At 32.7% G+C, this 72089-nt stretch overlaps 1 protein-coding gene and 1 long non-coding RNA gene across 2 annotated transcripts; one reads left to right on the top strand and one right to left on the bottom strand.

The window, feature by feature from the left end:
• Positions 1–15846: 15846 nt before the first annotated feature.
• Positions 15847–18145, bottom strand: LOC124367148. The gene is made up of 3 exons (XR_006922873.1): positions 17935–18145; positions 16249–16338; positions 15847–16111 (listed from the first exon to the last, which is right to left on the bottom strand). It is a non-coding gene; the product is annotated as an uncharacterized LOC124367148 (long non-coding RNA).
• Positions 18146–40518: 22373 nt separating this feature from the next.
• Positions 40519–67822, top strand: LOC124367733 (serine/threonine-protein kinase Chk2-like). Its single transcript, XM_046824811.1, has 9 exons — positions 40519–40670; positions 46474–46703; positions 48914–49180; positions 50498–50622; positions 53102–53200; positions 59500–59703; positions 60731–60951; positions 62896–63097; positions 66780–67822. Exons 2-9 carry the CDS (start codon positions 46544–46546, stop codon positions 66927–66929), a joined length of 1428 nt encoding a protein of 475 aa, XP_046680767.1. The 5' UTR covers positions 40519–40670; positions 46474–46543; the 3' UTR covers positions 66930–67822.
• Positions 67823–72089: the final 4267 nt, after the last annotated feature.

Genomic DNA, 72089 nt, shown 5'->3' with positions numbered 1-72089 from the left:
CTGTTTGATAAGATCCTCGCACAGGCCAGTGGCCTACGAGGACGGACAGAATAAGGCTTAAAAGTGGATCGGATCGGTTGATATCACTTAGTAAAGGAATTCCTAGAATAGTTTATACATCATGAAGAATAAAGCATCGAATAAGAAGCATTTTTAAGCCGATTTGAACACAGAAGTACGAAAGTAAGTATAATACCATCGTATGTTTTGAGTAGAGTCAATTTGGACGGAGTATATTTTTCACAGATAAATACAATGATTTATATGGTTCGCCTTAACAAAATATTTTGTAATAGCTTATGGGATTCCCGATTTAAATAGCAGATATCTAGAAAAGTTTGATAATGTTCATGTAATATTTACTTAAAATACAAAGTTTCAGCGTAATTTAACAACTATAAAAAGAGAAGAAATTATTTAGTCGATCATAGAATATTGTACAGTTGACGATTAAATTTAAATATAAATCACACATAAAATTTATTTTTTGATAGGAGGTTTCAGCAATACAAGTGTGCTCCAATAATGTTATTAATAGTCTTAGCATTTATGACGTTGTGAGAGTCGTAACACGTAGACTCGAATCTTACGTGTCTGCTGTAGTAATCATGTACATCCATCTGTGGTGACCGTATACATGTTAAACTATAGTAATCTCTGTGTTTACTATTATTCCACCAGCTGCTATTGTAATATCCTAATACAACACACACACCTGATGTAATGTTCATACACATGCTGAACCATAGTAATCCCTCTGTTTACTGTTATGCCAGCAGTTGTTATTGCAATATCTTCATACAACAACCAAATCTCTGTTATAATGTTCGTATACATGTTGAACCCTAGTAACATTCTGTTAACTGTTATAGTAGCAGCTGCTGTTGCAACATCCAGATACTATACACACATCTCTGTTTAAATGTTCGTACACATGTTGGAGATAGCAATAATTCTTTTTACTGTTATGTCTGCAGCTGCTATTGTAATATCGTGATACTACCCCACATCTGTGTTGTAATGCTCGTGTACATGCTGCTCCTAATGATCGTGTATATCTTGCTGTGTCGTGTAGAAGATTATTCTTTAAATAAATGAGCATCAGCTAGAAGTTCTGTCAAGATTTTGATTCAATCCTCATTTTTATTGAAATGTTTATATTTACAACAATGATCTAATTGTATTACATTTACATCGTTTTCTGCATTGTGCTGATGTCACCTTCCTCATATGCTTTTAATATAGTAAAAATATTGTACATTTCAAGATAAATAGACTTAATTAGTAGCTGGTTGGTGTTGTTAATTGGCTAAAAACAAATTCACTGCAATAGGAAAATATATAAATGATCAAAAGCGTAACATTAATTCAAACTAAGCACTCAGTCTACCACACCAAAAATTATAATTAATTAAATTACAATTTTGATGCTTTAATCACACCAATGAATGGTAATTCTGTACAATTTTCAATAACTGTATTATACAGATTAATCGATCACTGGTCGCAAAGAGGAACTATTTATTTTCCAATAGATTATTTTGGTCACCTCACTATGTGAGGGTTAGTTTGTCGACTAAGTGTTGTTTTCTGCAATAAAGTAACACCAACAACCAACATAGCTGATCTTTGTTGTTGTCAAACAGTACAAATATATGTCTTGCAACCTACTCCTGTGGAAAATGTATAGATTTACATAACAAATGCGAGCCAATCATTGGCTTAGCGCTAGCGAGCCTATCACTCGGGGTGTGGCCAAATATATCTCCTGTCTGTCTGTCTGTCTGTCTACCAACCTTCGCAGGACATCTCGAGAACGAATTAAGTTATAAATTACACATTAGCCATGGGCATTAATTTTTCTTTGTTAATGTCTAGTTCATTGACGTTGTATATTCCTAAAAATGATTTGGCTGAGCATTAGTCAATTATGTTACTTATGGGAACATATCGACATCGGATTGAGTTATGGTGTGAAATTTGGATGAAAATTCATCAGCAATATCGAGTTTGATGATGGTGCATATATTTCCATGAGTTTGATTGAGTGAAAATAAAATCTGTTACTGAGAGTGGAAATGAATTGAGCTGTGAACTTAAAATTAGGATGTAACTTCATATCTATATATCCAAAATTAAGTTCGATAATGGTGAATGTACCTTCAGTGCATTTTCCTCATTTAGCCAGGGCAAACCAAGGATACGTACATTGCCTTTAAACACCGGTCGGCGGGGGGAGGGGGTTAAAGCAGACCTTCTGGCATGATTACAAGTAACCATAAATAACCTATTCGGTGTTTATTCCGTCAAGGCAGCTTTTCGGTCAGTGTCGTTAAGGTAAAGTCCATTGCCTCGAAACGTAGCGACGCCTATTACGCGGTCTGGCGTACTTCTACCTTGTTTTTACCGGTAGCAAATGAGGGAAACTTTTCAAATGGGAAATAAAGGTTACCAGTTTTAAATGTCAGTAAGTTATAATAACTTTCTACGTCCAAGGTGTACTTTTCGTCCGAGATGAAAATACCAGCATGAAACAAGCTATCGTATACAAATTCTTAGCACTATAAATATAAATCAATTTCAAGGAATTAAGTTATTTACTGTGATAAACTTTTAAAACATTTACGTAGACACGTTTTTTTCAAAGATAGCAAGGTAACAGATGATTCCAGTTGGTAATTTGGACTACAGATTTTAAACTATGCAAACTATGACAATATGAGTTACGTAGATTAATATTGTATATAAATTGTTAATTCTTTTAACTATTAATCGTTAATGTAATATATGTAATACTGTTTTTAAAACATGAAATAAACTGATTGGATTGAGAAATCAGGATGTACATGGGAAAGTTTTTTGGTAAGCACACTATCTTTTGTGCTGCCATTTCGGAAATATTGTTTTGTTGAAACAGGAGAGGCCAATCCCATATTAAGCCTTATACTGTGCGTCCTCGTGGGCCACTGGCCTGTGCGAGGATATTGTGAAACAGAATAAGGGGAAAAGTCGATACAGTACAAGATCGATGATATTGATAAAAAGTGTAACGCTAACAAACAAGATTTGAACCTGCGCTATCTCTAACTCAGACCCAAAATCAACGTCATACCTAGATCACACGACCATCGCCATATTAGATTTCTTGCTCTATAACTCGATTTTATATGTGTAAATGCAGACAGCGTATAAATATTGTAAATTTTGTTAATTAACTCCATTTATATCGGCTTAACTAAGTTTATTGATAAATTATGAAATATAATTTCAATTCTAAAAAATTTCATTGATAGGATACTTTATTATAGATGATTCAAACTGTAATGTAAGTCACTGTTTATATTGCTTAATGTTTAGTATATAATATCTTATGTACTGGCATTATAAATAAACTACAGTTAAACAACAGTATTAAATACTGAGATAGAACGCTGCTCTAACATTGCAGTTCCTTATATAGGCTACTCGACTAGTGGTAACCCAGGAAAGCAAAACTTTGTAAACCAAAGCTTTTAGTCGAGGCTTGAGTCAACAGCTTTAGCTAATATGGGATTAGAGTGTGATATCCAGTAAGTAAATCTGACGTCCTTCAATTGTCAATATCATGAATCGTTATTTTGTTGTGTATACGATACGCGTATATAGTAACTTCTTAATTTATTTTATATATACATTGTGTTTCATAACGGGTGACCAATATTTTGGGGAAACTGTCCAGGGTATTAAACAATAAAATATGCAATTTGGCGAATGCCCAAAAATGCTTAATTTTAAGTCTTTTATTCCATACGCGTTTCTTGGAAATTATTGTTTATTCTTTAACGGTTGAGGTAAATGTTCACATACGTAAAAATAAGACTCTTTCCTTTATCTATAATACAAATGTGGTGGTTCAATACCTTAGAAGTTATTAATAAGTAAATTCATAGTAAGTTAACTATAAATTTGGAAAATGTTTTTGAAAAAAAGAACATGTAAATATATTAAAATCCATATTAATTTAATACCAATTTGATCCTAATTTTAATTAACATAATGTTGCAGATGATGCATTTGAACAAACATGCATTAAAATATATTTACTAAGCTTTTACATATAGGCTATGTATGACGTTTTTATCATTAAATGCAAACTGAGAGGTACAGTTAAGTGCAGTACGATGTTTATCTGGATTACACTGTTTGGCTGCCGAATACTTTTTTAGTCATATTTTCTATGTTGTTGAAAGTGTGGAGAACACTCGTTTTGAACATCTTCGTCGTCGAATTTGTTTGAATCTCTTTATACAGTGTTGGACTCCAGATTAAAGTTTGTGACTGTCCTATTTAAGACGCTGGACTTAACGGGACAAGCGGAGCTAAATTCAACATTTACATTAAACCAAACCATCCCACCATAGCTAGTTCAGAACGGATAAACAATGATCAGGTGTCTTGTAGGTTAACACAAGAGTGTATGTCTATCTTGTAGATATTGTGCTGAAACGTCTTGTTCGAAACAAAATGGTCCAGGTTAGGACTAAAAAAAAATAGATTTTAATCAAATTAAAATATTAATTTTAATTGAATTTGGACATAAAAACTGACACATACCATAAATAATATGTTTACTCCTGCTCTGAACGATAGTCCGTGTACCTGGTCTACTAAATCAACACTGTTTACTGTGCGGTATTGTACTGTTCCATTGTTACGGTACACAAAGACTCTTTAGTTCCCCGCAAGACTGATAACGTGCTCTGACAACAATAACTTGACAGCCACAGATTCGGCTTATGTTTTCCTGAAGTATTAGAAACATTGTTTTATTAGTAACATTGTTTCCCTGAGTATTAGAAAAAAGTTTATCTCGCCTACTCTCTGTAAAGGTCAAAAATAAAAATTATTTTGTAACTTATATTCAACAAAACTTTTATTTTTGGGTTTATTTTCAATACCTATATACATTTATCAAAATATACCCAACAAAAGTTTTAAATTTCGGCTTACTTTTAAAACAAACATTCTAAATATAGGTTTTAAGGTGGCATACGTTCAAATTTAGAAAGTTAAATTGAAATGAATTATACAATTTTGGACCTGTTTACGAGTAACGTATTTTGTTCTTGCATTCCTTATGATCCTGTACAGCTTCTAGATGGAAGTAACACAAAAGTCTGAAACTACACTAACAGGCGTTATAAGAGTATACATGATTATTGTTGTTGTTTTTTAATAGCAGCAAACGTATTTTTGCAAGGGCAAAATACTTACACTTATATCGGAGAAGTTCGTTTTACAACTTAATTTAACAAGACGTTTCAATATGGTGGACGTCAATATCTGTGAACAATTGCTCGGCTACTGTTCAACACTTGCAAACATTTTAAAATGTTAAGCAGCTTAAGGAATTACTATACCTATATTGCTATATCTCTAAGGGTTTTAGGTTGTTGGTCCATCTAAGATTTTGATAAGTACGTGATATCGATGTAATTGAGCATACTCGCTGTTTTAAACTGTTTTCATGAATGATTTTGTAGGAATCTATGAGAGACACCCAGTAAATTTAAAGTTTCCGTATTGAGACCATTAAAAAATGTATAAAATTTTGTTTCTGATTAGCTAACAATTGATTTAAAACTATGTAAAATGTAAAGTATTTTAATTTATGTGAAATTTTCATTAAGACTAAGAATAAGATAACTGAGTGCAGATAAACGCAATGGTTTAAACATATTTGAAAGAAATATATTATGAAACCTTAGAAGGCTGATACCATTCTTCCAAAAGGCAGTTTTTATGCTTCCATATAATTTCTATTTGAGGGAATTTCGTGAATTTAGATCGCCTAATACGTTGGATCATATTCAAACCTTAAGAGAAAACAATAAAAATTCTACAGTAAAGTAAAGTAAATAATGTCTTATTTTACCAGGCGAATTCAGGGCTAAGAAACCCCCTAATAGAGGGCTAACATTTAACCTCTAATAAAAATACTAGTTGGTATTCTCAGAATACCGTTACCATTATAAATACTATCCTATTGAAACTTTTGTTTTAACTAGTATTTAACTCTGACATAACAAATGATCCTATAATGCAACATCCAAATCTTTGTTGAAAGGATTGGAGATATTTCAATCAATCATAGACGTGAAAAATGCTTAGTTTTTCAATTAACAGTTGATTGCATTTTAGATTAGGAAAAATCTCCAAACCTCTGCAAAAACCATGTTAGCTACTTTTACGTATGAAAAGAACATTCTGCATAGAATTGTTCTATTTTGTGAGACTATAGCATAAGTTTTAAATTAATCGTACAGGATTTAATGTTCTAATAAATTCCAAGTTCTCCTCTGAACAGGCTTAACTTTGAGTTATTCATCTTTGTTAGACTAAAGCATTAGGAATAAGAGGAAGTTCATCATACAGGATCCTAATATTCTAATACATTCCAAGTTTACCTCTGATAAGTCCGAACGTTGAGTTATTCATCTTTGTGAGACTAAAGCATTAGGAATAAGAGGAAGTTCATCATACAAGATCCTAATATTCTAATACATTCCAAGTTTACCTCTGATAAGTCCGAACGTTGAGTTATTCATCTTTGTTAGACTAAAGCATTAGGAATAAGAGGAAGTTCATCATACAGGATCTTAATATTCTAATACATTCCAAGTTTACCTCTGATAAGTCCGAACGTTGAGTTATTCATCTTTGTGAGACTAAAGCATTAGGAATAAGAGGAAGTTCATCATACAGGATCCTAATATTCTAATACATTCCAAGTTTACCTCTGATAAGTCCGAACGTTGAATTGTTCTTCTTTGTGAGACTACAGCATTAGGAGAGAAAGTTCATTACACAGGATCTTTATGTTCAAATAAAGTTCATCTATAAAGGGTGGATCCATTATTGATTCACGGAGGGAGGACCTTGGATATAGCCATTTTTACAGTAAAAGTTATTTTAGATTTTAAAATAGCAAAAAAATACAAATTTAGAAATACATGTATTTAAACTGAAAGTTTATTTTATCCAATTAGGTTATTTTTATATCTGTAATACGAGAATGATAATATTTTTTATAACAAGATTCTTTTTTACAAAAAACTTAGAGAGCGGAACCTATGAGCTCTCAAGATCCACCATTTCAATAAAGTGGATTTAAATTTCCAACAACAATGATTCTTGTTTTATGTGATCCAGAAAATTAGCTTTGAAATCATCGTGAGTATCCCATTGTTTGTGCTATAGACATATCACAACGAAGACAACTAGGATAATCCATTCATATATGGTCTGAAATTTTCCTGAATTGGTTAGAGTTATTTCAAGAAAGGAGCTTCGAATTTCTATACTTCAGATCAGCGTAGTTTTGTATACTTATTTTTTTATTTAATGCTGCATGGATACGACTTTTAATGTAAAATTATAGGTATACGAATTCCAGGGATGTATCATTGAAATTCAGAGGTTATATATATTTTTCAATTTTTAGCTCTCAATTTTGAGTGAGACGTTACAGTTGGATTTTACCGTATAACGTTTGCTTTCAGCTGTGAGCATTAATGCTTTAATTGCTAGTTCCTGTTTTATATCCAGCGGACAGTTTTTATAAAATTGTTGGTTTGCATGAATAATTTTATATTGTATCGGAAACCTAACGCATTAATTTTTGATTTTGTGGTTTTCTCTATACTAAAAAAATATAATTTAAAATAAAACATTAAACTTTTAACAAGCACCCTTAAATTAGATGAATATTTCATGTGGAAAAATGAAATGATTTCACAGAGAACGAGAAGATCATCAATTATGAAACTGAGCCAAGCACTGCTTGTGGAAGAAGAGAGGTATTTTGAGCAATTACTGTTATAACGTTTGCTCTTTATTAAGAGTACTCGACTAGTCCTTAAAATCGTGTCTTTACCTGTCCGTCAAGCTGTAAGTCCGTCTGCCCATCTGTTTGCCCGTGTGTGCAATGAATCTCGATATAAAGGTCCGAGAGACTTGCATCTTAGTAAATGGGCTATGTTTAACCCAAGTAAATTCTCAATCGATTTTGGGGTCAAAATGCTAAGGGCTAGCCGTCTATGTGTGCAATAACTTTGGATAGAAAGGTTCTAGAAACTGCATTTGATTAAAAGCTTGATATATACATAGCGGCAGACAAACAATATCCAAAAAGTCCATTTCCCCGTGTTTGTTTATACTGTTTATCAAAATGAGCTAAACGATAAACTAAACGATGCTTAAAAAGCCACCTTTATATTGAAAGCCCGATAATTTTCCTCTTTCTTTCTGCCCAATAATTATGATATAAGAGTAAGAATGAGGTTAATAACGTATCGTCTGAATTTTATCGGATAATTTGGTTTAGCAACTCTGAATTGCTTAGAGACGGAGAAAATGTTAAGGATCCAACGGCAACCTGTAAATTAATAGTTCAGTATTTCAGATTTGTCAAATAAGAATTGGCTGGTATATTGAAGACTCTTGTGATATTAGCTTTGGGATATTTTAGTAGGAAATGTTATGATATCCTGCATTTTAAAAAACCAATAAACCTATGGTAAGTTTAGCACGTATAAGTATCCAAAACTGTCATATTCTCATCAATACACAGGTATATTAGTACTTTTGTTATGTTTCAAATTCTAATATGTTTTTCCACATATGGAAGCGCGTTAATTTGTATATAATTAAATAAATTTTAAATAGAATATTTGTTATACTATCGTTCTTGGCAGGTTTATAGATAAAATAAATTACACCAAAAGGAATATTTACCAAAGCAAAGGACGCCGAGAGGACAGTGAGACGTGATTGCACAAGAACACGTCCCAGCGGACCATCACGTCCCTGACTGCACGTTGTAACAACCTCTTTAAACTTCGGTTGCAATAAATTATATTACGAGTTTCCATAACAATCTAATTTCCACAATGTTAGAAATTATCTTAATACTATTATGTAGTAGATGTGCATAACAATGTTTGGTCACCTGTATTGTCAATGATGCAAAATAATTTAAAGTACGACGCAAAATTGTATACGCAATTTGTATAAATAGATTATATAATGCTAAATATTTAAGAGTTTTAAAAAATAATCCAATAATTTTTTCTGAACTCGTTTAATAAATAACAGGTTTGTATAATCAATTAAATTATGGGAGTGACCGTTATTTAATAAAAATAATAAAAAAACAATGAATAGAAGATTTCAGCGTATTAAATAGTACTGTACAACATAATAATAATATATTATAATATGATTAAAACGACAGTATAAGAATAAATCCAATTAACTATCCCCAGTATTTATTTATGAGTACTAAGCCACATAATGATATCATTTATTCGAAAGAAACATAAGATCCAGTATATGTATCATTTAAGATATCTGTATGTTTAAACATACATGTTTACAGTTATAATTTAACAAATGTCATAATATATCTTGCTGGTTTATCTTATTATTATCAGTTTTCTTGTTGTATTTAAAATTTTATTACAGATAAACATAGTTTACAGTAAGCATATCAAATTGTAAAAATTTACAGGGTTTTCAAAAAAGATGCTTGATTTAAAAGTTTTATTATACAGTATAATCTTTAAAGTAAAATAGCAAGAAAACAGCATGTTTATACAATTTTTACTAATACTAACTAATTGAAATTTTTTATTAAAATTCCAATGGTACTTATTTTAACGAAATACGTCAATGCATAAGCGAGCACGACCACTTTAAAGGTAGGATGCCGGGAGCAGAAACATTGTCTTTTGATAGGGATCAGACGTTTTAGATCAGTTACAAAAAATTTAAAAAATAAAAACTAATTTGAATTTCTTATGAAAATTTCAGTGGCTCTTTTTGCAACGAAATCCGTTAAATCATAAGCGAGCACAACCACTTTAAAGACACGCTTGCGCAAGCCAGGAGCAATAAACAACTGTTACCTTTCAACTGTGACATGTTTGGCGCTCCCAACTTGTGAAAGCGTATGAGTGGTGTGCTTGTTATTTACTTGTAACATTTTCAACATACGCCGATATTAAAGAATATAAAAGAAAGGTTTTTTAATCTTCCCCTTTTCAAATAAAGCCTGTGTGCTAAGTTTGGTTTCTTCAGCTGAACTAATTTTTAAGACAAAAATACTATTTTTAGAAAAGAAATCGAGATTGGCGGTTAGCGAACAAGATATTTTTCGATCTGTGTTAGCACATGTAGGAATTTGTCATGTAAAAAATACAAGTATAATTACTGATAGTTTGTAAACTGACTTTATAATCAACAAATCACGTTGTTATTGTAGCAATATCCATCAAGCTGCTACATTCTGATCGCATATTGATTAGTTGTCAAGTTAATTACCTTTCTAATGGCTTGTGTTGTGCCTATAAGTGGTACTTATAATTTATTACATGCACAATGGTCCATTATTCCAGGCTATTCCCTGTATAGGTTTATTTAAATGTCCCTTCCAGCACATTTGGATGAGAGGTTGATTTCCAAACGGTATTGTTATGCGATACGTATTAAGAGGAAATTAGTTCAACATGAAAGAAGATTTTAATAATTAACACTTAATATAGATAAGAATTAGAATAAATATCTTGATGCCCTAGATATCCTCTAAATGCGAACTCAGTTGATCCCAATAAAACATCCTAAAGGTAGTTTAAAGTTTGGATCAGTTCCAAAACATAAGAGACGGAAGTGGTACTTTTAAAAATTGTACAGAGATCCGCAAGTTTCACAAAATCCCTTTACATATGTTTTTAATTAGTTTAACTGCACTTAAAAATTAATTAAGTATATTCGTTAGCGTAGATATACGGGAGAATACTTTCTCTAGTCACTTTAACATGTGTTTTTTAATTAGCAGTTCATTAATTTGGACTTATAATTACAATCCTTGCACTTCACTTGTTCTTTACATATTTAAATTTAGTTTCCAAAATCTTACACAACCACTTTTTTTGTTAAAGTTTTCTCAAGAAAAGGTTTTTTCCTTCAAATAAAATAAACTAAATTAAAGTCAACTTCTTGCATCAAAAACAAAATGAAACTAAAAATTTAACTTTTTTTTATAAAACCCAAATAAAATAAAGGTTATAATTTAGTTCAAAATAAAATGTAATTTTCTTTATTATAAATGAGGCTAAATAAAACTTCCTTAATCACTACCTGTTGCTGTTGGAACAGTCTCAAAGTTTAAAATGTAAAATATTTTTTAAATGCTTTATATCTTGATGTATAAACATTATTATGATTGTTAAATACTAAATGCTTATTAAAAATAACTTTCAAACAATATTAAAATGGAAAACTTTACTCTGAACTTTACTTGTTACGACATGTACTCTCTTGAAAAGTCACAAAATGAATTCAAACCTTCTTATTTCCCTTTTTTTATAAAACATATATACAATCCACAAAATCCCTCGCAAATGGGTAAGAAACTATAAAGACTCAAACCACTAACTCAATTAACCACAAAATAACACACTGAAAAGACGCCCAGATCACGTGTCATAGCTATTTATACCTCCCCTTCCAGTAAACCACCTATCTAAAATCGAACTATCTAATCACAAGGTCAGAGAGAATACAGTAATATTCTAATTACCCCTATTGTAATGACATTAACAAACTAGTATATCAGAAAACCCTTCTAACTCACCGAATCATCTTACATCCGCAGACCTTTTCTTGAGAAATTACGTAATTTAATTTACATAGGTAAATTAAATTATAGACATATAAGGTAAATATAGACAAAGTATCGACTTTGACATCACTAACTGAATTCTAAAATATTTTCGTATACATTTTCTAACATAATTATTTAATAAATAAAATGTTAAATTACCTATGTAGCAAATGCTACAAATATCACTGCAGATAACGATTCAGATAAAACAGCAGAACTGGAGTAGAACGATCAGCGCATGGAATAACTAATCGCTGATCGTATTAGTAGATCAGCTGTTAAAAATTAACGTGGTCCAGCTTATCGGCTACAGCGCTGGTGGAAGTTACAGCAACTGTTTTGTATCGAATCTTGTACAATACTTGGCAATAAAAAAAGTAAATCTAAAGTATATACACATGTAACTTAGTTATTCTAAAACATCCAACATGACTTAATTGTAACTTGGTGTGACTGATTATTTAAAATTGATATGAAACACATTTTAATGGACAAATTGAAAATGTATCATGTAGCAAGATATGTCGAGAAAAATGTCATCTGTAGACTTAAAATTTTGCATGAAACACACTTTCTTCAAAGGAAGGAATGAGTTCTATGTTGCAGATGTTCAGCCATGGAATTTGGTTGAGCGTTATTGACGTCTATCACTCAGTAGTTCTGTTTTGTTTTCCAAAGTATGTAAAACTTGCTTTGGTGTATGACTTTCTTCATAGTTCTATATATCAATAATGAAAAATATGTCAAATATATGTCGACTATTTCACTAGACATTTTTCATTGAACCTCAGCGTAGCCTGTTGAGCAACATGTAATGTAGCGTACTCCTACCTTGTTGGTATAAATATATCCAGCTTAAACATTCCTAATGATCTACTCCCCAGATCCAGAACGGTGATTGAACCTCAGCGTAGCCTGTTGAGCAACATGTAATGTAGCGTACTCCTACCTTGTTGGTATAAATATATCCAGCTTAAACATTCCTAATGATCTACTCCCCAGATCCAGAACGGTGATTGAACCTCAGCGTAGCCTGTTGAGCAACATGTAATGTAGCGTACTCCTACCTTGTTGGTATAAATATATCCAGCTTAAACATTCCTAATGATCTACTCCCCAGATCCAGAACGGTGATTGAACCTCAGCGTAGCCTGTTGCGCAACATGTAATGTAGCGTACTCCTACCTTGTTGGTATAAATATATCCAGCTTAAACATTCCTAATGATCTACTCCCCAGATCCAGAACGGTGATTGAACCTCAGCGTAGCCTGTTGCGCAACATATAATGTAGCGTACTCCTACCTTGTTGGTATAAATATATCCAGTTTAAACATTCCTAATGATCTACTCCCCAGATCCAGAACGGTGATTGAACCTCAGCGTAGCCTGTTGCGCAACATGTAATGTAGCGTACTCCTACCTTGTCGGTATAAATATATCCTGCTTAAACATTCCTAATGATCTACTCCCCAGATCCAGAACTGTGATTGAACCTCGGCGTAGCCTGTTGCGCAACATGTAATGTAGCGTACTCCTACCTTGTTGGTATAAATATATCCTGCTTAAACATTCCTAATGATCTACTCCCCATATCCAGAACTATGATTGAACCTCAGCGTAGCCTGTCGCGCAACATGTAATGTAGCGTACTCCTACCTTGTTGGTATAAATATATGCAGCTTAAACATTCCTAATGATCTACTCCCCAGATCCAGAACTGTGATTGAACCTCAGCGTAGCCTGTTGCGCAACGTGTAATGTAGCGTACTCCTACCTTGTTGGTATAAATATATCCAGCTTAAACATTCCTAATGATCTACTCCCCAGATCCAGAACTACGATTGAACCTCAGCGTGGTATAATTATATGTTGGAGCAACATGTAATGTAGCGTACTCCTACCTGGTCGGTATAAATATATCCACCTTAATCATTCCTAATGATCTACTCCCCAGATCCAGAAAGGTGATTGAACAATACACCTCTGCAACTATTTCTTATTAGTTACTGATTCTTGTCTCCAAAGTTTACATTATGTCCCACAAATGTGGCTGTTACCGACATCCGCTATGTCCATATTGAGAAATTATATGAGTAGATCATCCAGGTACAGCATAGGTCCAAAGAGTGTTTTTTCCACCAAGAAAGTTATAAAATACCTCTAATTGTAGGTTATTATATATTGTAAAGAAAAACATCCAAATTAAAATCTCATTGTTTAATCAATACGGCGATTTCTCTTATTGGGTTGCTTATGGTTATTTCGTTTTGTAAATTATCATTGCAGTTTTTAGAAAATACTAAAGTAAAATAAAATATTATAGTGAGTGCAATGTCGGTAAATCAACATTCGTACACCTTACATGATTGAGAGCACAGTTTGCTTAACAGTTATTAGTATGTAATAGTTAAAAAAACACTTCCATGTTGATTAAAGTGTATATATTTATAAAATGGTATTACTGCTAACAAATTAAATTAGTATTATAACAAAATCCTCACTGAAATCAAAATGAGACTACTAAATTTCGTAATTGTTTTGAAATATTAATAGGAAATGTATGTTAAACCAACAAAAAATATTTCAAGAATGATTAATTCTAAAACTGTAAATAAATTTCAAATATATATTTATATAGTGTTCGCACAGTTTTTACATTAATTAAAAACTTTACGTATGATAGAAATTTGTTACTACTGAATTTCTGTCTGAAAGACGTCATGGTGTTAGGCTGTAATGAGGGTTACAATACCGTCAGGTTTTTGGTTGTTATATAAAGTAAATCGGGATAATGTGATTGGATAGTCTGTACATATGGGTTCAAACGTAAACAGTGTAAAGTAGGGTAAAATGCCACAAGGCATATGGTTGGAATTCAAACTAAAACTGAGTAATGTGATTGGATTCTCTGCGTTTTGGTTCGAACAAAACCATTACGTTTTGAATTGTATTTCTTCCACACGTGTCAAGAGCACTTGTGCCAAGTTGAGTGTATTTTGTTGTTTTCTTTCTCCACGCCTACAAATAAAACATCTGTGGATGAGATCTTACTGGCTGTTCCATTATTGTTATTTTAACACTCTTCATTACGTTTATTTATTGCGGATAGTAACGGCACCGAATGCATGAAACAATAAACTATTATCATAGAAAATAATCTTTTTTTCTTGGTTTTGTAATTATTTAATGGAATCTAGTAATTGTTTTGGCATTATGGCAATTTGAAATTGTTGGTTACAAATAATCTCTTAAAAAAACAAAACTATTATCATATTGAAACTTATATATAAACACATAGGGGCCAAGTGAGGTACCTTTCAGGAAACAGCGATACTAATGTAATTTAGTTGAGTCCGAGCCTCTTCCATTTCTAAACCGCACTTTGATAAGCGGTGACTCTGCTGTAAAAGGATTTGTGGATTTATTGTAGTGTACGACAAGCTTTCCCAATCCTGATCCACTGCAATAGAATACTTGCTACTGAATGATGATCGGCGTGCAGATCCAACCCATATCGAGAGTATATGTTATTTAATATCCCAGAGGTTGTTTATGAATTATGCAATTAATTATTAAATCTGTTGTGTTTAAACAAGACTACGTTTCTTAGTTAACATTGAAACAAAATTATATAATTATTTATATTTTGCAATTATGTCACTGGTTTATTAGAATAATTACCTCTAATTTAATTATCTGGTATTGAAAAGTGTAACATCAAGCTCTGCAAGGTCTACTGACAATAAGAAAACCAAAGGTTTACGTACCAAAACCGAAATCTTGATCAAAAATTTATTGTTTAAGCTATTGAAATGATTAAACCACATTGTTGAAGTGTATTTGTGAGAAAACCTATGGTTTTTAGGTAGGTGGGTGAATAAAACTACAATATATTTTTTCGTGCATTAGTATTTTTGCAACAACACGAAATGGAAACTCTACTTTTTGAATGACAACATGAATGAAAATTTAACTGAAGAAATAAAGCTAATGTACTCTTAACAACAAAGATAAATTAATGCACTTTAGTACAGTTATAACTTGAATAACATATCCCTTATAGTACCATGTGACTTAATGAATTGTGTTCTAGCAAAGACACATGAGTTACAAAAAGTTTTCAATCTCTAAGAGACCTCTGCATATATCAGTAACTATGTAATATTACACAATGAATTCTTACTCAGAGAAATAATTAACTAAGTTTTCTAGCAGTAAAGATCAAACAAAGTAGTCATCACAGGTGTTTATAAAATTGTGTGTGCTTACATCGCGTAAACAATAACTAATAAATATAAGTTTACGTATAGTGGCGTGGTTCTAAACCCCATGATGCTCTAGGTGGATGGTGGTTTGTCCTGGAATTGGATCATTATCACTAGGTACGTTGTCACCGCTCCAGCCATCTGTACACACAGAATACACTGTCAGTCTACATACTGTGTCATATATGACATATAGATAGAATAGTATTCAGGATTGTTATTACAGTATATACAATATAATTAGACTGTGCAGTTTCCATACAACAGTAAATATCTACCGCTGTGAGGGTTTCGTTGTGGATCGGAAAATATCCAAGAGCAGAGAATCTTGCGTTGTGATGAGGAAACTGCAGGAGAAACCCTTCCAGCTGGAAAAAGACCCAAAGATTTTAACCAATTTATTGTAACATTTTTCATGCATTTAAATTTATATCGAAAGGGTGCAATGGGGTTTAATCTGCTACTGGCCATCCGTATGTGAGACATTTGTATTGATCATGAAATCAAAATAGTCAATGTAACTGTGTATATATGATAAATAATTAATTGTTTTCACTTTGTCTCTCTGTAACTCTGTTTTTAGAATCAACATGTTATGTTTAGAATATCTTAAGGTATGGAAATTCTAATTTGGTGCATACATTGAGAGTATTCATTATTATTATTATTATTTGTTTAATATCGCTTTAAAACTAAAAATATTATTTTATTTACATTTTCAAATTGGTGATAGTTAATAACTTGTAATACCATACTTTATGGAAATAGAAAATTGTTATTAGTGTAACTTAAAAAAAATATTAGTTAACAATATTTTAAAATTAGTTAAATTTTAAGTTTAACATGAACATAATTAACTGATTACCGACTAGAGAATTAATTGATAGTTAAAAATAATGAAATATTTGTTTTAAATAGTGTTTGTATTGGTTTAGAAAAATGTTAATTTAGTTCAATAATATAATAGTTATTTCAAATTTAATTTTTAATTATTGTATTATAAAATTAAAACGTGATAATATGAAACTAAAAATGTTTAACTATAATGTGAATACTTTGTGGGGTTAAACAGGTTTAAAACACAATATGATTGGTTTTTAAATTCACACAAAATAATATCAATATTGTTTCAGTTATCATAAATAGTGTTAATATATTTTTAATTAGATTCAAAGGACAGGAAGATTTCTTTGTTGAAATTATTATTGCGTTTAAAAATATCCCCGTTCATCATGGAAATTAATGTAAAATGAAACATTTATTCCTTCACACCTGCAGTGAATTGAATACAGTACATAAAATTCTGCATTTTAAAGATTGATGATCTTAATTGACATCCGCAGCGCAAGGCCGGATGTTGAAAAACAGACTGGTCATCATTAATCGTCTTCCTGTGTTAAAATATTATTGTTTTATAATTGCATACTTCAAGTAGTGAGTATTGGGTTATTTTATGATTATTATTGTATCACAGTTTTATAAATATAATAATACATTGTATATTTTCACTAATCCATTATATTATTACTGAAATTTTTTTACATTTCTGACATTGCGTTTTTTTTGTATTTATACTTCCCCCCTGTGTGTTGTGGTTTCTTCTGGGAGTTTTAATCGTAATTCTAATACAACCTAAATGTTCAGAATGCAAAATATTTACGAAGAAAATTTTCAAAAACTCATTTTGATCTTATATTCTGCACATTTGTGCTTAGGTTCTTATTTGGCCTACAATATAATTGGGAATATGATACTGACAATACTTTTCATATCATAAGATGTAAACGGCATAAAAGTATCACCTTAAGTGAATAATTTCGTGTTTAGATTGTAATGTCAATACTGATATGTTATGGATTTGATTATTCACGTCTGGATTAAAATACAAATCGTATTAATATTAAAGTATTTTGATTGGCACCACAGTAGAAGAATAATTAAGTACAATATTTTTGTATTATTACCTGTTTTTTTAGGACCGGGTCCAGGTTACTGTTGATCAACTTGCATATCACCTGGCTTGTCTCTTCAGCCTGTAACAAAATTTGAAATAAAAAATTTTGAAATGAAATTTACTCGCATATTTTAACCTTTAAATTAACCAATTAAAATAACCAAGATATTCATATGTAATATATTATTATAATTGATACAACACTACTTATCTTTGTAACTTTAAGGAAACATCTGTATTTAAACTTTAAGAAATTAGCAACTATCAATGAAATGGGTATTCTAAGAAATATTTATTTATTTTCAGAAAATAAATTTTCAAGAAATATATATTTTCAGATTCCATTTCACTTTGAGAGCACTCTATACGTATAGAGAACGACCGATATAATATTTAACTGCATTTAGATATTCCTTGGCATTTCTGAGGGCCAAGGAATCATAAAAACTAAAAACTCCAAATCATCATTTGACAATTTACCACATTTGTGAGGTTGTAGAGTTCAAGTACCATATTCCGGTCAATAGTAATTATAAGAAGCTTATTTATCGGCCTACCTCTGAATCCTGTTCTATCAGTTGACCATAACCACGGGGTTTTAAACCTACTCGTCATTATACATTTGGTTTAGATGTTGTACTCTAAAAATACATGAGACCCGTTATGTGCATTGGATGAAATTTCTATCACCTCAAACCTTTAAACTGGCCTGGTAACGTCAGTATCAATTCATGGCGATAATCCTTTTCTCCACACTACGTCCATTTCAGCTATATATACACTACTTCTTATTGCTTGTCTGAAAAGGAAATTCATCAGTTATTCTAAGAATAACGAGATGTCTACAAGGATCCATGAACTAAGTTTTCACCAGTGAGGTAAAACCTTGTCCGTTCAACCCATCTCATTTTGTTGCATGAGGTCTGGTTAGGCAATTAAGGTCTGCAGCAGGCGATGTATTGGAATCTGTTAAAATTAAATCTACATTTCAGTTCTAGATTACACTCCTAATCTGTATAAAATCACATAAGTTCTTTGCAGTTTCATCACGTTGAGTAGACCACCAAAAGATTTATATAAAGCCTTCCCTTTATGTTGGATGAAAAAGCGATTCTTATAAAACGTTGGTTAAGTAGAGGTATTACCTGTAATGAGTTATATAAAACGCTAGTAAAAAAATAAGAAGATTCTGCTACACATTTACCGAGTTAGTGACGTCTGTGCTTGAGTTTACCAACACAACCACGTAGTAAATATGAGTAAGGAACCAGGCTCCTTCAGTAATTATAGCGAACATGTTGCCTTCTCTTACGTACAAGAAAATGATGTAACACGTTATAGTGATGTGAACAAATGAGTTAAAGACAACGGCCATCAGCTGATAGCAGTAGAAGTCATTAGCCTGGTGTACGGCATCACACAGCATCCAGTAGGTGTTCATCAGACTCTTCAGTTTCTTGATCGTCAAGAGCATATTGCCTAAAAATAAAATACAATTCGTTCAAATTAAACATTTGTGTGATAAATTTAATAGGTTCCTTAAAATTACTTCTAATGAGACTATGGCATCTTTGACCGTAGACGTACTAAAATGTTTCCTTTGAAACTTGTAATTTGTTTTTTATTGTATTTTTATGCAATGCATATTTTATTATAATGTATATTTTTATTTAGGAATATACGTAAATATGCCAAATTTTCAGACAATGAAACACACATCCAATTATAGGACATGGACAACAATACACCATTTATTTATTCAAATCAATGTCCACGCAATTTTTTAAGTAACCCGAAACCCAAACTAATACTCTTTCTTTATTCTTTTCATGAAAGCTTAATTTAAAAAAATGAATAAAAACCTCTATTACTGAGCAAATAATTTGTAACGATTCTTAAAAAAATCTTAGATCATTCTTTTTTTAAATAATCTAATGTATAATAAGATTTATCAAAATTATATATAGAAAAGAATAGAAATTCAAATGTTACAAACACTATATTAATGGAGTAAATTTAATGTTAAAGTGTATTATCTTCCAACAGTATACATTGAACCAATTTTAAATTATTCATATTTTTTTAAATTTTATTAAATAGTTTGAAGCAGAAAACATTATTGTACGTAGAATAAACTGTGATTAAAAATGTTGAAGAAAAAATAACAATAAGAATAAAATATTAATAAATAATAAGAACTATAATCCTTAAAACAGCTTCAACCTATATACCTTACATAATGTTTATTATGAAAATTTCACGTTAACTATATTCCTCACCAGAAACGAAATGCACAGAACAAATTACGACAGATCTTCCTCCAATAAAAAGTTATAATAGAAACTACGGACAATGAATAAATAAATATGTGGGTTGAGCTAAAGAAAAGAAAAGATTTAGGTATAAGATGCAAAATTTTACATACTTAGAAAACCTTTGTACAAAGTTAAAAAATTAGGAAAAATTTATGGTGATTCTAAAAAAATAACGGAGCAATGAGAGTAATTGAATAAAATGTAGGACAATTATATTTATGTGTGTGTGTGTGTGTGTGTGCGTGTGTGTGTGCGCACGCGCGCGCGCAAAGGTTTATAGAAAAAATGTATAAGGTATTATAAAAAAATAACCAAATAAATTCATATTTACGCTTAAATAACTTGGGATAAAATACGTACACTATATTATAATTAATTTAATAGAATAATCAATTATCGAGTTAACTGAACTTAGAACCTTAAAATAAAATGGTGGGTAAACAGTTTTAAAATAAAGAGAATTGCTGTTGCATGTAATGTGATTAGATGTGTAATTAAAATAAAAAAAGTTATCCTCACAGGATAAAACTATTTTATTTGTAAATACTAGCAGCTATTAATAGTTGTTACTTTTCCGATATTTAAATTATAAATACAAAATATTTTATTATTAAATATGATTACAAGAAAAACTGGAATCAATATCAATAGTTACGATAAAAATGTGTATATACCCTTAAAAATTATCAGAGTACATACACAACATCTTAAAGTAAATAATTATTTTTCTACTTATATTAAACATGGAATAAGATTATTCATTTCAAGAATTTATATTTTTATTTAAAGTTATTGTTAAAAAAGAAATATGATTTCAAAGCATGATTAGATTTTTGACATTTGCCATCACTTTAAGTTATAAAAATAGATGAATACTTTATGACTTAAATTTATTACTTTAAATAAATTAAATTCGTTTGTTTCCAATTAAAAAATGCTCGCCTGAAAAAAGGACCGTGCTCGTCCTCTGAAGCAGTTTTTTCAGGCGCTCTCTCCAGGTTAGATCGAAATGACTTTTAGTATTTTGATAATACATGATTACTGTTTATTTGATATATCCTTACGTGTTGTATGAGTGAAGTCAACATTGGGCAGGTTGTGTGTTGTTTCCATCCTTTCAATTATGTTACTCGTGAGTTCCTTCTCGATCCTATCGGTCACCATTCTGAAGGCCTTTGCGATACTTGTCGCGACATGTGTGAAATGGACGAAGAGAGCAGCTTGGGAACAGTACATCAGTGCCGCCAAGGTTAAACGAACCGCTGAGGATACTGCTAGGCCAACTGTTAGCCTACCGTTAGTTATAGAGACCATTCGCTCAACGAAGGTGGCTACTAATGATGCAGAGATGCAGATTCCCCAAAAAAAACTTCACTATAGCCGTGACCTCTGTTGCCTTTTGCTGAAGATCTATGTAAACTCGTTCTAGAGTGTCAAAGACGTCGATGAGTATTGGGTACTTGCAGACAGAGCTGAGGAACACAACAGCCACTACAACTTGTAGAGAGACTATGTGCAATGTCATTGCAACATCAGTGGTTTTTCCCAATGGATTCAATGACTTACCATCAAGTATATCATTGAAATACCAGTACAGAGCGATACTCTGTAATAATTCTTCCAGTAGAACTAAGATACAGCTCCACAGAACTCCTGTAACCGAAAATGTAAGTCCTGTAGTACTTGAAGTATATTCCAGTGGCAGACCACCAACAAATCGACAAAATCTAAGCATTTTACTAGGAAAATTATTCATGTTCCTTGTAGGTGACTTGACATAAGTCTAGACCAAGTTGTGCATAATATGCTTCCTTCAATACTCTTGTATATTTGACGCGTAGGCACATCGTTGATTATTGTTTGCCAGCCAATTACGTATCGTTAGGGCAACTATTGTGTGAAGAAAATAATAAAAATAACACACTTTAATATAATTAAATATTTATTATTCAAAATATGAAAGTGTCCAACCATCAATGATGACTATTGTTGTAATGGTTTTCAACTTAGAGGAAGGTTTTGATTAAATTGTGTCCATCGAATGAATTGAATTATTATCATGAATTTACTCTATATTTACTCTGTTAAGGTTCCTGGTAAAACATTTTATTGTCCTTTTGGTGACTTTATTATTCGGTATAAATTATTATTAAATAGGTCACGCACTTATTATCAATTAGGCCAATTTTCAGTTTGACCTTGAAGGGAGGCCGAATAGAGGAGTACTGTTGTAATTTACTGATTATTGACAAAAGAGATTCTGCCTTATTAGCGAAAGCTTTACCAAAACCTCTAACACCGGTTGTTAATGCTGAAATCAGATTTATATTTGTCTGTACGCACGATAACTGTAAAATAATGCTACTTAGAAGGTTGAAATTTGTTGTAACTCTAACTCTACTTCCCGTAAGTCGGCATTGAAAATGACACGTTTGTCGTATGGGTAACCATATTAGGAATACAGAAATACAGAATAAAGAAATTAGTAAAGAAAGTAAAAATTGTTTATATCGTATTACGTTTCTTTGTGACATCAACCCTCGTAACATAACATTTTTGGAGTGTAATGCTTAGAACTGTGGACAATTTCATATTCATAGCAAACTGAAATATAATGGTTTTCTTGACTGTGTTTTTTTACTGAGGTTATTTAATAAGAAATTGGAACTAATGGGGCTTGAATCTTTCGTACGATAGGCGTATTTTTTAAGCTTTTGTTAACTCTATTTTCTTATGATTTTGTAAAGTATTGGCTTTATGAAGTTTAAATAAGCTCTATTATGTCATGAAGTCCTTAAACTTTGGAGATATCTATAACTGTATTCATGGATATATGCACTCATTACGTTTATATATGGGACTTAGCCTTATTTGATTGGAAGAAAGATTGATGAACAAAAAGTAATTGCTTGACGATACTCGATCCGGATCTCTCAATTCCAGGCAAGAATACTGATCATTACACCATAGAGACTGTACTTTTTGTTCATAGATTACTTTGAATTTAACTCTCTTCTTTTTTCACATTTGTGTTTAAATTCTAATAATTAATAACACATCTTTTTATATATTTAAAGAACACTTAAATTACTAGGCTGAGTTTCTGCATTTGTTAATGTTCTCTTATATATTTATTTTGTTTAGAGTTTTTTCCGTTATAATGACGATGGTCAAATTCATCTATTCGTACACTAATGACTTTTTTGTTGTTTATTGGAGACCAGAATCTGGGGAAATCTCCCTTCGACTTTACTTCTCTAATAAGAACTTTTGCTCGATTCCCGGATCGTTAGGAGTGTAAATTTTCTTTGTACAGGTTATTCAGGATAGGTAAGCTTGAGTTGATTTGACCGTCTCCTACCAAGTTTCTATGATACCTTGTAGAACACATTGCAATAACATGGAGAGGGATTTTCAGTAGTATGTAACATCTTAAACATTTAATGTTATTATATGCAATATTAATACTCATTTGACTATACAAACTAAGTATTGTAAAAGAAAATAATTTAGTAATAAAATATATAACCTGTTTAATAAATAACAAATCTAGGAATTCGTTAAATACTTTTATGAGTTCACACGAAAAGTTATTGCATCAACAATAAATTCCAATGTGCTACGTCTTCTATTAAAAACGTAGTACTAAATTTATTCATTCATAGAACAAAATTAATAACGTATTTTGCAATCTAATATGCAATGAACTTTTATTGACTAAGTATTATAATATTCCATAAATAAAACAAGTTTATATGTAATTGTAGTCTATTATATGGACAAATTTCGAAAAAATTCTAAGTAGATGTTGGCGGAGCCTGGAACTGGATCAGTATCACCAGGTAAGTTGTCACCGCTCCAGCCATCTGTACAGACAGAACAGAAAACGTAATTATTGTCTGTCTACATGCTATAGTATAACATGTTTGGTAGCCGAGGGTTTATTATGTTATTCGGTAATATCTGTAGAGGAAAGAATTTTGTAGTGGAGATATAGAGATAGACTTCAGCGAGATGAAAATTGCTGTCTTATTATTATTAGCTCCTGTATAAATATAGTTAATTATTAATTTAAAACACAAAATCTTCGTAAATAGTTAAAACACTATCGTTCTAAAAATGTCTAAAGTGTACATTAAATCACAGAATATTCCAAACTTGCTTTAAACTTCTATTTTAAGATTCCACAAGAAATAACTCACATTTGTAAGTCTTTTCTCAAAATTGGAAAATTACTCCTGCGACATAAATTAACCAATAAAAATACATTCATAAATAACTAAATACAAAATAAATTACAGTTTTTATTAAATTTAAATAATCTGACATTGTTTTTACATAAATTAAAACATTACTGTAAAGTTCTTCTAACTCTTTTAACACAAACAGTTGTAATATAAAAATGTATTCCTGTACAAACATTTTTGAGAAAACCTATAATAAACAAAAATATCAGTAATTATTTTAACATTCATATAAGAGTTTAAATTTACAATACCCATACAACACACATTACTAAAACGACAAGAGATTTTACTACAAAAGTAGTTATTTACCCCTGTTAGTGTTTCGTTGTGGAGCTGGAAAAACCCAAGAGCAGAGAATCTTGCGTTGTGATGAGGCAATTGCAAGAGAAACCCTTCTAGCTGAAATACAACCATACACTATCTATCAAATTGTTAGTAACAATTTTAGATTAATTTTAATTTCTTATCCAGATAGTTTATATTAAATCACGTGATTGTTAAAAATATACGTTATGTTATATTCTAAACCTCTAAGGAAAATCTATATATGTCTTAAAATACTTTGATAGTAATGTTTGATAATTTCTAAGACCAAACAAAACTTATTTAATTTAAATTTAAAGAATGTAATAATCATAATCATTGAAGTATGGAAACATTTTATTTTTTCCAAAATGTAGCAACTAAGGGTACTAAATTTGAAGAAATTCAGAATTGTATTATTATTTTGGTATATTCATTCGAAAAGAATTTCAACTCTTTATTTTTAAGAGGTTATATAGGCTTCTCAACTTTATGTTAAGGGTCATTATTATACTACCATTACGAATTTGAGCTTTAATGGAGGTAGCGATAGCTATATTAATTAAAGTATTATCACAATTACCTGTTTGCTCAGGATTGGATCAAGGTCTTTGTTGATTAATTTGCAGATCATCTGCCCTGTCTCATCGGCCTAGAAGAATACCATGTATATAGAAATAAAAGGTTTACCTATGATTTTACAAATAAAGTAACCCCATCGTAATTGGCTTGAAAGTATATTGACTCAAACAAGACTGTCGTCAAGCACATTTGCCAGTATGATAAGAAATCTCTAGGCAAATCTCATATCAGTAAGTTTTTGGAGAAGTCCCCACATCCACTCAAAAACTTATCTATCTGTCACATACTCGAAAATTCCTAAGAGTGATCTAAGATCCTGAATGGATGATGAGGAGATATCTCGTAGCATCTCTGATGTATCTCCTTGAAGACTTGGAAGGGAATTCTTATCCCTACGTTAAATCCTGTTATGCTGAATAGATTTGGAATATTAGGGTCTCTAACTGGGGTGGTATTGGAAATACTTATCCCTACAGCTTTTATACTACGAACTTGAATGTTAGTAAAACATCAATTTATAGTCTATATCAATTTGGGCAGAATATATTTGTTGTTTGATGAAATCTCCAGAGATTAAAACATGATCATATTTAATGCATTATAACACATCAGGGAAGTTCGAGAAGCTCAAAAACAAAACAATTTCGTAGTTGTATTTTTAAAATTTATTATTTTTAGAAAGTAAGTCAAGCTCAAAAACTAAATAAACGGTTTGAGTAGAATTGTATCAATGTAAAACTTACCGAGTTAGTGACGTCTGTACTGGAGTTAACCAACACAACCAGGAAGCAGATGTAGGTTAGGATCCAGGCTCCCTCAGAGATAGTTAAGAACACTTTACCGGTTGTGACGTTCAAGAACAAGAAGTAGAACTTGATAGTAATGTGGATAAATGCGGAGAAGATAACAGCCATCAGCTGACCACCGTAGAATACATTAGCCTGGTGTACGGCGTCACACAGCATCCAGTAGGTGTTCATCAGAGTCCTCAGTTTTTTGATCTTGGAAAATGCACCGCCTGAAAATAAAAAAATGTATATTTAAATGTATGTTTACACAATTTATAATTTTTTCCATTTCAAATTTTTTACAAGAACATTCTACCTTTGATTTGTAATTTATGGGTTATCTCTCTGTTGAAAAGATACCTATAGTTCACTTATCAGTTGTATGTGAATGTCATGGTTTTTAATATTTACCTTTCCGAATTAATTCAATCCTTTTTTAATGTGTATTTTTTGGAAATTAGGAGGGTGTGCAAGCATAAACTATGCACGAATTTACCTTTTAATTGAGCTAAATGTCGAGGATAAACAACTTAGCAGAAAATAAAATATTGTTTTTAACGATGCAAAATCCGTATTGTAGCTTGTAAAGATCAATAAAGTGAAATAACTAAAATTGAAGGCACATTTTGAATGCTAGACGTACCGAACTTATTATATGACGATATTAGTAGTATCCTAATAAACGTAATCTTTTGTACACTAAAATTTAGCATATCTGGTCTAATGTGACGACGGGGTTGGCTGGATGCCGTTAAAGCTGGATATGGAATTGTGATTTGAAGAGCGTAAATCACACATATTTACGGAACAAATATTAAAAACCATGACTTATGTCATGGTTTAGGTTTTTAAGGGACATATCAATAAAAATGTTAAAAACTCTAATATAACTTTTTCCTGTAAAACTTTTTAAATGTATGATCTAAAAGAAAGTTTGTTGTACTTGAAATTTTAAGTTTTTAAAATTGTTATAAACTATTGACCTGAATATTTTAGTCAATGTAGTTGCGAATGCACAATAAATATAGTTGAAAATGGTGAATATTCAATTCAAACCTTTTTAGAAACAATATTTATACTCAGCAACATATAATATTTAAGGTTCAGATCTTACATTATTGAAAAATGTAACTATCCCATCACTACATCTCATCCTAATATTCGAGAATGTTCTAAAGCTTAAAAAATAGCAAACATATGAGTTTTTCAAAATGTTTGTTTCAGAAAATATCACAGGCATGCCTGGTCTCACGAAGGGAAACAACCCCCCATCGTTCTCTCATTACTCCACTATCACCGCCTCATTGGCCAACGTTTGGGAGAAAATGACAGCTTGCTGCTTAACTAACAATTACAAATAGTTTTGTTTATCGTATGTGAAAAGCTTATAAATAGCAGGACCTAATATTCCTGGTCCTCAGTTATCAGTAAACGTGGACGTACGTAATGTTCTAATATATTTAACCACTGAATCAGTAACCTGTTGAGGTGACAAAAGCTGTGTCTAGAACCAATTTGCGCAATTCTTTAATTATATTTTAATTAAATAAAAAAAAATTAGTTAATGGCGTATCATGCACAATTAAAACACCATTAGCAAGTTGAAGCTTACCAGCTGGATGGGTAACGTTAACATCGGGCAGACTGTGGTTGGTTTCAATTCCTTCAAGTATATAACTGACAATTTCTTTTTCCATTCTGGTATTGACCATTCTGAAGGACTTTGCAATACTTTGAGTGACATGTGTGAAGTGGACGAACAGAGCAGCTTGGGAGCAGTGCATCAGAATCATCGGAATAAATGATAGCACGAATGAACTTATTCGTCCAGCTGTTATCCTATCATTTATCACTGAGCCAATTCTCTCATATATGGTGGCTGATATTGCTGTGACGGCACAGATTCCCAAAACCTTTACTGCGGCTTTAACCTCTGATGTCTTGTGCTGGAGACCACAATAGACGCGCTCCAGAGTTGCAAAAACTCTGACAAGTCTTGGGTACTTCCAGGCGGAGCTGAGAAACTCGACAGCCACCACTACTTGTAGGGAGACCACGTCCAGTGTTAACACAATATCAGTGGTTCTACTCAATGTCCGCAATGACTGACCCTCTAGTTTGCCTAGGAAATACATGCACAGGACGATGCTGGTGAGTACCTCTTGTATCACAAAAAAGGCTGAGCTCCACATGAATGCTACATAAGAAAATGTGATTCTTTTGTTTCCTCTGGTGTCTGAGGTATATTTTATAGGCAGACCTCCGACTACTCTGCAAAAGCTAAGCATCATTTCGGGGAAACTTTTCATTTTCTGTGAAATATTTGTTGTGTTAGTTGAATTTATTTGTATTTAAAATATGTTTTCCGCAGGATTTAAACTTTTCTGTCATTGTGTATTATATTTTACGAGGTTTATAACTCGTGTGATTTTTAGCCACTTGTTATTGCTAGCAATTGCTGTTCAATATTAGGTCCAGACATGTGTAAAAAGAATCATACAAATGAAACTTATCATCATTGTTTAAATATAGCAACTGATTTCCTGATATAAACTCCACGAAAGCCTGACTAGTATTGTATTTATTATTCTACTTTCTTGTCAATTCGATTAGGTAATTTCCGTCCGCAGTTTATTAACTGGTGATATTTAGTTGATTGATATTCAATATTAATCCAAGTAATATGTGGCAAGAAGCGGAAAAAATAAAATACCTCGTAATGGAAATGAGTGTAAAACCAATGATTGCTAAATTGCGTAACATCAGTATAATTCTCTGAAATAGTTTTGCGGTGGTGTGGTGTAGATTAAGTTCTATACTCTAGTAAATTGCCGGATCAGTCGACCACGATATTAAATCAACTAATTCATTTTTTATGGAAACGGCTGCCAATTTAGAGGAACATCTAAAATTGGCTAACGATACTAACGATAACTAATTTAAAACTTATTGTTTTGTTGTGTGCGGATTTGGTAATTTCACATTGAGTTTTTATTATAATGAATAGAACTATCAAAACAAGCAATCATTTAAATACGTCTTTTGCAAGTAAAACAGAATACCAAACCAATAGACTTCTTAGTAATTATCCAATTTACTCCCCTGCAATCATTCTTAACACCATACTATTGATACTTCTTTATTTGTATTTTCAATTTTTCTTAGGTAGGGAAAAATGTTTTTTTAATTTTATGAAAAACTAGGTTGTGTGCTTAATCTGTGGAAAATCGGCTTTCAGCTTTTATACGATCATCTGTACTTTCTACAAACAGATTAAATTACCTAGGTGATAACTTGAATTTGTCAAGTTACACATTATATAATTAAGACGAAACCAAGTTCACAGTATATAAATGTCATGTATATTCATATTTACCACTTAAACTCAAGAATTGAACTAATTCCTTTTTATATAAATCAGTTAGATTTATTTTAGCAGTGGGAGTTAAAGAAGTTGAACACAATGTAAATGTAGTTTTGGAGGCGTTGCTTTTAATCTTTTCGAGACATATTCATTCACTTTATAACATTATATACATTCTTTAAAAACTTATTCTGACACTGAATATCCATTTTTTGGACCGGAAAAATTCAAAATTTCATCTTAGCCTGTAATACTACTATTTATTACAAAATCTTTGAGTTTTGTTAAGATATTTAGGTATATAAGGCTGTTATTATATATACATGTTTGATTGATACCAATAGAATCAACGAAATTCTATTGATATTCAATTAATATCGAAAGATGTCATACTAAATGTACCTTTTGGGATTTGAAATCCACTTGAATACGAATATTTAGTTCAGCTCCAGTACACCTTTACCTTAGTACAGCGTTTGACCCTGTCACAATCTCGACTCCTGGAATCTGGAACAATATTCGTCTGAACAGTTCCAATAACAGTCAGTTGGAAGATACTCAAACGATCCCTCTTTACATCGTTTCCACATGAGAGTTTTTACATAGTTGTTTTTTATACTAGAATATCTCTGCGCTATGGGTTTCAAAAATTCCAATGTTACTTCAGCAATATGAAATTATTTTGGTTGGTTTTAAAAACGCCTTATTAAAACACAAATATGTTACTCAGCGCAGTATCATTGCACTAAAAAATGATATGCAACTTATTAAATATAAACACTCACTAACCAACCTTATCTCAGCTAATTTCTTTACGATAGTCTGCACTTTTATATATTAGTAAGTATATTTCCATTCTATATTTTCTTTATTGCTGATAACCTAACTCAAGAACAATTAAAAATATGTTTTTATTCCTTACTTAAACGATTTTTATAGTAGTTCAAGTTGTCTGTTAAGTAAATTGAAATGGGTATTATTATAAAGGCAACTGCAAATACAAACTTCAGTCACTAACTTTCCAAAGCTTTTTTTCATAAGAGTAAATGACAAGAAGTCATGAATAAAGATAAAAAGTACCCAATTTTTGTGTATTAGTTGTTATGCAGTTAAACTGTTAAACTTTTTTGGGGTAAATAAAGCAATATACTGTAGTTAAAATAAGTTGGATATTCAGTGTCAGAATAAGTTTTAAAGAATGTATATAAACTAGCTGTTTTCCCGCGGCTTCGCAACGCTTTTCGTAAGCTTTGCCCGTGTATGTGCACTTCTGGTTCAAATGAATTATATTTCCAAACGACGATATAGAGTTTGTATTGTTGCCAATACGATCAAGAAACTCTGTCAAAAGTGTATGTTTATAGCATTGTCTACGTACATGTACTTTATTATAAAGTGGTCTAACACTAAAGCTTTAAGTTCAAGCAGAAATGTATTTTGAAGACAAATATACATCAAAGCTTAGCATCTTCAAATAGTTTTTTCGCTATTTTAATATACTTAACTGTCTCGTAATCGCAGTTTATAGTGTACAGGCAATTTAAAAAACTTGTAACTTTTGCAGTGCCGCCTGGTGGCGACATACATCTATAGGCATAGCATATAAACCTTCTCCGTCGTCGAAAAATAAATATACATACAAATTTTCATAATGATAGGTCAAATAGTTTACGATTCTATAAAGGACATACATACAAACAGCGAAACAGCCACCTCTCTAAAAGTATGCCTATGCTACTTCCAAGAACGTGTAGAATCACTGTACAAAAATTTCACGATGTTTCGTGCATTGGTTCCAGAGTTATAACGGAACATACAAACAAACATTCGCATTTATATAGATGTTATAAAATGAATAAGTCTCGAAAAGATTAAAAGCAACTCCTCCAAAACTGTATTTTACATTGTGTTCAACTTTGTATTCTCATAAGAGAATAAGTGAAAATTGAGAGCATTCATTATTATCTGAAGGTAAATATGAAAGATAGTTTATGAACTATTAGTTCTTGAGAGAAGAGAGTTAAAGTTAATGCAACATGGTAATGAAGATAATGTTTTTTTTTAAACTTGTGTATACCTTTCACTTAATTACTGCACTTTGTATACAAGTATTGAAATGCATTTTGTTATAAGTAGTTGCATTTATTACGAACCGAGATGCCTTATGACACACATGTAATACGAAGATCGTGGTGTAAATAGATATTAATGCCACTTTTAAAATAATTCCACTGTCCGAAATTAACAAAGCGTAAAGTCTTTATCTGAAGTCTAAATATGAAACTCTCTTTCCACGGGCTTCGAAGAGATGCGTGCCGTGGTAGAGGATTTAAACCTGGATGTTTTTGGTGTTTCGGAAAACTTGGCTGAATGAAAGTAAATCTTCTGATGAGTTTGCGATGACTGGATATTCATTGTTTAGGAGCGACAGAAAGGGAAATGCAGTTGCCTCCAGAGGTGGTGGAGTGGCACTATATGTGAAGAACTGCCTACAATTTTCGCTGAAATCACTTCAATTTGAAGATTGTAATTTTCCAGAGCATATTTGTGGAATATTGAAGTGTAAAAGTGAATCTTTCTGTATTTGCATTATCTACAGACCGAGAGATATGCCTTACACTTGTCTAGAGCCCGCTCTCCACTTTGTATTTTATGATATGGCTCAGTACGCAGATAATATTGTTGTAATGGATGACTTGAATATTAACTTGTTAGATTTATCATCCCCAGAGACCCGCTTTACAAATAAAACTCTTTAAGAGCCTTGAGGTGACTCAGTTGGTTAAAGTTGCTACAAGGGTTACTAAAACCTGTGGCAACTTTGATTGATCACATTATTGTAAATAGCAATGTTAAATACGTAGAGTGTGTGTGACGTCGTGGATATGTCAACCATCTATGACTCAAGAGGTGTTCGAGTATCTGATCACAAGATGACATATGTCGATATAAAAACAAAAAAATCAAGAAGGCCTCCTAGATTTTGTTACTTATCGTGACTTCTCCCGATTTGACATTGACAAGATGATATATATTGTACGTCCAGTATTTGGTGGGAAGATGCTATGGTCTATGAACAATGTAGTAGATGACATTCTAAAATTTTATTAATTCTGCTATTATTCAAGTTTTTAATGAAAATGCACCTCTAGTACATAAGAGAATGACCAGAAAGAAATCTCCATGGAGAAATAAACAAAATCATTCAACTAACCACAGAAAAAGATTATTATAAGAAGAAAATGCTATCTACAGGAAATGAAACTTGTAAAAAAACATATTGTAAGGTTAGAAATATGCTCAATAATGAAATAAGACGATCAAAACAAAATTATTTTAGAACTGAAATGGAGGAAATGTAAAAGCTCTAGAGACTTTTGGACTAAAATAAGGACCAAAGTGGTGTCACTGATCCATTCGATCCTGTCATACCCAACTTTGTAAAAGATTTGGAAGAAAATCAATAAAGTATTTCGTTAGTATGGGCTTAGGTATCATAGCAAATGATGATTGTGTACAGTTCTATGAAAGAAAACAAATCAGAGAGTGCCACTTGTGATTTCTATTTCAGGAGTGTTACAAGGAGAGAAGTGCAGGAGACTTTGAATAGCATCACATCAGAGGCAGTTGGAGCTGATGGCATATCATATCAATAATAAATGATTAAAATGATAAGTCCGTATTGTATTGATGCCATAAACACATTTAGCTAACCAGTCATTGGCCACTTCCACTTTTTCCGGGATGCATGGAAGGAGGGCAATTGTACTGCCTCTTCCCAAAGTCAAAGCACCTTCATCTGTGTCCGAGCTGCGTCCAATTTCGGTATTGCCTGCCCTGTCCGAAGATAATGGAGAAGCTGGTTGTTTCACAAATGGTACAATTTCTGGAGTCGGAGAATATCCTTCCAGCCTTACAGTCTGGGTTCAGGAAGGACCATTAGTACCGCAACCGTGCTATTGCTCGTTTGTGACGAGTTGCTTCACGCAAGGGCGGATAAGAAAGCATCTCTTCTTGCAATGCTGGACTTTTCACATGCATTCGACTCAATAGACCACAGGATGTTGTTGGCTGTCATGCATTTTTATGGTTTTTCGACCAGAGGTGATTTCTTGGTTTGATTCCTATTTGGTGAATAGCAGACAAAAGGTTAAAATTGGGATGAATTTCTCCTCATCTTTAAGTAGAGTTGCTGGTGTTCCACAGGGAATTTTGCCTTGGGCCCATTCTATTCACCCTGTTTTCCGCCACTATGGGTTCAGACTTGCAACATAGTCGCTTTGTATTCATACGCCGATGATGCTCAACTGTGTGTTTCATATGAAGCCGGAAGAGCTGACTCAGCAGTTTCCATTTTGAATGCTGACTTAAGCATTGTCCATGATTGGTCTGAGAGAGGCATAGGGATTAAACTGAACAAGGAAAAGTGTAGTGTGTGTTGTCGATTCCTTCCAATGTGGGTTCGGAGACAGTGGGTGAGGTGTTGTCTTGGCAGTGTCAGACTGAAGGAGTGTGAATCCTCAAAGCTCTTGGGCCTCATGCTTGATAGTGGCCTCACACTATCTGGTCATGTAAGTGCTGTTTGTCGGCGAACACTTGGTCGACTGAGAATGCTATACAAGCATAGGCACATGTTTCCTAGAGAGACCAGGCTTCGCCTTGTCCGGGCTCTTGTGCTCTCTGTGATCGATTATTGCCTCCCTGTCTATGGCAACATTGTGTCTAAAGGAGATTTAGAAAAATTACAGAGGGTCCAAAATATGTGTGTAGGGAAAGTATGTGGTTTAAGAAGGTTTGGACCATGTTTCGGAGGCTCGACGATCGCTGGGTTTGTTGACTGTAGCTGATACTTGTACCCTGCGCTCCTCATGCCTGGTTTACAGAATCCTGACCACTGGCAGGCCGGGATATCTGAGAGAAAAACTAAAAAGCAGGTCTTCAAGTCCGATCTCGTAGTACTAGACAGGATCAAGTGTTGGAGATGCCTCGCGTTCGCCGTGAATTTGAAAGAAAACGATTCGAGTACTTTGCTCCCAAATTATATAATGAACTGTCCTCCAGCGTAACAGGCCAGGCTGTATCTGAAACGACATACAAAGAAAATAAGATACAAGTATTTAATGTACAATACAAGGTGATATAGCCATATATAACTGTGATGTCTAATATTATGTTTGATTTATTAATAACTATAAAATAAGCTTTTAATTTTTTAAGAACTATAATAAGACATGAGTCGTTTTGTAAACCAGCAATTATTGTTGAAAAACCGCTCCAAAATAAAGTCCTTATTTATTTATTTATTTGGGGGGGGGGGTGGGGGGGGGGGGGGGTGGGGGGGGGGGGGGGTGGGGGGGGGGGGGGGTGGGGGGGGGGGGGGGTGGGGGGGGGGGGGGGTGGGGGGGGAACTTTCGAAACATGTTCATTACGAGTGCTTTTAATATATATAGGAAGTATTTTTACGGATTTTATTATATTTAAAGACAAATATTTTGTAAATGTCCGAAAATTTTCGGACGTTGAGATAAAAAGGGTTAACATAGATATAAAAACCTGGTCTCTTTATACTCTAGCATAGTTTTTTCTTATACATAAATATTTGGTTTAGACACAACAACTTAAAAAATAAATAAATATTATTATTAGTATGTATAATACTATTTAAAAAATAGAATAGTAGGCTAGTCCTAATTATGCAAACTACCGTCATTTGCAAAAAATTGGTCACCTCCACTCTGAATACATACCATTAATAAATTATGCCAACTTTAAATTTCTCATCAGTTTACCATGTTATTCAACAATATCTCAAATTTATTTATAGAGTAACCTAAATACTATGAGTTTACAATTGCACCACTATTTTCTTTACATTAAAAAATTCAACCCTGTGTTCAATATGTTAATTTTAGTCCCACTAGAACCCACTAATAATATGCTAGCAAAAAATATAACTCAACGTGATTTATATTTTACCTAAAGCAAAAGCAAAAATGCTTAATGATCATAAACACTACCACTTTTACTACTAACAAATATTGAATTTTCATTTTATTTCATGCTCTAATATACTTAATGTACAGAACTTATAAACAGTTTTTATTGATATCTTAACAAAATAACATTTAGTATTGTTAATAATCACTTTATCAATAAGTTTATTATAAAACAAAATTCGACCCACCACAAGACAATAAACATTGAAAACTGACATATGACTGACAAGTATCCCAAGTAGCAGACGAAAATAATATCACATGTTTTTGAAGTGTAGTATGTTTTGTGGCAGGCGTGAGAAATAGTTGTGAAGTTTTTAAATACATATTGTACAGACAACAAAGAAAAATAGTCATTCCGCATAAGAACAGTACTGCAAGACTGCGCTCGAAACGGTAAAAAATTTGAAAAGTTTATTTAATGAACGTTGTTAATTTTTTAACAACGAATTATAATAATGGAAACGCGCTCTGGGCCGGAGAAAACCGAGCCGAAATCCTGGGCTGCGTTCCGAGTCTGCAGGCGCTGGAAATGGGCAAGAACTAACTCCGCCCATATGGCAGGCATTATAGTAATGATCCTAATATCACTTTTAAAACGCCTTGTAGACTTAATACAATTGTTAGATACTACAATTTATTTATTATTACAAATGTTAGTAGCTGCTTTTTTACGTGGATTTTTATTTTCTGTTAAAAAAACTGATTTTTGTGCAATATCAAAATAACTGAGATTTTGACTTTTATTTTTCTTACAAAGTCGGAAACAAATATTACAGGCATTAAAATATTACCCAGATGAAAAAAAAACAACTTTTTATTGACAGTATTTTATTTCAAAATAAACTACAAAAAATTTACAAACATGACACACTTAATCTACGTGTTAGAAAATAAAATTATTTTGACCAATATTTTTTTGCCTTATTTCTAAGTTGGTTTCTCTTTTTTAATGTCAAAAGTTTTTGTTTTTTCGATGTGATGAGATATTATTTAAAAAAAATAGTTTAGTCACAGTTTTTAATTCAAAGTAACTCGTGGCTTCCTGTCAATTTTAGAAGTGTGTCGCATTTGTTTGAGATAACTAGAGTAAATAATAATATTTTACAATTTTCAATACCGTACATCATCACTTGATCTACTTAATTTACCCTTAGATTTAAAAATCAATAAAAAGTTAATGTGTTCTAAGATCAGCATCATTGGCATGGAGTACAGAAACTTGGTGAGTTCTTGCCCACTTTAAGCGCCTGCAAATCCATGGATACACCAGTAACGCACAGCTGTGTGCGACCGGAAAACACAACATGCTGCTTATGGGCAGTGCGCGTTTCCAGTAGTATAGTTCGTTGTTTTTTAATGCCTACAAGATAATAGTAAATCAATTTACGTTTGAACTTCTTCAGTTTAGTTATTGAATAAAGGAGTTTCAACCTGAGCATGAGCTACTCAGATATAGAGCAGAAGGTAAGTGGGGATTTTTATTCCAAGTACAACTGAACTTGAGCATATTTCATTATACATGTCCAAAAATGTTGGCTTTGTTGGGTGATAATGCTCAAGAATCCTAATATTGACAATAGAGTAAGCATCACATTCAAAGCCAAGTAAACTGTTACTTATGTGTAGAATCGTGAAGGCGAACTATTTTCTGGTCAGTTTTGAAATACGACCGTCTGACATAGATTCAACAAGTATCAGATATATTTATTCTTTACACTTTATAATCAAATAAAGTCCTAAAAAGACTAGTATTTATGGACTTCAGTCAAAATGAAGATTAAAAAATGTTGAATACTAATTAATGAGTTTCGCCTTGGATGAGAAGCTGACCTGGACACATTGCAAATATTTGTACAAAACTGGCATGTGTCATTTTTGTTGCGTAGGCAGAAAACGGTGTTTTCCAAAATAATAACTAATATGAGTGCACTATTTCACAGCCACGTCGTATTGGCCTGCTACTATGGGGCCATGCCTCCAAATGTGAAATGTCCTGGACCTCTAGAAGAAAGCCTGCGCATAACCAACTCTGAAGTATTTCGCAATCATGTAGGACTATTTCTGTAGAGATGGGTATTCTTACGGTCTTCGGTTGATACATTTTGAATAGTCTGTTTTATGTTAAGGTAAATTTAAGACAACTTGTAAAAAGAGAAGACTTACATTACACAGAAAGTATTTATGGACTTCAGTCAAAATGAAGATTAAAAAATGTTGAATACTAATTGATGAGTTTCGCCTTGGATGAGAAGCTGACCTGAACACATTGCAAATATTTGTACAAAACTGGCATGTGTCACTTTTTGTTGCGTGGCATGCAGAAACCGATGTTTCCAAAATAATATCTAATAAAGTGTCTGTGCACTATTTCACAGCAACATCATATTGGCCTACTACTCTGGGGCCATGCCTCAAAGTGTGAAAATGTCTAATAATAACCAATAAAATTTTTGAGTCCAAGTCCACGATTCCAACTCTTCCGAAAATCGAAGTTGTTTTCATTAGATATACAAAAACAGGAAAAATAGCCATAGTGTACTCTGACAATAAAGTGCATAAAACGAATAAAGACTAATAATTGTAGTGATGAAATCGTCAACACAGGAATATTTTTTCGTTTCCTCATGGCTATAATGGAAAGTAACGCAACATCGAAATATAGGGTTTACATATACTCATACAATTTAACACACACCAAGGATAAGGAAATTAATTTGTTCACTATATTCGATTTATACTTTTTTTTATAAATACCATCAGCGGCACAAAACAGAGCATTGTTCATATGGTAGGTGCAAATAGTACCGTTTTAAAATGGGAATAAGAGTATATCAAATAAAAAGTTACATTACTGATCAATACCTACCTAATCATATTATTTTTAGTTTGGAGGGAAATATTTAGATACATGATTAAAATTCAAATTCAAATATACGTATTTCTTTTTCTATAATAAATGCCCAATAATCATTTCCAAATAATTAACTGTCTAAAGTGTTCCGGTTAGTGTAAAGTTTTAACCTCCTATCTCAAAATTTGACGCTTTTTGGAATATAAAGCATGCAAATTTAATTCATTAATACCTTTTTTTCTTCGTCTTTGACCATTACTAATGGATAAACTGCGTCAACGTAGCTAATATTTACACACTGTTCACATTTTAAACTTATATACACTGGTAACTTTTATTTTTTTCAAGGTGGCGCCTGATTAGACAATCTAAAAACTCATATATGAAGTACAATGGATTCTCCTTAAGCCAAGAATCTAGTCTAAGCTTGAATTTTCAATACTCCAATTCCTTGGCCCCATCTGAAAGAGCTATGTATAGCCTAATCGCAAGAGCAGGGAAGCAGTCTTTCTTATTACTTACCATACAGTACGGAAAACATCTACACCGTGCTTTCTGTGTAATGTAAGTCTTCTCTTTTTACAAGTTGTCTTAAATTTACCTTAACATAAAACAGACTATTCAAAATGTATCAAACGAAGATCGTAAGAATACCCATCTCTACAGAAATAGTCCTACATGATTGCGAAATACTTCAGAGTTGGTTATGCGCAGGCCTTCTTCTAGAGGTCCAGGACATTTCGCATTTGGAAGCATGGCCCCAGAGTAGCAGGCCAATATGACGTGGCTGTGAAATAGTGCACTGATATTAAGATATTATTTTGGAAATACCATTCTGACTGAGAAAACTTAATTTCCTCTATTCCTAATATTGAACTTGGGTTTCATAAACCATACTTCAACTAGTGAAAAGTTAAGTGATGAGAGTTTACTGATTGCTATCTCAAACTGATTTCAATCTACCATATTTAACTGCGAACTCCTCATGTATTCTGCACTAAAATAGAAAGGTAATACTTAGGTAAATTAAATAGGGAATAAGTTATGGCAGTTGATTTTTGAGTCACGTTGACTCTCGGATAGGGCGGCCAGCCTTCGGGTGAGTCTGACAGTCAGAAAGTTAGGTAAGGTATGTTTTTATTCGTTTACCTCTAATAGCAATAGTGAAATTATAAGCAATACTCTTGAGTAAGTTGGTTGGCCCTCAAGTAGGTCCAACAGTCAGTAGTAGGTTAGGTGAGTGTTTATTAGTTTACATAACATTGTAAGTTATCCCCCAACCAGAACCCTTCCTGTCCCCTAGTTTGTTGATGTCAAGTCAGTATGAAATTAAATTCGGGCTATTATTATTACCTTTTTAATTTTTTGAATACTTTACTCATTGACATCTCTCACAGACGAGTCAAACCAGTCAATAGGAACGGGTTATTGACATCTCAACTATCATAGATCACGAAAAGATGCAGATTTGCGATAATAAATTGTGAAATTTTATAAAGAAAAGACAAAGACAAAATATGTCACATACAGGAATGTTTCAAAGTTCGACATCAAACGTGCTGTAAATCATATTTCTGATATAAAATTGCTATAGATTTGCCATAGAACATGTCATTAGTACAAATACTAATTTGTACAAAGAGCAAACTCCAATTGTGTGAAATAGGGTTACTATACAAAAATTTATGGAAAATAAAGAAATAAATAAACATGAGGTATTTATTCTTCAGGGTATATTCAGACCTATATACTAGAGACTAGCAGCTATATCTTCTTCTTTGGTTAGAGGCGCTAGTTGGGTAATCACATGATAGAAACGCTAGACATGACATGGTACACTTTTTCTGATTGGCTGAGGCTTTGAGTCCATCATTAATAGCAGAGGATTTATTCTGTAATGTTAATACCAAAGTAATATATTGATTGTTTACTAGTAACGTTCTTTGTTATTGTTGTTGTGTTAGAACTGTTAGCATTATTTATCCCTATTACCGTATTTGTTAATGTTTAATTTAACCGCAGACTGTTTTCTGAGTTATTTTAACTTATTATTATATGTTGCAGGGCAATTAGATAAAATGTGTTCTTTTTTTACTCTTTGGACATCGAGGATCGAGGAATGGTGAGCGAGGCCGAGGAGAGAAAAAGTGGAACTATGGATTCTTAAAAATAGTGGTTAGGCTGTTATTGTTTTGTTTTAGTTCAATTGCTTATTTAGGTATTTGTTTTAGCCAACAGTCGTTGATGTTATATTTGTTTTTAGTAAAGTGCAGTGTTTATGGTTCTGTAAGGTGAAGGTGAGTCTTAAACTTTGCATTTTTGTAGATAAAAACATTTCCCTCATAAAATTAGTTTAATTTTCGTAATCAACACAATGCATACATGATGATAACAAAGATTTGTTTTAATATATAGGTTGGCAAGTTGGAAGGAGTATCTAGTGAAAGTTCGTTTATAAATTATTATCTTGTTCAATTACAGCTTTGTTTGAGAATTATAATTTAATATTTAAACTAAGTTATGATAAATTGAAAATTAGTAGTTGGCTGGCATACCTAGTGTGTGCTGAGAGAATGTTTTTTTTTTTTTGGAGAGGTGGGAAGGTTTTATTTGTTGCCTAGGTTTGGTAAGTTAAATACACAAGGAATATTTGTAATGTACTTGTTTTCCATTAGACATATAGTGTAGATTTACATTTTTTTATTTTACTCTGATGCTTAAATATTATAACATAAAGTAACAGGTTGTATTGTTTATAGAAAATTGTGTAGGCCTATATACTTTTATAATAAAATCAATTTCAATTTAATAATTGTGTAGCTTACATTTGTTGGTTTCTTTTTTGGGTATGTCCGTGTAAAACAGGACAAAAATATTAAAAAAATATTTTTATGAAATAACCTAGGTTTGAATGTTTTCAGATAAAGATTATTCTGAGCAATGTTGACAGCATTAGCTTTTTAGAGGAAAAATTTTATTTTTGTTAGTATTTTGTGTTTAAGTTAACACCTGTTAGCAGAGTTCATTGATTGGCTGTTTGTTAAGTCTCACATCTCAATTTTATAACTGATTATACATTAATCTAGAAGGTGGCCAGTACCAAGAAGCCATCTTTGGAACAAAAGCTAACTAAAATTATGCTTTTTTTAAATTTAGGTTAAGAATTGTTCTTTCTATTAGGTTATCTTTTAAACCTTACTTCATGTAACGTGAGTTACCGAAATTACAGATTTTTCAAGTTTACTCATGTAATACACAACCAATAACAATAATAAAACAGATTATATTTAAGAAAACTATTACAAAGTATAGTACTATTTTTTTTAAATTTTTTAATTTGTTTCATTTGCAGGAATTTCATATAAGTTTTTCTGTAACGTGAGTTATGTAAAGATGTTTATTCATAGCACTTTAAACATTGTTTATATATTGGAGTTAATACTAATACAAAACAAGCTCTTAACATAGTTAACCTCAAAACAATTAAAATAAGTTATGGTAATATTTATATTTGTATTGGTCAGAATATAATTGTTCAAAACATACTTCTAAATATAAGTGTAACATGAGTTAACCGAAATTTGTTCCAATATTTTGGGTTTGATCTTATGATTTTAATAAATATAAAACTTGCATTTAACTGAGATAACCTTACATTATAAGCTTATATAAATCTTTTTATTCAGGAAATTATTATTAGATTTATTAGGCCCACTTCAAGTACACACCAATATGTTGTAACGTGAGTTACCACTTCAAACCCTAGTGAAAAAGGTTCTTTGGTTACATTTAATTATGTTGCTATTTGCCAAAGTGGTATTGACAAGTTTTGGAGACCCAAGTAATGTGTTTGAAAAGTGATAAAAACTGTTATACATCAAACCGATCGAAAATGATGTTACTTTCGTCAAACTTGGACAAATTTTGAGTGTCATGCCCTCTTCCAGAAATTAAAATGAAAGGTGGTAGATATTATTATTATTTTAAAAACAAAATAAATATCAGAGAAATGTAAAATGTTAGCTACACAGACTGTCTAATTGTTTTTAAGCGTTAGTGAATATTCTTTTATATATACAAACCAGGTAAAAATGTAGTCTGTAATTACCATAAAGTTATTTGATCTTATCTTTTTATTCTTTCATAGTTGTGTTATGAAAAAATACAAACTAGAAGTTATAGAAAAGGGCTAAAAAAATATGTGTTGTTTTTAGAAATAATAAGTTAAAACTTGTTTTTACACTTGTAAAAAGTTGTATTATTTTTACAATTAAAACAACTATTTAATCATACCAAACTAAAATAATTAAGTGTACTGATACTAAAGTAGTTATTAAACACAATTCAATATATAAAATTACATAACAAAAATTTATTTCTACAAATAACAAATGTCCTTAGGAAAGAGACACAATGTAACATGAGTTACTGTAACGTGGAGTTACTGTCAATTAGGTCAATAGTATATTATTAAAATTATGTTTTTCAGTTTTTATTGTTGTAGTTGTCACAGTTAAAACTACAAACTCTTGAGCCAATCTTAAGTATTTAGATTAAGAAAATTAAACATTTAGGACAAAAGTTGTTTCATGTTAAAGTTTGCTTTCAAATTGTGACGTCCTTTTTGTGTAACATGAGTTACCAAAACTAGAGAATTATTATTACCTTAATTATTAGTCTCAGGAAGTTGAAATCTGGCCAGTGTGTGTATTATAATTCTTGCTTAATACTGCAAGATATTTTTGCTTAATATTATGCTTTTAAAAAATTAAAATATTTCAACAAATAACTTAGGACCCACGTTGAAATGTAACGTGAGTTACCATGGACATGCCCTTTTGTGGATTGAGAGAATTTGATTATCTTTTCAAGGAATACAAAAATAATGTAGCTCTAGCTTTCCAAATTATATTTTACGCTAGCTGCAGTAGTGTCAGAAGCCATCACCACAATCGAATCATGTTACAAAATTATTGATTAGAAATACCTCTTATTGAATACAAAAACATTCTAATTATAATTGTTATTAGTTAATAAAAATATTTATTTATTTAGGTCAATACTATACATTTACAAATCTGTCATTTACAAATTTGTAAATCTGATCTATTTTTTATTTACAGAATCATTGCTTCATCCCGCCTCACTTCTATTTTAGCTTAGAAATCATCTGTAATGATTTGTAAACATATTATAAACTCAATTTGTGTTAAAAGTAACTACCTACATCTAAACAAAGTTAACAAATAGGCATTGCAAGATGGTTAACTGTTTCAAGATATATTTTTTTGTATTACTTAAATAAGATTTTTTCCTATTCCCTGTCCTATACATCCTGTCTACTAATATTTATAACCGTTTGTTATTGTTTATTATTACTTTGTTATTTATAGCATTACGTAATTGTAGCTCTATTAAATTATTTGTTTTATTTCAAACATATAATTTTCATTTAGTATCAGAAACATTGATATCGATTGATGTTCCTGTAATTTGATATATGAAGTAGCAATGGTTATAATTATAAGTAATATAAAAAATTGGATCCGCTTTTCATACTCTACCAAAAGTTTAATAACAGACTTTTCATTTGTAGACTCTTTGGTGGGTTATCTCCGCTTCATTGTTATTGATGATGAAGTCAATTATTCATTACGCAAATTTGCTACTTTCCCTAATATTTTACCCGCCCAAAACCACTGTATATAAGTAACCTGTAATTACAAAATGGTAAATAAAACCGTCAGCTATGACCCTACAACCAGGAGTAAATTAGCAATAAACAGAACAAGTCAATAAACATTAAATCCAGTATTGATTTGTAGATTAATTCTTCTTTGCAGCTATATGATCAGACAATATTTATTCCTTTTTGTTCCTTAAACTAACTTGAACATTCCGCCTGATATCAGGCATACTCACGTGACGGAACTGTCTCTCTACAGCAAGCTGTGTTGTGAATGGCAAGACTTTGATGTTAGTTATGGTAGGCTTAAGCCTAAGAACTAAGACATACCAATAACATACATAAGAACTTGATTTATTCAAAGTTTTTAAATATTTTGTGAGACATTGCATGGCAGCAACCACATTATTCGCTGAAACTTTTATATTGGTTTTATAAACATAGTATTTTACTATATAAGGAAGTATAAAAAACAAACAAATCAAATTCCTGTGAAAAACTTTAAAATGTAAGTATATTAGGCCCTCATAAAATTGGACTGAATAAAACTAGAATAATTTTCAAAAACTCGATAAACACTCTCTAAATGTTTTTATGTGTTAATTTACAGTTCAAATCTTTTGAAATCAATGATGGATGTGTGTTAATTTCACAATAACAAATCACTTAAAACTTAAAAAAGAACAATAACAGCAATAAAAACACAAAAGTAACAGCAACAACAATAGAGAGCATAATGCCAATGAAATGATGCCACAACATAAAAGTATATTTCATACTAAGTTGTGTGCTATAATACTAAAGAAACCCAAACAACAGTCTGATATATAAAAACTAATGTGCCTGCCTGTGTGTTTGTTATTTTAACCACGTAAAAAATTACTGGACCTATTGTACTGAAATTATACATGGATATTAGTTGGGTCCCTGGTTAACATATAGTTCACCAGGGATATGTAATAAGGATATAACATATAGTCTTATTTCGAAATCCCTGCAGTCTATGTCCCACTGGTCTCTAAAGTTACATAAAATCCCATCTTGGTCTCTAGAGCTCTATTACAGCTAAAACAAACATGAAATGAAAGACCCTGTTAAATCTAATCAACTGTTCTGGGTAAGCATTGTTTTATGAGAGCACAATCATATGTTTAATTAATTTAACCACTATTTTCAATTTATTTACATTTATAGTGTTGAAAGCATAGAGTAAGCTGTATAGTAAAAACACTTCCCCATATCAACTTTTTCTCCAAATAAGAAAATTAAAAGTGTTACAGTAATAAAAATATACTTTTTTTAGCAAATTTTAAGTATGTTATGTATAATACAAATTTGTTCACATGCTTGAGCAATGTTTCTGCAAGGACTACCATTAAATTTAGTACCTATACAACTAAAAGGTACAGTCTATTGTCTTGTGTAAAAAAAATACTTTTAAATTAAACGTATTTGAGGTTTCTACCACCTTTGGCTTACTTTGTAGATCTAATTTGTTTACACATAGTCTGTATGTAACTTAATATATTTAGGTACTTTGGGATTATACCGACCACACCCAGACATGAATCGTTTATTTCACATTTCGTTTCTACTGATTACTAGATTAGCGTAGAACAATATTTCGTCAATATAAAACAGGAATTGTCTTATCGCAAACCCCTCCCCATCCTCAGACAGAGGTCAAAGTCGAGCGTCTAGTAGATAACGTGATTGCAGAGTCTCGCCGCCCGTTCAGCTGGTGCATCGCTTTGTTGTACTTCCGTGTTTTACCTCTACATTTCTCCAAACACAAAAATTCAACAAAAACAAACATTTACCAAACTAAACTCTTTATTAAAAAAACACTAAAAACTTGTTTTTATTCTTGATCACATTCCGGCCACCCAAAATGCGAGTGCCTCCGGCCATCAGCGCGGGCTTTGGCAGCACCTTCGGTGCTGCCCCGCGCTGATGTCGACGAAAGAAAAACATCCCTCGAGATAGTACCTATCAGTAAAATATCAAATTCTAGAGGGGCTAATCAGAAATATAAATTGAAATTGTAATGGAAAGGCAATTATGTACCGTGCAAATCACGTGATGCCGCGCGGTCTGCCGTAATCAGGATTCTCGAGAAAGATAAGATAACAGCGACAACAATAACGATCACAATACCTGGAAATGCTTGTAAGTTTGTAATTTTGTAATTGAAGAGTTGTTTTTTCGTTCTATCATGTTTGTTTCTATAAATTTCTATTTTTGTGTTCTTCATACTAGTGTGGTCGGTATAATCCCAAAGTACCAAAAATACTTTTAAATTAAACGTATTTGAGGTTTTCTACCACCTTTGGCTTACTTTGATGTATCTAATTTGTTTACACATAGTCTGTATGTAATATATTTATATAATTTAATATTGACACTGGTTTCAGATATTGCCAGGCCTATCAAGAAGTCTGTCTTTGGAAAATACTGAGAGTAATCTGTAAGAAAATTTTCAACATGGGAGATGAACAGGACGTGTTTCTTTCTCCCGAAGTGCCGAACACTCAATTAGTGTGTTCAGAAAACACTCCTGTTGATACTCTGGATGATTATGATGATGATGAATCCATGTGGGGGTGGCTTTACCCGACACAAAACATCAGTTTTAAACCTCTGGGTAAGATTTAAAATTAGCCTAGAGGTAATGTAGACAGGTAAGATGATAAAAAGGCTGATGACCTGGTGGCGGGAGTTATTTTTGTTTAGTTGGGGATTAAGAGTTTATGTACCTCCATGTAGCTTTTCAAGGTTTATTTTACAATGTCTGAGTGACAAGAAAGCAGAGGAGGGTAAGGCATAAAAAACTTCAGGAGGGTTCACTTCTGGCCAGTTTACCTTCCATGTGAACCTATACTGGTGACAGCAAAAGCTGATTTGTCCATTAAATCTGCCGGGGTTAACTTAGTCATAAGTGTGTGCCACCCCTCCTGCTTTGACTGGAGAAGCTGGTACAGAGCTGACCTCCCCCTTCTTCCAAGGAGACATGACTTATATTAATGCTCAAAAATCATTCCTCATGGATTTTGACATGAGGCGGGCCCCTGCCCTCAACCTTACCTATGCAGAATATTCTATCACTCAGAAAACAGTACGTAGGTCCTTTTTGAGCAGAAACACCTGCCTTATTGAGCATTCTCATAATGTTTATTTAAATGTTGGTAATAAATCCAGGGTGAACCTGTGACACAAGTATTTAGAATCATTAGAATACTTTATTGTTTATTAGTTAATAGATTCCAACCTTCTCCAGTTTATTATTGTTCTTATCCACTTTTACTTTCGAATCTAGCTAAGCCTTCCCTTCAGAATAGCAGCTCTTGGTACTTGGCAATATCAGGCAACCCTCCCAGCTTTTCCTCACCACCTGCCGATTGCCACAGCCTACTTCTGCGAGAGCCCTGTTGGTAATCAACTCGGGGTTTGAGAGCTGGTAGAGTAATGATATTGAGTGCATTATTCATCTGGACAGGTATTAATAAACCAGCCAGGATCCAACTGAGGACCGCTCAAGTTTCTCGCTTGTTCTTTTATGTGGAACATATCAGTGGACAGTGGTGTAACTAGGATTGAAGAACACACCACACTGGGGTATGGAATAAATTAAATTCAAACAAATTAAATAGGCCTAATTCAAAGTAAAACCTTAACCTGCTGCATTTAAACAAGTTTTTGTTTCCAAAAGTTCAAGGACCTTTCATTTTTTTGAATTTATTTATTTGTTTACAATGATGATACTTTCAAAATAGTTTCCCATTAGATATTGTACCAGTACTTCTTCCAAGCCTCGAAACACTTCTCTAACTCTTATCTTTGGGATAACTTTTAGCTCTTTCAGTGATGCACTTTTAATGTCATGTATGCTTGTAAAACAGTGACCCTTTAAGATTCTCTTTATTTTTGGAAATAAAAAAGTTACACAAAACCATGTCTGGAGAATATGGAGACTGGGGCATTGTTTTAGGCTAAAAAACTCATGAACAAGCAAAGAAGTGTGAGTAGGTGCATTGTCCATGATGCAAACTTTGTCACAAATCTGGTTGTTTTTTCAGCTTTCTTCACGCAAACCGGTTTTGAACTTGCAGGTAGTACTCCTTATTGACCATTTGGCCTTGTGGCAATAAATTCATGATACACTATGCCATTAAAATTGAAGAACACAGTGGGCATAACCTTCACGTTCACCTGCACTTATTGAGCCTTTTTCTGTCTGCGATCCAGAATGCCTCCACTGGGATGATTGAGTCTTAGTTTCAATGTCATATCTGTAAACCCATGTTTTGTCACCTGTTATAACACGTTTCAATAATTGTACATCGCCGTTGACTTCATTTCGCAGCTGCCACTGAAAAAGTAAACAATGAATATTGCTGGAAGTTTTTATGATACTTGAGAGCATGAGTACAAACATAATAAAATAAATCTTGACAATCTAAACCAGTGAAACTTAAAAATTCCCATAAATTTTTGGACACAACTTATATATTTAAAACAAATTAAGACTCAGGCGGGGTGTCTAATTTCCTCCTTTCCTACTTAGTTACACCACTGTGAGTAAATAAACATTTATAGCAGGGTTTCACTGTACCATAATGTTTCTTAATTATCGTATTTTATTAATTATTGCTTTCCTGACTTTTGTTTCTAGTATTAGATAGAACAGCATAACTCGTCTAATTCTAATACGTTACCACTTATGTTTTTCAAACTAAGATTACTAATATTGGAAGGTAACTCAACTCAGGTTCAGTCGTTAAATTGGTAATTTGAAATAATGTTTTAACGTTTAGTTCACACGTAATGTTGAATGTTGGTTGATGTTTGTTCTAGCCATGCAGAAGGACGAATATACGTTTGGTAGGTCTCCCAAATGTGATGTGGTCTTCAATGATGGATGTGTCTGTGATAACCTTCTGCAGGTGATAAGTAAAAACCACTTTAAAATATTCAAAGAAACTCTATCGGGAATCGAAGCAATTCATCTGATGGATCTAAGTATGAATGGTACATTCGTGAACAATAATAAAATTGGGAAAGGAAACAAGGTGATTTTGAAAAACAAAGATGAAATTGCTTTGGCAAACCTTCACAACAAAGGTACGTTTTGTATGCTGCATTTGTTTATTAGATTTAATAATTTTAAATATTTTATAAGTAGTACAGTACGTGTGTTCTTATCCTTCAGTCAGTTCTTGCCTTATAAGTATTATTCTTGGATTTTATTTATGTGGTAAGATTGATTATGAATAAAAAAATGTGATTTTAAAGTACTTAACACACCATTCAAAAAATAATTCAGTTACTAAAAATGTATTTAATTTGTTTATTGTGATCGTGTGTACAAAAAATTAAAACCTCAAATAACATAATATACACTGTTATTACTGTAATTTTTTATGTCATGACAGGGCAAAACAATATTTTGTTACTATTATTCCTTATTTAGTTTAGATTTCATTCTATTTACATAACACAAAATGTAAAATACAATGATTGAATCAAGAAGTAATCAATTATTAAGTCCAGGTTAAATAATGTTTGCGTAAATAAACTTCAAGATTAGTAAGAGTCTGTAATGAATAACAAACATGTTTAAACCTACAGCTTTAGTGTCAAGGTAAATTTTCAAATTCTCAAGGTTTATAAAAAAAATGTCATCCAGTGAAACAATGATCCAATTACTTATATAGAAATTCGTCAGGAATATTGTTTGTATTAAATAAAAATACTTGGAAAATACACATATTAAATTACGAATTTCGTATTAGTTCAGTCATACTAAGAGTCGGAGTACTTGTAGTTGACTCCATCAATGCAATCTTGTCTGGTTATTGTCTAATATTACAAGATTTTGTTGTAAACACACACAAAGAAAGATGAATCAAAACTCTAAACCAAGTTATTGCATAACTTTATTCTCTATACTATGAATGTAACTTGAATTACCAACACGATACTACAGAATTAATATTAGCAGTAATACTATGATAATGATAAAATCGTTGTGCCATTTAGATAATATACTATTAAATCATATCCAACAGAACAAATAGGCTTACCTTGAAAACTATCTTCTAGGGTCCACTAATTGAAAGAAAACACATAATTTAGACATTTTTGATTCGACAGCAAATAGTGCAACATTTTCTCAAACAGTAGAGAACATTCTTCTTAAGTCATGTTCATTTTCTGTCATGGAAATGAACAGACAGCTAGAATGTTCTTTACTGGTTGAGTAAGATTACAGTGCAATCGAAAAATTTCTCTAATTATGTGTTTTTTTTCAATCAGTGGACTAAACTAGTCACAATCCCCGTAGGATAAATAATTATGTTTAAATACATTTCCTCTTTTATTCTAACCAGTTTGGAAAACTAATGTCACCATGCCCTAAATGTCATAATTGTGTTTCAGTATATGTTTTTATAGACACGTCATTTAACAAACATTGGATTCCACCTGAAATGAAGGAGATTTACACGGTGATTGGTCCATTAGGCAGTGGAGCGTACGGAGAGGTGAAACTCGCCCAGAACAAGGTACATATAGGAACTACGCAAATTTAAATTTTCATGTTGAATATTTTAGTTAGCTAGTGGGGCAATAGAGCAATAAGATATTTGGATTTAATATACTGTATGGGTTCAGTTTTATTAATAAATAGGGTGGGATATATTTGAAAAACCAATCCATATTTCGCCATAGCCACATTATCAGTGTTCAATTAAGGATAGTGTAAGGATCTTCATACCCAATGTTACTGAGATATTTGGCTAAGCTGGAGAAACTAAAACTTTTGGCAGAACACGACTTGGTGTGCCAAACAAGAGTAGGTGCCAAATAATAGATGTGGCTACAATGTTAGAAACATACAAACAAACTTCTCCTTGAATTACGTTAAAGCAAGAGGAGTTTTGCTGTGAGTAAAGGAATCAGGATACTGAGTGGATACAAAGTACTTTCCCTACTCAAGAATATGTAATTGCGAGCTAGGTTTTTTTAGCCAAAATTTGCTATCCGGTCATGAATGAAGGAAAATCATTTTGAGAACAGATGAACTGACATGAGGGAATGTTCCTATTGTTCTGACATTGACAACGTTAAACTGAATGCATTCATAGTCCATAAATATATTTATTCACATGCTCATTGTGAAACAGTAATGAGTCAGCTAAACCTAAATAATTTCTAATAGTGATAAAAATATTAATGTTCATATAATTAATTAAAATTGTCTAACTTCAACATTTACAGTTGCTATGTTCGAAATCATCCAAACAAGTGCGGTTTAGCAACCAGTTGTAGATGGTCTTCTCCATTTGTTGGTGATAGTGACAAGCAATGGTTTCATCAAGAAGGATGATCTAGAATTTTGCATAGACTTTTATGGTGTTTGCTTCTCAAACATACTGAGATGATGGATAAGCTAGACACAATTATTGGCTCTACTTGTTTGCTAATCACAGGAGTTAGCTCCTCTCGTTAGATTTCTCTGTTTGAAAAAGTGACAGTTGAAAAGTCATATTAAAGTAAGGCTGTTGTTGTCTCTAAATGAGTCCCTGCAAGAGTTGTTTGGGTCTTGATCAGTAACAATGCAAAGGCCTTTTCTTAGAGTTTCAAGACTGTAGAGGTTTCCTTTGAGGAACTTTTCCCAGCATTAGATTCTATCTCAGATGGGTTTTGAATAGAGTATAGTAAGTTATTTTAACTGTTTTGGGACAGCTCACCTTTTTAACCCCTCTCAAAATGTATTGAGGTCAACTTAGTTTTTACAAATCTTATCTACATAAGGATTTCAGGATGTTGGTCGTTTATCAGTACTACCAAGATATTTTGCCTGGTACACTTATTCAATTATTTTGGCTACCTTATTTTCCTTTTTCCCAGAAAAATCTGCTGACTTTTTAGAGCCAGATTACAGTACAGTTTTGTTCAGTAATATTTGACTGCAATGTGTATCTCAAGTGTTCTAAGTGTCTGGTTTCTGGAGAAAGCACAGTGTCATCTGTATACAATAATGAGTTTGCTTGCATTACTCACTGAGGTAGCTGGGAAGGCCACTTACACATATAATAAAAATAATGGATCTTAGAATATATCCTTAAGAGATACCACTGCTACAACCATTGGCTAGATGCAGTTTTTAAGGTCTTGTTATTGAAAGATGTGTATGTTTGACTTAACTTCTTAACAAATTTACATGACTATCAAAAACTTTTTTTTGACAAGGGAGAGAGAAAATCATGGCAAGTCTTAGGTCTTTAGCACTAGAGACAGAAATATATATTACAAGAAACATCATCAGATGAAAGATGGGTGATAGGGTGTAGCAATGGGCTCATTCTTTATGAACAGTATTGCACAAAAATTTAATTCAATTGAAAACAACCTTAGAACTGAAGAAATGTTACTAAATGACTAGATTCAAACATATGGAGCATTGGTGATGGGAGGGGGCACGATTGTTGTGATTGAGAAATCCACTTACCCCAAGAATAATGAAATTTGGGATATGTGTATAAAAATCGACTTGTAATACAAGAAAAGAAATGTACAAGTATAATGAGAACTGAGATAGACCTTGGTATCCACTGGATGAGTAATGTGTTTCTTGGCTTGCATACTGCATATAACATTTTCAATCTCTTTTTGGAACTCTTATTATTTTATGATTAACTATGTCAAAACATTATTTAACTGTTTTCTTCTACAACATAATGAAATTTCAATGTTGTGTACATTGTATTTGATTGGGTTTATTTTTTTTGAGTTGCTTTTCTTCCATTCCTGAACAAAAAATAACAGGATGTTTTATTAAGTTCCTCTAATCATTTTTGACATTATAGTAACAAATATTAAACCTACTGAAAGGTTTAAGATATTCGATCGCCTAGACGTTCGTTTAATTTGGTGAATGACAGTGTGATTAAATGTTTTGTGTACAGTAGAGATTAATTTTTGGTTTGTAACCATCTCACGTATTTGTTTTCAGTGTACTAAATTATGATTTTATTTCAGATAAATGAAAAATATGTTGCTATAAAGAAAATACAGAAGCGAGAGGGAAAAGAGGGAAAGACTTACAATGAAGTTAGGATACTGCAAAACTTGAAACATGTAAGTTTGTTGCAGCAGTGTAACTCTACTGTGCCGTGTTATCTGTCATAGTTTCTACGCTAAAAGGTACAATTGTTTCCAATACATAACTCACAATAAAGATTTTGAATGTTCAACATGTACAAATATTAGGTAAAAAATGCGTTTTATTAATAGATATGCAAGAAATATAGGTTTGTGTGAAAATATGTTGTGTCTAAATTTGTTTTTTTTTGTTACTACTGATTGTTTATCTAGGAAACTAAGTTACAGGTTTTAAATTTCAAGTGATCACTGATGTTTATAGAGTAAATTACAAAACAATATTATCAAATTAAAGTCATAATTTTCAAAATGGTGGCCAATTCAATATACATTTTTAAGAGAACAGATATTTTAAAAGTTAAATTAAAAAAAATAACAAAAACTAAATATTTTGCACAAAACTCAATTGTGTATTATTTATTGAAATCTGGCTATAATCTTGTATTGTAAAAAAGATGAGGCAGATTTCCTTTTAGTCTTACTGTACACTTTCCTTAAAGACCATATACATATTGTAGTTTAGTATTAATGCGTTTTATTTACAGAAATGTAATACTCTAGAAATTTCTTTATTTTTGATTATGGGATTCGGCTGACAAAGAGGATAGATTATAATTCTCGAAAAATTGTGTTATACCTTTTATAACATACTAGCTTACCCTGCGCGCGTTGCTACGCCACCAACTAAAATAAATTTGAAGGAAATATTCAATAAATTTGAAGGAAATATTCAATACACACATATACAATTCATTTTGAGTCACCTTATTGATTTTGTTCATTCCGAAAAAATTGTGACATTGCAGCGTTTCGATTAAATTCGATATTTATTGAAGGGCTGTGGGATACACAATATTTCTTGTTTTTCCATCTGGTGCGTAAATAAATAAATCAGAAGGTTTTCCAACGCGTGAGCAAGCCACATAGAGCTGCCCATGTGAGAAGCATGGATTCTCCAAATTCAATCCACATACTTGCAACGATTGTCCTTGTGCTTTGTTGATAGTTATTGCGAAAGCGAGTCGCACGCACCGGAAACTGCAAACGTTTAAATTCGAATGGCATATCTGTTGGGATCATTGGGATACGTGGTAACAGTACGTCTTCACCTTTGAATTTTCCAGTCAAAATTGTTGCCTCGATAACATTGTTCATCATTTTCTTGACTGAGAGTCTGGTTCCGTTACAAAGTCGTGGTGGATTTATGTTTCGAAGAAGAATGATGGGTACGCCAATTTTCAATATAAGAACGTGCGGTGTGGCATGCCTGGCAAATCAAGCGAATTCAAAAATTCAGTTGGATAGTTGATAACTTCGTCTTGATTCACCACAGTATCGATGGACTTATATATTGTTGTTTCGCCAGGTATTCCATTCTGAATATTGAAGTTAATGGTATTGACATCGATATTTTTGGCTGCTAATATAGCACGCGTACTGAGCCCACTGAAGATTTTTGTAGCTTTGTGCAATGTTTGGAAAAACTTTTTGCACCAATTCATCTATGCTTTTTGTGATCTTACAGAAGTTTGCTGGCAAGGTGATACATTGCGTAGATTCATCAATTTGCACTCGCCCATTTCCAATATCCATCAATTGTTTTGCAAAATTTTCAGCCGATGCATCCTGTTGTAGTTGTACACGCATGTTGGTTTTCAAAATCAATTTCTGTATATGGCGCCATAAAACTGATGATTTGAGACATGCATTAAGTTCGTCAGCGGGTGTTGAACGTGGTATAACCGGCAGCGTTTGTCGAAAATCACCAGACAATAAAATGAGTGCGCCACCAATGATCTGTTCGTTTCCTCTCAAATCTCGCAGTGTACGATCAGTTGCTTCCAATGCTTTCTTGTGAGACATTGTACATTCGTCCCATATGATAATTTGACACGTTTGGAGTAATTTGCCCATTCCAGAGTTTTTACTGATGTTGCATGTTGGTGTCTCAGTGTTTTGCAAATTCAACGGCAGTTTCAATGCTGAATGCACTGTTCGCCACCATCCAAAAGAGTTGCCGCAATTCCAGATGATGCAATGGCCAGTGCAATATTATTTTGTGATCGTATGGTTGCCAGAATGAGTGAAAGAAGAAAAGTCTTCCCTGTACCACCAGGCGCATCTAGGAAAAATAGTCCACCACTCTGTTCTGTAATGGCACGCATAATTCTGTCATACGCAATGCGTTGTTCTGGAATCAACTGCGGGAAGATTTATCTGAACAAATGTCCCCAATTCGACAGTATCAAAGTGTGTTTCTCGTTGCAAATCACGATCGAAAAGGTTGTTCGCTGGTCGGTTTGGATCAGGCATTCCCAGTTGCACCAGTGCCTTGTTAGTAATTGCCAAACATATATCTTCAATCAAAATCAATGCCTCATTATACACGTTTGGAGTGAATTGAATGTCCGAATTTTGATTCGCAATGCGCAAACGATGTAGAATGTCTTCACTCATGTTGTCCTTGTATTTTTCCCAAAGATCGTTTGGATTACATGGGAAACAGGTTGTTAAAATGATAGCAAATAACGTACGTATTTGCTGTGGTCGAGCAGTATTCGATGCATCAGCGAGTGCAGTGTCCCAATGGGCATCATTTTCAAGAAGATTTAGTTTCTGGCAAGCTTGATGATAAGTGGCGCATAACTGACCGTTGACTGTCCTTAAATCTTGGAAGGACATCGGTCCACGTACATTGATTAACAGCAATCGCAAATAGAAACATTCGGTATTGTTCGGGTGAACAGTGTACAGACGACCCAATGCGTCACTGGAATACAAATTGGGATGTCCTTCAACTACTTTACCTTGTTTGCGACGTTGAAACTTTTTAGCCGATGCATTCCAAGTGTAGAATTTCGGTACCTCAGAATAAAAGTAGAGTCTTTGCAAAATGATCATCTTGGCACAATGAGTAAAATGCAGTTAAAGTTGTTGCCGGTGGAACCAATGCTCTTGCACGTACATTATCTGTTGTGAAGTACACGCGTTGTCCATTCTCGAGATGCACTGCCAAATGTACTACTGTTGGATGTCGTTCATGGATTGGAAATGATAAGATGCGCCATACTGCTTCATTGCTGCTAATGTAGCGTCCAAGTTGGTATTGGTTGATTTCATCGAGCGGTGCCGCTACATTCCCTACTCCGAAGACTGCCATGTCACTTCCTTTGTTGACATACTTGCAAATGTATTTAATCGACTTTACTGAATTGCAATACTCAACATTAATGTGTGCTTTGAAGGTCTTTGAGAGCAATGGTGAATATGGAACAACCCAACGATTATCGACTTCGACATTAACGTTTCGTACTTTCAGAACGATGGATTTGCCGCCATCTTCAACTGATCGTCGACGATACAGTGGGTATCCGTCATTGCCAGTAATGGTCTCAGAAACCAAGTTTCTTGGGTATCGTTTCGTGCATTTCCCATCAGACATGCATGGTGAATTGTTATTAAATGCGCCACATGGACCATGAATCATATTTTAGGTAACGACGTCGAATAAGTTTGAATCAATGTCTTTATCTGGTATTTCTGCTGAGATGATTTGGTCAACTTGATTTGGCGTAATTTTATTGACTAACCAAATCAAAATATGTGCATGTGGCAATCCTCTTTTCTGCCATTCAATGGAATACATCCAACAGCGTACCTCTCCAAAAACACGATGCTTGATAATAAAATCCATGAAAGATTTCAATTTTTTGTTTAAATACGCGTGCGGTAATGTCATGGCGGTCCGAAGATGATTGTCCAGCTAACAGAAGTTCATTAATTTCATCCCACGTAGGATTGCATGTAAATGTGATGAACAAATCTGGACGACCGTATGCGCGAACGTATGTTATCGCATCTTGTGCATATTCATGCATGTGCCGTGGACTTCCCGTGAATGTCGATGGTAATATGACCATTCTTCCTAATTCGTTTGGATTCTTGTTACCATCATTAACGATTGCGTCTCGTAAATGGATGTACTCTTCAGACCGCAACTTGGTTTGATTCAATCGAATATATAAGAGGTCGTTCGGTTTCAATCTTCGCGTACATGTCGACAATGTATTGATGGAACAATTGTCGACATTTTAGTATGTGGTTCTCAGCGTCTTGACGAATCATCAATCGATACGAATAATAATTCATAGCACTGACTTTCTTATTCGTTTCCTCGTCTGTTTGTGGATTTCTCATTTTGATGTTTAAATGATATCCATCTTCTCCTCGCCAAAACAGAATCGGATACTGTAATCCGTCGTATGAACGATGAGTTTCGGAGACTCGTTGAACGTCACCACTTCTGCGATGAAGAATTATGTCGCGTGATTCGAATTCTTCGCCAACTATCACGATCGCCACTTCATCAACTGTTGGTGCATTAAATTGTCTTTCGTATTGGCCAACGGGTCTTTTATCTGCTCGAATTACAACTGCGTAGTCATCGGCTGGCATTTGTTGAATGGCGGTTTTAAAACAACTGAACTAATTCATTGTGTTGATCGAAAAAGGCTTGTAACGCAGCCACGATTTCTCGTTTAGTGCCTGCATTGTAATGACATCGTTGTTCAATTTGTTCATGACTGTTTGCCATGAAATAAATTTGAAGAAACTTGTGATCTGCGTCCGGCAATGGTAGCAGCGATCCGGCACGATGATAAATTTGCCCTTGCACTCTAAATGTTGGCATGTAATTTTCACGCACGATGTTAGTTGCACCGAACGATGTCATTTGAAAACATGAATTGTATTTGCGAATATTTTCCAAGAAATGCTTCGATTCACGTGTAACACCTGATAACAACGTTGATAGTGGTTCGGGTGGTGGATGTAATTCTGGCAGTATAACTTTTCCATTGGCGCAGCACATTCCTGGTGTTTCATTCTTAAATTTAAGGGCGCCACAATACATACAAATATTATCCATTTTTCCAATGACGACACTTGGATGAAGACTGTAATCATTATTACTATCATAATAGAATGCAGCAAGATTTAAATCAATGTGCAACGTTCGTCTTGATCGAACGTTGCTTATTCTAATATTTTGCAGCCTTCTTTCCCGTTGTTCAGTTGTCTCAGACGAACGGGCCTGAGTAGTACGTATTCGATTAGTTTCCAACCTCAATTTTCGTTGTTCAGATGATTCCGTCGAACGGGTTTCAGCGGCATGTACTCGAATATTTTCCAGCCTTAATACTCGTTGCTCGTCTGATTCTGAGGCTCGTATTGCTCTTTTCTTCCGAGCTTGAGGTGTAGATCGACCAATTGCTTGTCGCTTTGGAGGCATAATTGTACGGGAACAACGTAAAAAAATGCGTTTGAATTTATAAGATGTTAATCAGCACTCCGAATCACATAATGTATCCGATCCAATTGAACCGGCTGTTCACACACGGATAGATGCTTTCTAACTTTATTAATATTAATCCTTCATAACTATTTAATTGTACTTACATTTTAAATAATTTGACAGCTCTATATTTTATAATATACAAAGAACAGCTGATTAAAAATTTGAAAAGACGTTAACATATGTTTGCTGCAATGCATTTCTTATGGGTATTTCTGTAACCAGTGGGGCGGAACCCTGAATCGGGAAAGGGATAACATCAATGGGCATAGCATATAAACCTTCTCCGTGGAAAAATACATATACGTACAAATTTTCATCATGATCGGTCCAATAGTTCACGATTCCATAAAGGACAAACATACAAACATTCATTTTTATATATATAGATAAAGATGGCAAATGTCCAAAATCCTGTCATCTTTTCTATCCTTCCATCGTCAATAACAAACTTTAATCAAAGAAATCATAATTATTTTTTTGTTTTTTTAAACTGTATCTTTTTATAAATAATACATCTGATTAGATTGTTGTATTAACACGTACACCGAATACTCATTTCATAGACTTGTTTTGTCAGAACTGAATCCAAATTATTGACAGTCCAAATTATCAAAACACAGTACTGTAATTAATCTCTCATTGATTCCATTGTTATATTTTCTTGTCTCTAACAAAATTTTTTAAATATAAAAATCAGTAAAAAGGTTATCAGATTTGTATTTTATTTGGGTCATGTATTTTTTAAACTGAGACAGTATAGATGTACACAATAATGTGTACAATTTTTTGTGTACAACTGTACTCTATACGTTCAATACAAATTGTAAACATTTTCTTGACACAGTTTGGTATAAAATTGTGCAGATTGTATTGTTGTTAGTCTGCTGTGGACATGGTAAACAGTTGTGGTGTGTTACAGCCATGTGTGGTGACGATGGAGGACGTGTTTGACACGAGCGATTCCTTGTACATCGTCATGGAGTACGTCAGTGGTGGGGAGCTGGCCAAGAGGATCAGAGAGGTTACAAGACTGAGTGATGGGGAGGCCAAATGTATATTCTACCAGTTGGTGTTGGCCTTGCAATATCTTCACCTGAAGAGGGTGGCTCATAGGGACCTCAAGGTAAGTTTGTATGAGGGCAAAGTATCCAATATTTTGATGTTACTGAAAAACTAGCTTACCGATCGCAACCAACTGCAATCTCCTTCAAAGTACTCGCTATCGGACACGATGCACTTGTTTAAATGGTAATCCCACTTTGAGGAACAAGTTGTAAAGTCCGCCTTCGGGATCACCATTAGCTCCACCCTCTCAACAGTGTGAAATGTGGTTCTTTTGAACAGAGATTTTAAATTCGGGAACAGCTAGGATTCTTGGCCGGTGGTTATGGCTAGTACAAGTCTTGTGCGGTATGTATAAATATGCCTTGTACAAAAATATGGCCATGCAAGGTATTATTTGATGAAAGCTTGTGTCATGAAGTATCGAAGAAATATTGTTCAGATATGGGTTTGTATCACAGAAATGGCAAAAACGCTGCCTTTTTGAAATGAAAAAAAAAAAATTAATTTTTTTTTGCCAGAATGTTTAGGACGCAAACCCACTTTAAAAGTTATGTACAACATAATGTTTGTTTGCATTTATATTTTTTTTAAAATTTGAACATGGAACACTCTTCTGGTTTTGGGACACACCGCACCGTCTATTTTTACAGATTTGGAATTTTAAGCAAATTCTTTGGGGTCGATTTAGATGGGAATTTGTTTAAACTAAATCACTGCAGTTAGCCATTTGATCACTAGACATTTGAGACGTTTGGTCTGAAGCACTTTGTATAAAGTCCAAAAACAGTGGGTTTTTTTGTTAATTTTGTATTTTTATAAATTGCTAAAATCTAGCTCCAATGCTGTTCACCATCCTTAATGATAAATGTTACAGTGCAACTTTTTCGTCAAAAGTGTTAGCAAAAACCTCAGATTTCACTGAAAACTCGATCCCAATACACCTTAGCCCAATCCATCTTAAAAAGGCAACATCCAAGTAATTGAATTATGTGTAGTGACACTAGTCCCAGGTTTGGTAGTTGAAGAAATTGTGTCATGTCTGGTAATTCTATGTTGACTTAGTGTAACTAAGGATTGTCTTGCAGCCGGAAAATGTTCTGCTGATGAGTAAGAACCAGAAGTGCAACGAACGGCTAGTGAAAGTCAGTGACTTTGGACTGAGCAAGTTAATAGACACCAATACAGACCTGAAGACGATGTGTGGGACGCCCGTCTACACGGCACCTGAGATATTGATGACACAAGGAACTGGGTTCTACACACATCAGGTTGATGTCTGGAGTCTGGGTGTCATGCTGTTTTTGTGGTCAGTAGTCCTTGTGTCTTTAAATCTAGACTAGTAAATCTAATTGTGTTTTTACAGTTTTAAAACAATTTACATTGTATTTGTAAACATTTAGTCTTTTGTAAATAACCACAGGCCTTCTAACGCAAACAAATAAACACTGGTTGTATTCACACACTTGTTAAATTACATTGATCTTTTTTTTTTCATTCATGGCTGGTTTGATTACCTTGATTGAAGTTAGCAGTCCCTGCAGTAGAACACTTAAACTGTGTCACAGAGTAAAATACATCTCACGTGAAATTATTTTTAAGTGAGCGTTGATTTGCTTTTGATTGTATTAATCTTATTATATGCTGCCAGAAAGCCAATTGTAGTTTGTATCTTGCATGTAATGTAAGTTTAACTCCGAAGCTCAATGTGATTTATCTATAGAAATATAACTATAAAAAGATCTGACAAATGCTTAATTTCTCAATGGCTCATAATAAAACTAATTATATACATTTTTGAGCTATGCAAAAAAAATACAAAAATAATTTTAATTCATAACCGACCATTGTTTAGGAGTTTCCAACATTCTTGGTAGTAATTGATAGTTTACTACATCGTCGCTTAAGAAACAATACCGCTTTTGGTAACTTTACAGGAGGAATAAAAATTCTGTTAATTTAGAGATTTTCGCCTAAGAAACAATACTGTCTCGTTTTTTCTCGCATCTAGTAGTGGATATAGTTTGGGTTAAAAACTCAAGTTACAAAAATTACAAAATTGTAATATTGTTTAAACTCATCTACATTAACAAAGTACTTCTCTACACTAAAGCATGGAGCATCTGAAGTTAGACGGTGTTGTTCTTCGCAATTCTGCTGTTTGTATAAAGCAGCGCTATTTGTTCATTTCAGCACGATATTTTGACCCAGACCACATCCACAGTTCACGCAGAAGAGTCATCAGAATGCACTGCTATCAAAAGCTAATTACACTGAATTTGAAGTTGTAATTTCATTGGTTTCGTAGAATACAAATATTTTGTGTAATCTTCATGCATATTGGCAGGAAACTAAACATTTTAGGACTTAACTTTCATAGTAACTTATTTGTTTATTCGTGTTTAATCATGTACCATATTTTAGTCATCTAGTATAATAGACGTTTTCCTTCTGAAAAAACCATTCATAGTTACATCCTTACAAAATAATTACAATCCTTCCTGGGTATATTCTTACTTTTCTGAATTTCACTGTCTACTTTCACATGCAATAAAAATTGTGGATCTTGAAAAAACAGAAAATCAGCTAAAGGAACTTCGATTATCAGAATCCTGGGTTATCGTAAACAACTTGGGAAGTAGTGAAAAGAGTTCCAGTAGCCCCTCAAATCAAGTCACTACAGAAAGAACAAATAATTTGGGCAAGCTATTAATGAAGGACAACACCTCAACCACCTTGCTGATTGGTTGTTGTTTGCAAAAAAGAGCAATAACAATCCTTCCTCACCATCACCCAGTCATAACTGCACCGTCATTAGATAAGTCACCATCCATCCATCCCTACTTGCCCCCCACACCGCCGCCACCACACCCCTTCCAAATCCCGTCTTGGAATGACAGTGCCAACCCTGCAGACAGCATTAAAACCTGTTTCCCCATTATTGCACAATGCTTCTCTTGCATTGGCAAGTTCAGTGCTATTTACTCTTGTCTCTTATTTTTCCAAGAAGAATAATTTCATGTTCAGTTGATTGTAACTGTTCTGTAAAATATTAGTCTAGTTTTGTACATATTATAAAATAATAAAATAATTTTGTAATTTGAGTATACCTATGTTTATTTCCTAGAAGTTCTAATTGACATAATCGAAATTAGTAATATGAAAAAGTTTTGCTACCCAAAACTTGTTCAGCCCCTGTTATTTCTGATAATGGGCTGCAGATCTCTGTTTAAAATTTTCTTGACTGTTGCAGCTTGAGTGGCAAGTTACCGTTCAGTAAGGATCGAAGCCCTCTTCCTGTGGTGGAGCAGATCGTACGAGTCAGTTACTCCATGTCTGGACCCGAGTGGCGAGGTGTCTCTCCCCAGGCCGCCAGCCTCATCAGGCGAATGCTCAAGGCTGACCCTAACCAGAGGATTACCATAGAGCAAATCCTGGCTCACCCCTGGCTACAGGTTAGAGTACATCTAAGTTTCTCTGTAAGATTGTGATGCCATCAATTTTAGTGAATTCTACTTGTAAGCTAAGCACATTATACAGGTTGTTTGACTTAAAAGAGACAGGTTGTGCAAAATTAATTTTTTTTTGGAAATGCATATATTTGTGTGAAATAGGTTAAAAACTGTTTCTATTGTTGGTATGACTGGAGCCACCAGTTATTGCAATTGAACCAGTGAAGGTCAAGCATTGACGTTTTAACAAAGTGAGGTTAGGTTGCTGTTTGTTAGAATGCGCATGATTATTGAAGAATGTATATTTGTGATTGAAATTAAATTAATAATGAGATCTTCTGCTGTGTGTCGGCAACGATTCATGGACATATTCGAAAAACAAGCATCAGTTAAAAGTGTAATACAGAATTTAGTTAAAAATTTTCATGAAACAGGTTCAGTGTTACCCAAGCATCGTTCAGGATATTAGAGCATCAGTTACGAGATCTCCATGTAAATCTTTGCGAAGACTACGCCGGGAAAAGAACATTTCATTAGGTTTAGCCCACACTGCTGTGAGAAGAACACTTAAATGTTATCCATACTGAATGCAGGTTTTCCATGAACTGAAGGATGCCAATAATGTCAAAAGGGTTCACTACTGCCAATGGTTCAAGACATTCATTACAGGCAACATTGACATTTTATCTCAAATGTTCTTTACAGTTGAAGCTTGGTTCCATCTTGGAGAGGTTATGTTAATAGCCAAAACTACCGGACCTGGGGTACTGACAACCCACAGATTTTCATCAAAATTCCTGTACACCCCAAAAAAATAGGCGTATGGTCTGCGGTTTCAAGGCGAAGAATAATAGAACCTTTGTTTTTTGAAACAACTGTGAATGCTATCCTACCAATACATTATCCAACAGTTTATAAGCTTATTGCAAGAGGATAAGCGTTACTGCTGGCTGCAACAAGATGGTCCATTACAGCTCGCTCTAGTATTGGAGATGCTACAGGTTTTTTTTTTTTTTTCGATGGAAAATAATTTCAAGGATTGTGGCCACCACGATCCCGTAATCTGTCTAGTCTTTGACTTCTTTTTGTGGGGATACTTAAAAGAAATTGTTTTACAGGAGCAATCATCGTACCCTACAGCAGGGGTTTCTTGACCATTTAGGCTTTGTGCCTTCCTCAGTACACTGAAATTTGGTCACACCACGCCTCCCCTATACCATAATCACATTGTGTGGTCAACACAAGTAATAAAATTTAAATTTGTACTTTTAAGTTAGGTTAGATTTTAGATTTGTACATTTTAAAATTAAGTATTTAATAATATTTCAATAAAATGTGAAAATATTTGACCTTTTAAGTAGTCTTTGCCTACACTTGCCACCAGTAAGTTTTTTTTTAACAAAACAGAACAAAAATTAGTTTCTACAACATTTAGTTCATAACGCTAGTATGTAAGTCACTTTGTAACTTAGTTACAAGGTTGGCACTGTTTGTCTCTTACGCATTTTTATATATTTGGATTTAGCAGTGACAAAGGGCATCGCAGATTGCGTTTGACATCCAGTTTTGCTCGAATTTTGGTGGTTGAGAATTGTACTAACAACTTTGCAGCTTCCAAAGCAACTTGCATGTAAACAGGAAGGTAACTCAACCAAAAGTATTCAATACCCATGTTTTAAAATTCGCCTTTGTGTGAGAATTACATTTTATGTTGAGTGCCTGTTCCTGCATATGGTTAGGGGAAGTAAACTTATATCGACTTTAAATGGATCTCATTCAACTTAAATTGCCAGCTCTCTGTCCTAACATCTGGAAATACTGTCCAATTTAATTTTTGTGTTATACCAAATTCCTTATACAAGGTCTTTAAAATAATTGATCAATTGCAGCTGTAGATGTACGACAGTTTTCTCGTTCTCCATTTGAAAACTTCTTGTACTTCTAGTTTCAAATGTCTAGGTCACGTAGCTTCATTACTCACAACAGAATTGCAAAGAAAGCATTGACAATATAATCTTTTCTATTTTTGCAGTGATATAACCTTTTTAGGCGTACTACAAAAACACAAAACTTGTATGTCCCAAATTTGTATGTTTTATTCCAATAAAGTGCAATATATTACACTAATAAACCCTGCAAGCGTCAAGAATTACTCGATAAACAGATATGAGAGCATTATGAGAATCACTGTTTCCCCAACACTTTCCTATTATTCTAGTATACTGATAACTCCCTTGAAAATCTTCTATGCCTCCTGAGGGGGTGCAGCCCCCAAGGTTGACAACCAAATCCCTGCAGGAATTGAAGACAAAAATTACCAATGCAATTAATGAGATAGATAGATTAGAGCTAAGAAGAGTGACCAGGAACACGGTGAAACATGTTCAAACAAACACAAGTGCATGTTTGTTACAAGTGTATAGAAATGGATGGACGACATTTTCAACATTTGTTGTAATTCATTACAAAAAGTTTTTGTCAATAAATAAATTGTCACTTACACAGATTTGGGGCATCTTTTAAGTTGAAGTTAGAAGATTGTTCGAAAGCATGTTCATTTTCTATAACTTTACAAAATGTGTACCGCAATTGAGTTTCCCACCAAACTTGTGGACAAGATCAACGGTTTCACAATCTCTGAGCTTTCGGATAAATTTTCGTCTCTTATGCACATGAAAAATGGCTTGGTCCTCAGTAATTTGTTTACGATAATGAATTCATAGATGCTGGCTAAAGTTGCAGACAACTGATTTTTTTTAAGAAGTCATCTCTAAGTTATTTAAAAGATATAAGTGCTTAAATCTGAATGGGAATTATGTATAAAAATAGAGGAAATATGGTATTTTCAAATCTCTATGACAAATAATAGAATATTTAGAATGGATTTCAAACTTTTTATGCACGTCAAAACTATGGGAAAAGCAGCCACACTGGAAGGTTATTTACTGAGTCCCATAGTAGATTTTGGAATTGATTCTTTGAATACAATTTATATATATATATATATATATATATATATATATATATATATAAAATAGTAGATCAGTTTTAATTTTCTGGAACCAATTTAATGAATTATTCCATGAATTTGACATTATCTGCCTGTAAACAGAAGAACTACTAAGTACATTTAAATTTTCTTAGTACTGCTGTACGACATTATTATATTTAGTAATAATTAACTAATTTTTTTCTAATAAATGAAAACTCAAACAAATATAGACCCATGATCAGTTAGCTATGCCTATGTTGAGAATGGTTTATACTGATAGTTAAGAAGTACAAAATATTTTCTATTAAAAGTAATATATTTATTTAGTCCAAGTATCTTTTGTAATGATTGTAACTATTATTCTTTTTCCCTTTACTAACACATTGTCAGTTAAGAGCATATTTAAGAACTTTTTGTAAACCTCCAATAAAGTCAATGGTTTTATTTAATAACTAGTGGAGGAACAAAATGTCTAATTCGGACCTTTGTAAATCAGTTTTCATGGATTCAGTCAATGTCATAGACATTTAAAATATTCCAAAAATCTCGTCATTCCCAGCACTTAAGCCTATTTTCACTGGGTTGCATTGCGCGACTCTGTGGCACTAAAAGGGTTAAAGAGTGCAGATACTGTAATTACATAAAATGCTATTTATATCTAGGTCTATGAACTTAAGTCGTGTTTGGTTCCAGGATAAAGCTATGAAATCAAAAGTGGATCTGTTAATGAAGGACAATGCACCGTGTGGTGACGAGAACTTGTACCTCGAGCTCCAAGCCTCTACATTGAGGCCAGCCAAACGTAGAAGGCTGGGAGATGATGATACAGTATTGAAATCCTAGTACCTGCCTCTCCTGTGATATTAACTAGTACCTCATTGAAGCTACAGCTGCCGTTATTGTTTTAAGGACGACATAATACTTAAAGTATTGTTAAGTTTTCATGTATACATTTCAGCAGAGAAAATAATTTAACACTTCATTAGAATCTGTTATTTCCTTGTATTTGTCTTCTTGCTTTCTCTGTATGAAACAAGTTAACGGATAAGTTTCTACGGATAAATAATAGTAATAACTATAATATTTTTTGGTGCTTGCTTTAACTACAAAATTTTAAGGTGCAATGAGTGTTGAAAGCAATGTTTGCCGTAATTCTCAGTAAATATTAAGATTTTACTTAAGAAACATTGAATTTTCAGTCAATGAAAAACCAGTAAATATTTTCTTATTTTTATTTCATAAGTGGAAACTATACAGGGTGCAGTGACAAGTATTAAGAAAATAATTGTGTTATAATACTTGGTGCTGGCTACTAAATGGTGTATGTATATTTAGGGGGCCATGCTCTAACCGTAAAATAATCAAAAGTAGTTTAAGCACCGATATTTTATTTAGTAAAATACGGGACTTATTGTAGTAAAATAAACATTTTCAAGTTATAGCACTATTTTTTATTACTTTAGCGTAATTTTAAAAATTTATAATAAAGAATAAGTAAACCTGTTTGAATTTAACTCTTCGCTATTGGCAAAATATCTGGCTCGGGATAACATCATATTTGAGTTAGAAACATGTTGTCTAACAGTGTGCAACAAACAATTTGTTTACAATTTTATACAAAAAAAGACATGCTGATATAAAACTGTAGTTTCTAATGCACAAAACAAATTTTTCTTAAAAATAATCATTTAATCCATGGTTTGAGTTTATATTTTCGTAATTGCTTTATATTACCTCTGATAGATAATATGGTTTTAAACATTTTCATGTAAAACATTAATTGGTATGGTTTTGCTTGGATTTTGTGGATTATATTCTGCAAACCATCCGCAAATGATTTTATTTTGAGTTTAAACTTGTAATATTTGAGAAAAGTCAAATAACATTCAAAGCTTAGATTTAGCAAACAATAGTCTCTATTGTGTGTTGTTTTTATAAAAACGTCGCCAATAATAAGCTTTAAAATGGCATAAATAATTTTCTACTATTATTATCTTTTATGGAGTAAGGTGAATTGAAATGTAAAAAAAAAATCTATTGTTTGTAGCCGATGCCAAGTATTTTAACACAAATTTGTCTGTTTAATACTTCTGTTTAATACTTTATGAGAATCTGTTATTTACTTGTATTATATCTTGGTTTATTCTCTGTAAATCAGTTGTATTTATACATAATGTCTAATGTTTACAAGTGTTTTGTCTTTTATTATATTTATTCTCAGTTTATTTTCTTTATATATATGTATCTAAATCCTAGTTGCATATCTGTAAGTATAATATTTTGAAAGCAATATTTGTCTTAATTTGTATGTGTATGCAAATTCAATTTTTTGTTATGTTCCTTTTCATAATAATAGTTGTAAGCCAAATTTAAAGAGCAGTTTCTAATGTATATATTATTTAAAAACTGTTCTTATTTGTTGACTGTGTAGAGTACAAAGCTGTTATTGTAGGACTTACTGTATTATATTTGCTCAATTTTGTACAATTGAATTTACTATTTTGTACGTCTTTACCAGTAGATTATATAAGAAGTAAACAATATTCTTCGTTTATAGATAGCTTTTCGCTTTATATTTATTAAATAATAGGTTGTAAAATAGATTTTCAATCAACTCGTGCCTTTAGTCAAAATTAATTAATTATACATGAGGTCTATAAAAATATCAAGTGTATAGTAATTAATAAAATAACATAATCTATTTTTTTTAGTCCCATGATGATAAAATTGTTGATTTTGAAAGACCTCACACAAAATAACAATTAATAATTGAAAGTTGTGTGATCATTATTACTTGTATCAAATTTAAAACATTCCAATTGTTCCTTGAATCTTCATATTTACGATGTTTTGAAACATACGATCTTCTAAAGTAGTATTGTCACCATTGCTCAAATTTTATTATGAAGATACTGTTTACAACTGTAAAAATTGCTCTCTTATATTTTGTTGAATCTCCCTTCTGATACTGAAGCCTGTATTCAGTCTTTGTTTGATATTGGCGATAAAAAACATCACAAGCAGGATAAGTTGAATGTGGTATTAAATAATTAAAACTGTTAAGACATCCTGTGTTCTTTGTGTAAGTTAAAATAAGAGTTGTAACATTAGATTTAAAAAAAATACTATGGCAAAAGAAAATAACGCTGCTCTCATGGAACTTTTCATCAACTTATATTCCCCCAACTTTGCAAATTAATTAAGAACACCAAATCGTGTTAATTTTCTGTGATACTCATCAGCGGAAGCATTTTATTGGCTTATTAATTTTTGAACACACACTTTACAAAACGGAAAATGTATGTTTAACTCTGTATAAGTAATAATAAATTGGGTTTTTTGTAACAATAAGACATAATATTATTAGATAAGTTATTTACATAAGATCAGTGCTTTATCCGTTATGATTTATGGTATGTTACGATAAGCTTGTGTTAATATTTATGATATAGTCTTGTAAGGTGCTTCAATTCTCTATTTAACCCTCACCTGGTCATATACTCAGGACACTACTTGAATCCAGTAATTCTTTACGCTGTGTCTATTATTAATACATCGTACTATATAAAGATGTATTTTTTAATAATAGAATAACCTTAGGTATTTAATAGACTAGAGATACAACCAGAATAGTACAGTGATGATGCACCAGGCTGTCTGATGGCCAATCCCAGATTCATTGTCATCTGTTCCACAGCCAATCTCACTGCCACTATATTCACTTAAAGCTATTTTACGTTAATAATTGGAATTTTACTAATTTACTCGATAAGACGTTGTTGCCAATTATTTATCAATCTTGTTACTGTATTTTTAATTCCAATAATGATTATATGACAACTATCCAGAAAGTAGATTACTTTTTGATAAAAACAAAAAACAAAGTTCAAGAAAAAAATCTTTTATTACATACATTTGAAATGACACCAAATCACTATCTTTCAACATAGTCACTATACCAATTTAGTCACAATAGAGATGAAATTGTTTTGAAATGCCAGTATTGTAACTTTCTGCCGCCTGAGACATCAACCAGATAATCAGTCACATCCTCCCGCAGTTCCACGTCATTATCAAAGCACTGCGTAGCAAGCCAGGTCGTATTGCTGGAAACAGGTGGTAGTCGCTAAGTGCAAGGTCCGGAGTTGTGCAAAAACAAAATTTTCAAACTTTACCTTCCTCTGCACTTGTTTTGTATTGCTCTTCTTAACTTTTGCAAGGTTTCACAATACCTCGCGGAATTTATGGTTGTTCTAAGAAATCAACAAGAAGAACTCTTGCCTGTCCAATAAATAATTGCCATAATCTTTCGTACTGACAATGTTTGCATGCATATCCTTGGTTTTTGGGAGAGTGTGTGTGCTCCCCTTCTCCCCCACTCCATAGATTATAATTTGGTTTCACAATTCATGTGTTATCCAAGCCTCGTCTTCTGTATTGAATTGATCAAGCAGCAAGTCACCACCTTTTCATTAATGTCCAAAAATGTCAATGAAGCAGCCACACGTTGAGTTTTATGGGTTTCTATTAAGACTTTCGGTACCAGTTTTGCACAAAATTTATGGTAACCTAACTTCTAAATAACAAACTCCTTGAAATTTGAGGAAAACTAAGTAATATTTCTTTTATTGTGAGTCTGCGGTCTTTAATTATTTCATTGGCTTGAGACAATTTCATCAATCACAGTACTTGGCCGTCTACTTCTTCATCATGCATATTAGTTCAGCAATTTTTAAACCTAATGCACCACTGACGCACTCCACCTTCAGTAACCACACCGTTCTCATAAACTTCGTTGGCAAAAAATCTCAATTGGTCTATTGTGCTCAGTTGGTTAATCTTATTACGGACCACACTTCACAACTCACGAGATTCTCAATTGCGTTACACATTTTAAATTGCAATTTTAAAACAAAAATGAGCGAGAGTAACCTCTCACTAGCATGGCTGGATAGTCACTGAACGGAGAAATGCCCTGACATCAAAATGGCCGCGATAGTCCATCCTCTAGCAGCCACATAGTGATACGTAATCTACTTTCTGGATAGCCCTTGTATAAATTGTAAATAAAAATCATTAAATAGACCATCTGTTATAATTCAGTATGTCACCACTGAAGACCAGCACGTAACCATCTCAAATTAGTAAAGTAGTTGATCTGATTCTTATGAGCAGGAAAAGGTTGAAGATATAATTAATAATTGTACTTTCATTAAGATAATTTATTACACTCGTACATGTATCAATCAGTTTGTGGAATTATGAATTTAAGTCATGAACATTTATTTTTACCCTTATTTAATGGTATGTGAGTAGAGTAAATAAAACGGTGAGAAATAAATAAAAAGCAGAGAAAACTCAAGGTTCTCATATGAAGAGTAATAAACGTATAGTGTTGTATGTTTTTAAATTCGTGATTTTGTAACTTTATTGCCATGATAGTGTTGCTGTTATGTATTTTTGTACATGTTTTTTATAATAATGTATACTTATGTATAGCTTGTTACTTCTTGTATAGAAGAATAATGTTTAGTTTTTCTTGTAATTTTTACTTTTATACTTAGAATTATTTTTGCTTTGATCATATTATAAAACAAAACATCTTGTTCACAATTTTGTTGTTTCTGATTAAAACCGCCTGATTGAGTTGTTTGTTGAAATAATCTAATCACATGGTGGAAAGCTGTTTACAATTTATTGTGTTTTCCTTTTAACTTTCTCGCCCATTTGTAATATAAGAGAATTTATTATGTAAGAAAGCAAAATATGGTTTTTACTGGAAGTATTTTTTCAAACTCCAGAACAGTATTCTCGTAGTATCAGAATATGTTTAGTTTATTAATACCTGATATTTTGTAGAATGTTTAATCATTTATAATTTAAAAAAAGCAAACTTTAAATCTCTTTTCTAAATAACCTTTGATATATTTTGATCAAATATTTATTACTTAGCCTATATACTGCTGTTTAGTGTTGAAATTACCACTAATTACATTGCTCTAG

Source organism: Homalodisca vitripennis, chromosome 8, assembly GCF_021130785.1.
Source record: "Homalodisca vitripennis isolate AUS2020 chromosome 8, UT_GWSS_2.1, whole genome shotgun sequence".
NCBI classification, from domain to species: domain Eukaryota; kingdom Metazoa; phylum Arthropoda; class Insecta; order Hemiptera; family Cicadellidae; genus Homalodisca; species Homalodisca vitripennis.
Note: the sequence above shows the minus strand (reverse complement) of the source record. Positions and strands in the feature narration are given on the sequence as shown.

What these genes read in the sequence shown, in the direction of transcription:
- LOC124367733 (XM_046824811.1), top strand. Translation starts at nt 46,544, where the DNA reads ATGGGAGATGAACAGGACGTGTTTCTTTCTCCCGAAGTGCCGAACACT. An exon ending in CATCAGTTTTAAACCTCTGG is followed by an intron (nt 46,704 to 48,913) that starts GTAAGATTTAAA and finishes TGTTTGTTCTAG; the next exon opens with CCATGCAGAAGGACGAATAT. An exon ending in GGTGTCATGCTGTTTTTGTG is followed by an intron (nt 60,952 to 62,895) that starts GTCAGTAGTCCT and finishes TGACTGTTGCAG; the next exon opens with CTTGAGTGGCAAGTTACCGT.